Here is a 60,228-nt window from a genome sequence, read left to right as displayed (position 1 = left end):
ATAATAGTTTATGGCATATAATGTCATCCTTAGCCACATCCCCCATTAATAATATATAGTTCCTCTATGGCTGTCAGTGTCACTAAATGAAAATGGGCTTGGAAAGTGGTGTTTTAGAAGCAGAAGCTTAAGGCAGCGCAGTTTATACAGGAGGGCATTGCAGGGGCTGTCAGAGCTGTGATTTGAGTTTTCCAGCCTTGTCAGGTTAATTAATGGGATTTTACATTGTGAATTACAAGAAAAGCCCCATTGCAGGTGGCGGGTCAGGCCATGGGGGTGTGAGAAAGGGGGAGAGAAGGGGCTGCTGTGGGGTCACACACCAGCACTTGCACAAGGCCACAGGCAGTTTAAGCGAAGTAATGGAATGAAAACAGTGTCAGACTTGTGAGTTTTCACATTCGTGACAACACAGAAGCTCCGGCGTTGTGTGCAAAACTGGTTTCAGGTTAATTTGTGTCTTCTCTGTGCTGCTCTCGACACTGTGCAAGCCCCGTGGAACAATAACTGACACAGCCCTGCGTTATCTCTGTTCTGCTCACACACCCCTGGACCAGCCCCTGTGGGGAAATGTCCCTGTATCCCCGTCCAGCCCCGCACAGCGGGTGACCTGAGTGGGACAGTGACCTAGATGGGCAGGAATGGCCCTTTGTGACCCCGTGGTGCCTGTGCCGGCTCAGGGCAGTGCCCTGTGTGTTGCCAGCAAGATATTAGAACTTCCTAATAATAACCAAACAGCAATTATAACTTTCTCACAAAATTGTGTGTGTGAAGCACCAAGCTCCATATTTATGTGACACTGCAGCGTTTAAATGCATTTTAACTGAGATTTGGGGCATCCCCAGGGGGCCGCCAGCAATTCCCGACTCTGGCCACACGATGGCACCAGAGACAGTGGAGTAACACGGGGAACATTGTGTGTGTCTGTTTACATCTAGATATGTGATTTTTGGTTGTCTTTTTTTATATTCGCCCCCCAATTTCTGTTTTCAATCCCCACCGAAAGGTTTATGGCGTTTAATCTCGTCCTCAGCCGCATCGCCCATTCACAGTGTTCAGTTGCTGTAGGTGACATTCAATGGCACCAAGCACTCAGATTATATTACACCCCACCGTTTTAAATACATTTTAAGCGAGATTCGGGGCATCCCGAGGGGCCGCCTGCAATTCCGGACTCTGACACAGGAGAACAGGGTCCCAGGAATGGCACTCAGGCTTTATTCTATTATTATTATTATTTAATTTGCCCCCCCAGTTTTGCATTCAGTGCCCCTACTCGATTTGGCCACACGATGGCACCAGAGCCCGTGGAACGACATGGGGGAACTTTGCTTCTGGTTGCCCTCCCCGCTTTTGAATTAAATCCCCCCCAAATTGTTTATGGCGTTTAATTTCGCCCTTAGCCACATCTCCCATTAATAACGTGTCATTCCTTTATTGCCGTGGGTTGGTGGCACTAAATGAAAATGGCTTTTAATAAGTGGTATTTTGGATACAGCGGCTTCAGGCAGCGCAGTTTGTACAGGGGGGCGTTACTGGGGCTCTCAGAGCTGTGATTTGAAATCTCCAGTGTGTTCAGGCCCAGGACTGAGTTTTCACAATGTAAATTATGAACAAACACCAGTACAGACCAAGGGCCAAGCCATTGAGAGGGGGCTGCGGGGGTCACAGTCACACTGGTGCTCACACGAGGCCATAGGGAGTTTTAGTGAAGTAAATTAACAAAAACACCATCAAATTTGTGAGTTTTTCCATTTATGACACCAAAGAAGCCTCCAGAGCTGTGTGCAAGACAGGGAAACTGGCTTTAGGTGATTGTGTGGCTAATTCAATGATTCTTCAATTCAACATCTTTCCTTTTGTTTTATTGAAAAGCTTGCATTCATTTCATTTTTTACTTTGCTAAAAAGCTTTAATTCATTATTTTATTTCTCTGTTGCGAGTGGTTTTTGGGTCATCCCAAGTGGGTAAGTGCCTGGCCCCTGTGTGGCCGCCCCGCTGAGCCCGCGGCTAAGGACACACACCTGTGTCCCTCTCGGGTTCCTCAGGGTGTACCAGGACACACACCCGTGTCCCTCTCGGGTTCCTCAGGGTGTACCAGGACACACACCTGTGTCCCTCTCGGGTTCCTCAGGGTGTACCAGGACACACACCTGTGTCCCTCTCGGGTTCATCAGGGTGTACCAGGACACACACCCGTGTCCCTCTCGGGTTCCTCAGGGTGTACCAGGACACACACCTGTGTCCCTCTCGGGTTCATCAGGGTGTACCAGGACACACACCTGTGTCCCTCTCGGGTTCATCAGGGTGTACCAGGACACACACCCGTGTCCCTCTCAGGTTCCTCAGGGTGTACCAGGACACACACCTGTGTCTCTCGGGTTCATCAGGGTGTACCAGGACACACACCCGTGTCCCTCTCGGGTTCATCAGGGTGTACCAGGACACACACCCGTGTCCCTCTCGGGTTCCTCAGGGTGTACCAGGACACACACCCGTGTCCCTCTCGGGTTCATCAGGGTGTACCAGGACACACACCTGTGTCTCTCGGGTTCATCAGGGTGTACCAGGACACACATCCGTGTCACTCTCGGGTTCCTCAGGGTGTACCAGGACACACACCTGTGTCCCTCTCGGGTTCCTCAGGGTGTACCAGGACACACACCCGTGTCCCTCTCGGGTTCCTCAGGGTGTACCAGGACACACACCTGTGTCTCTCGGGTTCCTCAGGGTGTACCAGGACACACACCCGTGTCCCTCTCGGGTTCCTCAGGGTGTACCAGGACACACACCCGTGTCCCTCTCGGGTTCCTCAGGGTGTACCAGGACACACACCCGTGTCCCTCTCGGGTTCATCAGGGTGTACCAGGACACACACCCGTGTCCCTCTCGGGTTCATCAGGGTGTACCAGGACACACACCCGTGTCCCTCTCGGGTTCATCAGGGTGTACCAGGACACACACCCGTGTCACTCTCAGGTTCCTCAGGGTGTACCAGGACACACACCTGTGTCTCTCGGGTTCCTCAGGGTGTACCAGGACACACACCCGTGTCACTCTCAGGTTCCTCAGGGTGTACCGGGACACACACCCATGTCCCTCTCGGGTTCCTCAGGCTGTGCCAGGATGCTGCTCCTCGGTGTGAAGAACAGAGAAACAAACACAGGTAAAACCTATAACATTGTATTTTTGTGGGTTTTGGGGGTGTTGTTTCCTTCCCAAGTCTCAGGGTGTGCAGCAGCTCCCCATTCCCATGTCCAGCTTTCCAGGCCGCTGAGTTTTGCGACCAAGCAGCTATTGATCTTGGGTCACTCAGCTCTTTTTCCCTGCAATTCAACCATTTATCTTCTGTAAGATCTGGGCTATTTTTCTCAGGCTCTACAGACTATACGGGAGCTGCCCCGTGAACTTTGTTTGCTGCCTGAGGTTAACATTAATTCATAGTTTATTTAGGGGACCTCAGGAGTTACTGTGGTTTCATCTCCCTGCAAAGCTCCTCCGAAGCTTTTGTGAGGTTGCGTTAAGCTGGGAAAAGGAGCGTTGCAAAGGAAAGGCTGTTCTGGTGAGCATAGAACCTTTCCCAAGCCCTTCTGCTCGGTATTGGAACGCTGAGGGAATGTTTCTTTGGCGTGATTTCACACTGAAGTGCATTGGGGTCTGAAATGTTGATATCTGGGGCAACACTTTGTAGCTGCTCCCAAACGCTTTAGAGACTAAAGAATAGTCCAGGGAGTAAAGTCCAGCTACATGAAGATCTATCAGTGAGCGGTGCTGCCTGTCTTAGAGGAAAATATGAAAAATATCTTAGTGCATAGGCTTAAGGGAGGATTTTCACTCGATAGTTCACTACAAGAGGCTGAATTTGGCTCTGTGAGAGGAACCCTCAGTTCCTTTGCAGGTGACACAAAAGCCCGTTCACAAGGCAGGATTTGGCTTCAGGGTTTGTTTTACAAGCGCAGAGATCTGCTTGGACACTGCCGGCTGCTTTTGGGGGTCTACACCAAGGGGAATTATGTATTTGCTCCTTTTTGAAGTGTTTTGGGGTGTGTGCTCAGAGTGGTGTGGCTGTTTTGTGGAGCAGGCAAGGAATATGTTCCTGCCTTACCCCTGTAAGAGCTCCTGCTTTGGGGTATTAGCAGATCTATCTGTGTTTTCGTGAGAGACAGTGAGCAGAGGTGAGAAGAAAAGCTCTGGGTTCCTCGTACAGCTTTATTATCAAACATGAATTGCTTTGCTATGGAGGGAGGGAGACCCATGCGTGCTCTGGGGTCCGGCTGGCTCTATTCCCTACACATACCGCAAAATGCAAAGAAAGGGAGATTTGAAGGAGCTTGCACAGTTTATTAGAGAAGAAAGTGTTATTGAAAGACAGTTTATTAGGGTTAAACACTTGTGTTCTGCAAGTAAAGCCAGGTTTATCATTTGTAGTAGCCTTAAGGTTAATTAAACAAGCTGTGCTTGATTTGCCTACCTTGAAGAAGTGGGAACTCCCTGAGCTTAATTCCCTAACTGTGCTGTTAACTCTTCCAAATAATCCTTAGGAACCCACACACAAATAGGAAAGTGATCCATCCAGCTCAGGAGAAGCAGGAGCCGGGTGTCCAGGGGCGGGTGGCAAGAGGTGGTTGTAAGGAAAGGGCACGAATCCCAGCTGTGAATTGAAATTGCCATTAGAGAAGGGCTGGAAAGGCAAAAGGCAGCTAAACCAGGAGCTTTCTCGGCGCGGAGCCTCAGTACTTGTCCCCTCGCTCTGGTCAAGTGTGTGTTTTGTCATCACCCGATTGACTCGGCGGCTGTTTTGTTGAGGCTGAAAGGCGGGAGCGCTCCTGCAGCACGCAGTCAATGCGGAGGTGCTGGGGCCTGAAAAAGCCAGGATTAATAGCTTTGCTATTAAAAGCCAGGATTAATAGCTTTGCTATTAATCACGTGGGATTCTTTGCCATTTCAAAGCAGTAACGGAGCACCTAAGCCTGGTATTTGGGAGCAAGGCGCAATTGCCCGGTTTGTAATCTCTGCCCAGCCCTCCTTCTCCCCTCGTGCTTTTCTCCCACTATCCCGCATCATCATCCCTTTCCCGTCAATTTTCCGACGATGACTAATTCTATTATTCAGAATGATTTCCCACCGGGTGGTCATTTATTTCTGTCATCAAATCTCGCATGAAATCTTTAGGCATGAAATATTTAGCCCGATACCAACAAATCGCACATAGTGTTAACGTGTCACAAGCTGCCTGGAGACAGCATTAGGCTGTAATTTGAAAGTGAGAGAAGCGATAATGCCATGCGCAGTGCTTTTGTGAGCGTGCATTAATGCAGCTTGTGCCAGGGCTGCCCATTGACAGCAAATCGACTCCCACTAACAGTATGCGGGAGGGTGGCAAAATTGGGGGTGATGCAGCAAATAAAGCGTATTGACCAGCCAACCGCAGCGCCTCGGTAGCCTTTAATCTATGATTGCCCTCGATGGGGACGTTTTAATGCAACTTTACTGTCAGTCGCATTTATAGTCACACACTCCGCCTGCTGGGGAGCGCTGTGAAAATGGCAGAACTTGGATCATGCTGTTGCTTAGAGCTCATAGTTATTGATTGTGGCCGGGCTCGGGAGTCTGGGTTATAATTATTTCATTAAACCATTTAATGCTTATCAAATATGAACCCTTCTACCGTTCCATTTAGGAAATGCGGCGAGCTTTAAGTTTTATTGCTAATCCATGGTGATCTTGTTTTTCTTTAACTTTGCGGTGCTCCCGAGCGGTCGCGGTTCCCACTGGAGAGCTCTCTGCGGATCGATCCCTCTCACGTGGCCCAGGGAGATGGGATTATATGTGAACCTGCGCTAACAGACCATGGAAATAATAACTGGACACCCTGGTGCCCTCTCTAACCTGTTTTTGCCATGATGGAGTCACTCCTGGTTTGCTGATAGGCAAGTTAGAGAAGCCAGAAGATCTGCTTTATGCTGCCAGTCCTGTCTGGGGGCAAAACACTCGGTCTCTTCCCTTCTGGAAGATGTTTCTTGCCTCAGTTTCCAATTTGATTAGTGGATTTACTTGCTGCTTTTTCACTCATTTGGAGTTTAAGGATGAAAAGGGGGAATTATTACAACCCAAATCCTCTCCTTGTTCAGAGAGGCTCTTCACGCCAGTAGAGGAGGGAGGAAATTCCCCTTCCAACGTTTTCTTGGTATTTTTTGTTAATGGGAATGAAAACAGTTCTGTTGTTTTTCTCTTCCAGCCAGAGCGTGGCTGCATCTCCCCCTTGGGCCCAATGTCTGCGGCGGCACTGCAGGCACGGCAGGCAAAGCACAGTCTGTATCTCCGGCACCGAGCGCCTGTGTGTCACCATCAGCTCCAGGCGGCACCTTAGGGCATCTCGTACCGGTGTGACGGCACCGCACGGCACACGAGGTGATTTTGGGGAGCTGCTCTTGGTTCCTGGACGTCTAGAGGTGCAAGAGCTGTTCTTGGCGCGGTCTCACCGGGCTTTGGGCTTGTTTTTCTGTTGGAGTGGGCCAAGGCCAGGGCAACCAAGATGCTGCAGGGAGTGGAGCATCTCCCGTGTGAGGAAAGGCTGAGGGAGCTGGGGCTCTGGAGCTGGACAAGAGGACACTGAGGGGGGACTCATTGCTGGGGATCAAGATGGAAAGGGGCAGTGTCAGGAGGATGGAGCCAGGCTCTGCTGGTGACAACCAGGGACAGGACAAGGGGCAATGGGTGCAAACGGGAACACAGGAGGTTCCAGTGAAAGAGGAGAAGCAACTTGTTGGGGTGAGGGTGTCAGAGCCTGGCCCAGGCTGCCCAGGGGGTTGTGGAGTCTCCTTCTGTGCAGACATTCCAACCCGCCTGGACACCTTCCTGTGTAACCTCATCTGGGTGTTCCTGCTCCATGGGGGATTGCACTGGATGGGCTTTCCAGGGCCCTTCAACCCCTCACATTCTGGGATTCTGTGAAGTCCTCTGAACTTCATTTCACTTCTCCTACTTGTGAGTGGCAGATTAAGTCAGGGTTTGATTCCTGTAGCTGGAAAGCCCCGTAGGAACCAGCGGAGCTGTAGAGGTCCCAGGCACCCTCCTGCCCTCTCTGACACCCCAGTGCCTTTCAACAGTCACACAGACCGCACGATGAGAATGTGGAAAAACGGGGTAGGGGATAGGGAGGCTTTGAGGAAGTGTGTCGGTACGCATTTGTATTCCGGATCCATTGAAAGCCTGTATTTGTTGGCACCTTTTCATTAAAACCCCAGATGCTCTGGAAAAGCTATATCTTAATTTGAACAAACTGATTCCTGTTTTCTGCGGACAGGCAATGCAGTTTCTGCAGAGTCCTTTATCAGTATTCTGTGCTGCCTTCTGGCAGCTGCTCATTTTATGTTGCCTCAACCCATGCTGACCTCATTTTCTATCACAGAGCAGTGAAGGATTTGGTAAAAATTAGTTATATTAGTAGCTCCCGATACAGCCAGTTTATTTGTGATATGACAAATATTTCAGCCATTAGGATCTTTCCATCTCTTAGCAGCTTAAATGCACTCACTTATATTCCAAATCACTGCTTAATTTAAAAGCCTATTTGTCTAGATTGTTGCAGGCATGGAAAAAAATGCAGAACACTTACCCTTTCAAATAGGCCTGTAGCACAACCGGAGTTGTGCCTGTGATTGGATCTCCCGCTCCATAACTTTACACTCAGCGAAGGCACGGACTAATCACTTAGTGCACGGCAGAAGCACATCAATTCCACCGAGGAAGGGCGGGAGCGACGCCGAAGACGCGGAGGCTGGATCGCCGCCTTCTCCCTTCCCTGCGGTGACTCACCGGCCGTGCCTCAGTTTCCCCACCCGCCCCGCCGGCATTTGGCAGCTTTGTGGAGCCACTCAGCTCCCCACCACTGTGGGAACACTATGTGTGTTAGTGCAAGACAGTCACTGCAGGGTCAGGAAAGGGCAGGGGGGGTACAAAACCACCCCTGACAGTCGGCCAGGGTGTTCTAGCGCCTGATAAAGCTGTCTCTGAAGCCTGCCAGGGAAAGATGCTTCAGCCCCATGGGCCGAGCAAGCAGGAGATATGGACTGGTTTGATACTTTGCCGGGGGGCATTCATGTTTCCTATGATCTGAACACTTCTGTAAAGCAACTAAACTCGTGGCAATGCGTGATGTCTGCAGCCTGGCTGGCCTGTTCTCTCAGCCCTGCAGTTCGGGAAGGGAGGGGAGGGTACAACAACAAGATGCTGGGATGCTCGGTCCCAGAGTTGTCCCTCCTTGAACCCCTTCCTTGGCTGCCACAGGAGCCTTGAGCCTGTGTACCACTGAGCAGCCTCCAGCTCTGGCTCTGCTCTAATGGACGGTTTAAATTCACGGGCAGCGGCTGTTTAGAGCCAGGAAAAGGGAGCCGTCAAGGGCTTAGTTGTGTTTGCTGGAGGGATGAGCTTTCGTTGCGCTGGCTGTGAAAGATCCACAGGCAGGTTGTGCGACGCATTTGCAGCTTTTCCTGCCACCCCCATTTTCTCCTCCCCGCGGGTCTGCAAACCCCCGTTACCTGCATTCAGCCCCCCCTGTTGGGGTCAGATACCCTGGACATTGACTCTGAGGAGATGACACTCAAAGACTGAAGTTTGTTTGCGAGGAGTAAAGGACCCACAGTTTAACCCACTTAACATCTGTGCCCGCGGCTCCGTCGAGGGAACCAGTTCCATGTCTTTGCCTGGGGACCGTGTGTTATTCCTTCCCCTGGGTTTCCCTGCTGTCCCCCCCTGGGTTTGGTGAAGCACAGAGCAATGAATCCACCAGTTCTAAACAGGCGATTGCTGAAAGTGTCACTTGCTTTGGAGGGAAGGTGTTTGCTTGTGGTCTTAGTCCCATGGGTTCGCAGGCATTGTGTGCTGCTCATCATATAGCAGAGCATCCTTTATGGCTATGAAGAAGAAAAGGAATTTAAAAGCAAAATCCTGCTCACGTGCTCACTGCTTTTGATACTGTTATCTGCGAGGTTTAACATCTTCTTTAAAGGGAAATGATCTCTAGAAGTCTATGGTATTATAGAGTAGCTTATGGCAGAGGATTTTGACTAAAAAGAATTATCCTAAGGTAACTCAGTCTTGATCAATTCTCCTGTGCCTTTCACAATTAAGGAGTTATGATGGAGACCTATTTAATTGCTAGGAAAAGCCACATAAAGCCAGAGCAAACTGTAATTCTTGCTTAGTTTCACTATTCAACTTGCAAGACTCTAGGAGCTCAAATGCTGATGGAAGTGTATCGATTTTTCCCCTATATTGAATGCTGCCAAAAAAAATCTCAACAAAAAAACCCACCCCACCTCCCGTGATGCAAGTCCCCTGGTTCCAATTAAAATCACCTGTTAACTTCAAAAGGTCTCTTTTTAAAAAGGGTTTAAAAGATTTTCATTTAATTGATTCAATGTAAAATGCCCTTTACAATTACCACTATAAACTACTTGTTTCCCACTGAGTAAGACCCAATTTGAGATGTTTATCAAGACTTTGCACTCTTTCCACTCCTCATACTGAGTTCTTAAATTCCTTATTGACAGCTTGCATCTGTCAGCAATGGATATTTTTAGTTTGTTGCAAGAAAGCTTTTAAAAGATTGGAATGGCTTGATTTTGTCTCTGTGGTCTCAAGCGATAAATCAGCTCTGAATGGCCTCATAAGTGCTGGGCGCCCTTTATTTCAGAACAGTAAGATGACATGATTTAACAAATTTCTTCTCTCCTTCCTCCGAGTATTTCCATAAAGGCCGCGCTGTTTAGCGCAAAGATCACACCCCTCGTTTTGCTTCGCGTTTTGTGTCTTACAGTGAACTTCTCAACTAATAAACATCGTGGCATTGTTTCTGCCCAAGTCTTTGCGGCTTGGATCGCGGGGATACCTGGAACTGTGTCCTCCAAAGACTGACACCCCTCATCCAATTTAATGGAGATGAGTGCACTTCTATTAGAAGACAACAATTTGTTAGTTGAACACATTCGCTATCTCGCTGTGCACAGACCACCAGCACTTTATTGTCAGCTGGTGAGATGGGCAGAATAGCTTTGCAGTGCACAACATCCACACGTGTCCCCTCATTGCATTTTAGCTCCCAAAGTCTTATCAGGGGAAAGTTTATCCAACCAGAAAGACACAATATTTTTGTGCCTGTGAGCTGGCTGGTTTTACAGGCAACTCACCCCCACTGCCCCATGTTCTGGGCCTGTGGAATACTGATATTTTAGCCACAAACACCCCTGCTTTGCACCACGGGACCCTTTGAGCCCTTGGGTTTCTTGCAGAGCTGTGCTGTGCAGTTCCACTTACCTGCTGCCAACAGGGTTTTTCCCCAGAACAACCAGCAGCTCGTTCAGGTTTGCGAGTCCTTCAGCACCAGAGGGAAAGAGATTTTTCCCTCTTGCAGTCAGTGTAGTTCGAATTTAGGGAATACCAGTCCTGCCTCTGAGGGATGCTTTAAACTCCCCTGTTAAGCTGAGCCTACAAAGCTGCTGTTTCTCAAGCCCAGGGTGCCCAACCCGTACCCTGTGTCAAGGTGAGAACAAGGCGCAGCCAGGAGAAGAGACTTTTCCCCTCTGAATCCATTTGTGTGTCCATTAAAGGAGCTGCTCTCATTCCATTCGGCACCGTGAGCGTGTGCAGCTTGTGCATCTTCCACCTTCCCCACGTATAACAGCCCAGCAGCGAAAGTACAACCACATCTCTCGTCCCCAAAACATGGGTGAGTGGGGAAACTGAGGCACGAGTAGGTTTTGTTTCCTTTCCCCCCCGCCCAAATGATAGCGGTGACTTGCTAAGGCTGAGAGTGGCTCAGCCAAAAATGCAGGTATTAATCTGAGCTCAAACTCTGCCCCTCTCCCTTCTCCCTGTTTGAGCAGTAATACCACAATTCCCCTTCAATAAAACACACTTAAAGTCACCTAGTGCGCTCAGACCCAGCCCAGCTCTCCAACCTGGCTTTGCCTCTAACAAGGAAGCCTCGTGAATGACCCCATTTACAGTTTCACAAGCAGAATTGGTTTCCACGCTCTCAATCAAAACTCGGGCAGGACGAGGGGCAGACGATGTTACAGCCCCGACGCAGACACGCTAATTACAAACCACAACAGGTTAAAGTGTCCAGCACAAAGGTGATAAATATGGGTGTAATTATGGGTTATTGTAGGGGCTTAATTAGGATAGCTGTAATTAGCCTATTTTTGCTCATCTTCATTTAGCAGCTAACAAAATCAAATGGAAAATATTTTAATTTAAAAGGCCTTCTCAGCATAGGGTTACTAGAAGAGACTTAATTATTCCTTGATAACTAAGGTGGGGAAATGACTTCTTTTGTGCCAGTAGTAATAAAAAGCAAGGCTCTTTGCCAAAAAATAATACCCAGCAGGTTTAACCCCGGAATTTAGGTTTCAGTCCCCATAAAAACCGGGCAGTCCTCACCTTTGGGTTAGTGATGCTAAACTTGCAAACTGGCATCTAAACCTCCAGGGAAAGGTCTTGGTTCTCTTTTTGGGGCTGAGGGGAGGCCAAATACTGGCAAGGATGTCCAGGGGTCCTCCTTCTGTTCACATTTGCAATATTGGTGCTGTCAGAGCCTCCTTAGAGCTCTGGAAGAGCCTCGGTGCAAGCAGCGGGCTGGTGTGATGGAAGCGTGAAGGGTCTTCTGGCTGCCTTGTGTGGGATCTCCAACCTCTGGACAAGCAGAAACGGTCACTTTTCTCAGCATTAAATAAAGTAACCAGCTCCCCAATCACTGCTGGGAACAGGACACAACTCATATTCAACATATCAAGGGTTTGGGCGTTGATATTTTTTAAGAGACCCCTCGCGCTAACATCCCTGTGGATTAGGTTGCTCATTTACTGGGCTTGAAAACATTTTCCTGTTCACAAGCTAAACAGATGAGACTCCAGGATTCCTCTCTTTCTTGTTCATTTAGGGGTGAAAAATTGCCAGCAAGAATTCAATTAGCATCATATCTGCTTAGCCTGGACTGCGCTGAGGGTCTTCCTATACCCATACTTCCACTGCATTGTCTTCACAATAGCAGCATCTGCTTTATTATGAGTTGCCTAATTGATTCTGACATGCCCAGTTATTATATGTTAACAATGTCCTCCAGGGTGAATAGTTAGAGGGGAAGGGAGGGACGACCACAAAGATGTTTTTCTTCTGTTTCTTGGCCCTTCTTTCAGAATGAGAAGCCGTGGCTGACCTATGGCATTGCCTCATTCACTGCAAGGTCCCCAACTTCTGCACCTAACTTGCAAATGCTGGTGGCAAATTTGCCTCCTGAAGTTTGTTTTCGTCACCTCCCTCCCTCCCCACCCCTTAGAAAATGCATTTTCAACACTGTCAGGACGCCTTCTAAACCCTGTGGAACGGGCTGATGTGTTATATGAAAATGCAAGTCGCCTCTATAATGTTTCCTAGTGGTATGTGAGACAAGCGTGGCCAGGCTGGTAGTGAAAGGCAGAACCTTTCACTAGCTCAGCAGATGGAGTTAGAAGACCTGGGCACCCTTTGAAGCTCACAAGTGTTTTCCTCAAATAACTCTATAGGAAATATAAACTCATCGTTGCTTTGGGGCGAGTATGGGGTTGGCAGTAAGATATTGTAAGCACATCATAGCTTTTTCATCGAAGAAAATAGGAGGATGCTGCTGTGTGCTGAGGAATGAAACTTTGATTAGGTTGGCATTGCTGATGTAGAGCATCTAAAAATAATGACGATGATGGGAACAGGAATTGGAGAGAAACTGAGGCTGTCAGAGGCATGTTTGGGGTGGGGAGATGGACCAGATATGCTCTCGAGCTGGCTGCCCATCCTACTTAATACAAAGCTGCTTGCATGGTGGTTTTTGGGGCAGATTTATTGCCCTGATCTTTGCCAGTCTTATAATCTGTCTTGATTTAGACTCGCACTCTAATTTCTGTCTGTTTATAACCCCTGCAGAGCCACCCTTGCTCTTGGTGGTGTTTGTGGCTCTGCGAGCTCGTGTTGTACATCCGCATTGCCCATTGCCATTGCAGGCCACGTATATCTGCGCCGTGTGTTATTTCACATCAGTGAAAAGCTCACTCTAGAGGCAACACACATTGCCCTTCTTATTTGTGCTGCTGCAGAAGAGGAAGAAATCTTCCTGCACCTCCTGACCCCTCCTGGGAGCGACTTCTCCTGCATGATGCTGTAAAGGCCGCTACACTTTGTAAGCATCGCCCGGGAAAAATCAAAGTGTCAGATTAGGAGAGAACTCACAGCAATGCGATGGCAAAACGGTCCTTGCTGGGGAACATGATGTGTGTTTCTTATGGAAGCTGGGTGGTCATGGAAGTTCCTTATCGATTCACCTCTATATCTCCCGTCTCTCATAGTGGCAACATCCTCACTCCTCTCCATCCTTCGTGACCTCTCGCTCATGGACAATTAGGAAGGCAGATTAAAACAGCAGGGCCAATGTGGATCCAGCCGGGTTCCGTCTCCTCTGTTTGCTTCTTTGGTCCGGCAAAGGGGGGCACACAAAGTTTTATTCGAGCTTGTGTCATTTAAGTAAAGGATGTAATGGGGGCTCCAGGGTCTCTCTAAATTTGCTTAACCCTTATTATTTTATGTCAAATCTCCTGCAGTTAGTAGCTGTGAAAGTGTTGAGATAAATTGTGAGGCTGATGGTGTAAAGTACAGAGCATTCACGATATATATATATATATATATATATATATATATATACTTCATATATAAGGAACTAAAGCACAGAAACACCAAGGTAAGCAAATCTAAATCCTGTTGATTAGAGTTAGATCCCTCTGTCCTTCAGAGGACCCAGACCAAAGCAGCTTGTGCAGGTTGTCTTGATTCAAAGTCTAAGCCAGAAATGATAATGAATCCCAGGGTTCATCTAAGTCCCTTGTTTGGGCACCTCCACCCTCCCTGTCCCCTGGGGATGTGACAACTGGCCCCCCTTGTGGCCCAAGGCCACGAGGGACAAAGGCAGCAAGAAATCGCCTTCGAATCCACTGCTCGTTACAAGCAGCGTCGATTGACGCTGCGTATTGACCGCGCCATTCACCGGGCTGCGCCGGGAAGTGTCTTGAATTTTGTCAGAACAACTTATTAGGGAGCATTAATACAACTTGTTACCCTAATTGAAACAAATACTTAAATAAAAATCAAGGCTTCAGACATTAATGGAAGTGCGTGTGGGCGAGGGAACAGCACATGAGTAACTGGGCTTCCTGTCCTTTTAGGATTGGATAGCAATAACCTTACAACGATGACAGCTAAATTAGAGAAGATGGCTTTCCATAATTTCTCCAAACAATCACTTAATGGGAGCAGTATAATTCCACGAAATAGGTGAATGGAGTACTGATCCATTTTATGGAACCATCAATAAACTAAACCTTGCCTGCTTTTAAGATTAAACTGAAAAAAAAAGGCAAAAAAAAGCCTACAGCCAGGGAAGGGAGAAAGAAAGAGTATTTATCTTTACACATAAAATTTGTGTGCTAGTAAAGTGCAGGCAGTGACAGGAATTTCAATTATTTAATCAAAAAGAAAATGAAAGTGGCTTTAAGTGTTGTGATTTGAGCCAGTGAAATCTAATGTGGGCTCACATTGAATATGAGGAAAATGGGAAGAAAATTAAAGCTGCTCCTACTTAAATCATGTGGTTACAAATGGTAAATTAGTTTCTCGATGTTTTCATTTAAGTGTTTAAGTGGAAGGTTTTATTCTTAATGTAGTGTTGTGACACAGAATAAAAACCTTATCTGTCTCTATAGCTTTTCTCCTTCCCCCCTCCATGCTGCTGCCTTAAAAGGCAAAAGGGGAAAAAGCTGCAGCAATATTAGACTCCTTTTGTTAAAATTGGGAGGCAATATGCTTTCACCACAAGCTCATTAAGGTAATAGATGAATAATGTCTATTAAAAATGCACTAGGCTAAATGAATTTAATGTGTGTTGGGAGGGAAATTGCATTTGCCAGAGGATACAAACTGGGAAATTCTCCTTTTTGTACGTATTTTGAGACTCAAGTACTGATCTCGGTTGGACAGAAATGCGCAGGCACACGAGCGCGCACACGCGTCTCTTATTTGGGACCCTGTTAGAAAGTGCACGAGCTTATAATATTCTAAACCACCCCCTTAGCTTTGAGGACGTTTTGTGTGATATGTCGTTTCCCATCATTGTGCTGCTGTTTTCCTCCATTCAAGCTTATGGCTCTTGACCTGTTGGACGTCCAGGTTTAATCTTCCATGTACAACAAATGGCAAACGGATTGGCAAAGACGGCTGTTGAACGCCAAGTCTTGACCCCCCAAAGCCAAAATAAAACAAGAGCAGATTTTGGCAGAGAACAAATGCTTCCTTTGCATTGGTGAATCTGGGGGTTGCATTGCATTGATCATTTAGAACCGTGGCTTGGAAGAGGAGATAACATATTTATGAAATGGGAAACCCTATAACTCATAATTAAAAATACTAGCTAAATCAAGACCAAAACCAGTGCCAAACTCCGTTGGTAATGATTTTTCTTCAAGTCTTGAAAAACTTGTAACATATAAGTTGTTCTGTTATCCAGAATGGCTGCTCTGTTAAACCTTACCATGGTAAGGGAAAAGGGAAAGGGAAAGGGAAAGAGAAAGGGAAAGGAAAAGGGAAAGGGAAAGGGAAAGAGAAAGAGAAAGGGAAAGGGAAAGGAAAAAGGGAAAGAGAAAGGGAAAGGGAAAGGGAAAAGGGAAAGAGAAAGGGAAAGGAAAAAGGGAAAGAGAAAGGGAAAGGAAAAGAGAAAGGGAAAGGGAAAGGGAAAAGGAAAAGGAAAAGGAAAAGGAAAAGGAAAAGGAAAGAGAGGGATATACAAGCTTCATTTTTTTTAAACAGGAAATCATATTAAAATAAAATATCAGAGCGAGAACCAGCTGGACCAGATCAAATACTGCTGAACTAAATAAACCGAGCTTATTCTTTGAAGTGTGGAAAAATCATGGCAATATTATTTTACCAATTTATTATGAGGCATCTTCCTGCATCATTACTTGTTTCAGATCACCTAGAGCATTTTAATATTTCCATTGAAAAATAATACTGACCGATGTGAGAAAGTGTTTTTATGGTCAGGCAGTATTATATTACATCACGTCGCCATTTGAATACCTCATCCTTGGAAATGTACAAAATACCATTGAGAAATGTAATTTCCAGTTTTACGGCGTTGTTTGAAGGTGCATTTGTGAGATGCTGACTAGATTCTTTTTCCCCCAGACCTGTCATCCACTTCTGGAGTGCTTAAAATAAAGTGCAGGGATACAGAGTAAGCTGAAACAGTCAAGAAGCAATATAATACAGAAATGTTTTGAGTAAAGTGTGTTACTCAGATCTTTCTAAAGTACATTTCTCCCTTTATTCTAAAGGCCACAGCACAGCCAACTCTGCCTAATGCAAGTAATGGAACCAATCTCTCCCTTTGATCATCAAAAAGGTTATCTTCTTGGTAAACTAGGTCCAACTAGTTTTGCAATCTGTTTGGAGCAGACATGAAAGAAAAAGGTTTAATTATCTTTCAATAAAGAACGATTCCTTTTCTTTTAACAAAATGATCAGCGTCAGTTTGTGACCATCACTGTGCCTGCGACACGGTGTGAGATGCGTGAGAGATTTGGGGACATCTTCCACAATTTGATAGAACAGTTTGTGTATTAAAACTAGGAGGACAAACTAAACCAGTGTGTTGCATCTCGTCCTAAGTGATTTCTAAAGTCTGCTCTCTGGTAGAGATTGACCTTTTAACTGAAGGCTGAATTGTATTTACAAAAGCTGAGCGTAGAGTTTGTAAGTAATCACAGATTTTCAATGGAGATAGTCAAAATATAAATGCAGAAGAATGGGAAGGCTTGCTAGGGATCTAGACATAAAAGAAAGCTGCTCATTCATCTGCTTATAAACACATATTTCCTATGTATATGTTGTGATGGATCAAGTATAATCTAAAGAGTTAAAACCCTGCTGTTCTTACTCCACAGTCTAGCCAGATTGGGTGGGTTTTTATGAGTTTGATACAGGAGTTATGGGGTAAAACTCTGGCTTGTGTGATTCAGGAGGCCGGACGTGGTGCTCATAATAGCTTCCTCTGGCCTTGGAGTGCATCATTTGTGTGCTTTTTATTTTTAAGGCTTCAAAAGGAGACACTTTAAAGTTGAAAAGTAAAGAGGGGAATTGAAAAGAATCGAAGTATTTGCGTCATTTAGATTTATGTGCTCCATTGGTTCTTTATTTAAGTTACTCCCGGCTTATGCCAGCCTGAGATTTGGGGTTTATACATTCCAAGTATTCCTCTAAGTAGCAAAGGTACATGAGGTCTTCATGAGGAACCCGAAAGTATGACAGATGATCAGAGGAAAACCACAAAGAACAGTAGGAAAACAAGACAATGGGAGTAAAATAAAGGTTGAATGGATAAGAAAGGGAAAAGGAGGATTATCCTTCCCCAAAGGTTAAAAGCACAGACCTACAAGGTTCAAACGTCATGAAATTAGAGCAACAAGGGAGGTTCTGAGTCATCGGTGCAAAATAGCGAATCGAAACATGGAGTTGATGGTTACACAGCTGGAATGAAAGGAAGCGAATAGGCGTTAATGTGCTAAAGGCAAAGTAGTGACTATGGCAGCAAGAATGGATGTTTGAGAGCGAAGGATTAGCTGAGATCCCCCAGTACAGATGGCCTTGGGTGAAAGAATCGCTCTTGCCTCGCGGGAGTAAGCAATGGGCTGGTCACGCCACGAGGAGGAATTGATACGGAACCAAATGAAGGGTAATTGAAAGCAGGTCCCAGAGAAACTTCTAAGCCTCCCTCCCCATTTCTGACTCATTCAACAACAAACAAAAACAGCAAGAAAGAAAGAGGGAATAATCTTGCTGTGCTTTGGAACAGCACAGATAACCCTGCTGGAGCTGAATACAAATATTAGATAACTGAAAAGATCCCAGGTCTTAGTTAATAAGAGTTACTATTTTGAGGGAAGTGTTTAGACCAAACCTCCCAATGTTAATGGTTTTGATTCTTGTTATATAAGTATCCTGTCTTCAGAAAATGTTCAGGATCATCAGATAATCAGGCGAATTTTCAGTAGAGAGACAAAATTCCGGATTTAAGAATGAAACCTCCGAGACCATGGGACATGTGTAAGGAAACTACAGCCTAAGCTTTTGCTCTTTAAATTTTGGGCTGTTATTGATGCCATATCCCTTCTTCTCCCCCAAATTATTGCCATTATTGGTATTGATAAAAGCCTCAAAACTACCTTCCTGTCTCAATCACTTCCTAATGTGGTCGCCTCACATCAGCAACACTTCCATCCCCTCCTGTGCTTTGTACCTGGAACTGTAGCCCTGAAATTACCGTGAGGTTTGTGGGTAAATTCAGTGATTCTATTAGAATAATAGAGACCCAGCTTTTAGTCTGAGTGTTTGTTGTCTTGGAGTAAAATTAACAGGATGATTACTTCTTTATTTCACGTTCTGTCTTCCCTTCATCTCAGCTACAAATGAAGGAGAGTGCCATTCTGTGGGCTGCAGGACAACATATTTTCGAGGCTGCAAAAGCCAAGGGCTGGCGGAGTGATGAGCCTTTGAAGACCTGGTTGGATCTTCTACATTTGCTGCCTTTAACCTTAGTTAGGAAACCAGCTCTTCCCTGACAGGTTCTTTCCCCTCCCGCCCTCTCTCAGCCCTGTTTGCACCATCCACCATGAGACAACCTGCTGGACTCTTCTTTTAGGCAGCACTTGACCTCCAAGCCCATCCACCGAGCCCTCCTCGAACTTGACCTGGCGTCAAGGCTCACTAGAGTGTTACCAACACTGAAACACCATCTGTGGCAACACTGAAATGCCAGTAAAAGCATTTTGTGAAGACCTTAGTGCTAAAGGGCCTTCCCACCGCTGCCTTTATGTCCTGGCAGTGAAGCTGAATTGATGAAACCTCTTGCCACAAACACAGTGTCACTGTTTTCCATGGGCAGTTTGCAGGGTGGTGGGAGGCAGGGTTGGGTGGTGGGTGGCAGGGTTGGGTGGTGGGAGGCAGGGTTGGGTGGTGGGTGGCAGGGTTGGGTGGTGGGAGGCAGGGTTGGGTGGTGGGAGGCAGGGTTGGGTGCCAGAGGAGATGGGTCTTGGCCAGACGGTGCATGTGGGTGGGTGGGATGTAGACGGGTTAAGTGGCTGCAGTGAAGCACAAAGTGCTTTTCCCCCCTCGCCAGCAGTACCCGGTGCGCCCCGAGCAGAGACACCCCGCTCCTCCGCATGCGGAGAGGTTTTGCTTGAAGCATCATGCATGGAACATTCTCCATTAAGCCACGCTTTGTGTTCAAAAGACCTACTCTCTATGTTACGTGTGCGGCTACTCAAACCGAGCTCTTCAGACCTCTTTCCTGCAGCCAGGCTCCCATTTTGATCATATCAAGGCTGTCTGTTTTTAATTTAACCCTTCCTTTTTGAGTGGATTTGTCTTGAAAGGCATGAAAAGGCTGGGCTTCCAAGCTACCTTACCTCTTCAAGTGCCGCAGGAAGGTAAGTGCACGTATTTTTAAACTGCACCAAATTTATCCCTAATGCAGCACACTGAAATAAAGCTACTAACATCAATATAGCTGCACTGACCTTTTAAATGACCCTCTACGTTTTAACTCGAATAAATTCCTGTTTTCCTAGGCAAAAAATTTCCCCATAATACCTCTAAATGATCTTAAGTGTGCAAGTAATGACGCCCGGTGTTTATGTAAGCAAAGTGTATGTGTATTATGTTATTAAATCATAAAAGGAAGATGTGTGTGTATATGGGGGATACGTATGCATCGCTACCAGCAAAGTTTATAAAGCTCTTCAAGCCTGTAGAAATCATTTTATGTTATTGAAGAAACAATGAACAAACTCCATGGTGCTGTGGCTACCTGGGGTCACAGACGTGTGGCTCTGGAGAAGCTCCGAATCATTTTGGGTTGCAGGCTGAGATGTTACATGGGCCCACAAGGCATATGGGGAAGGATGCAAGAGCACAGCATCCAAACACAGCTCTGGTCCCCCTTCCATCTCATTTTCTCTCCCAGATGTATCCCTAAGCCCAACAAGACCTCAGCATTACCCCAGGTTTGGGGCAATTTCTGCCAAATCTGGGGAAAAGCTGTGGGACCACCTCAACAGGAGACCCTGCTCCATTGAGAGAGGGCCACAGAGTGTCTCTTTGGAGACTTGACTCAGCTGTGAATTTAATAGTAAATAGAATTGTGTGTATGCAAAAATACATAAGAATATCTGCTTGTGCACGTATGTCTGGCCAGACAGACCAAAAGGTTAATGTGTGATCTGGGGACTGGTCTTTGGGGAGAGTGAGGGTACAGCTGGGACTGGGAGTCTTTGTGGGTCCTGGTGTGAGATTCGTGCTGATAGGTCCCAAAACTGGAAAAATAGGTGAGAGGTTTGTAAGGAAAAGAGAGCACCCTGCCAACACTGCCTGCCACAGGTGGGAAGCACCTGGCACCCCTTCCTGTCACAAAAAGCCATTGAATGTTAAACTTTAATAACCCCTGGGTGTGAGGAGTGCGGTGCAGAGGTCCCCCTGGGCTCTACCTTCCTTTTAGGGGACCTCCCCAAATAGGGGGTTATCACTTCTGGCTGTTGTTGCCTTTGAATTAGCACCAGGGAGAGGCTGCTGTGCCTGAAGTGCCACCGCCTGGTTTGGGGCGAGTTTTGCTGCTGTTGCTGCCAGTTAATACCAAGACAGCAGCCCCATTCCCCCCCATACCCTAAATAAAGGGGATGTGAAAAAGCAGCTGCTCTCGATAGGGCTGTCAGGCTCTTGCCTGAGTCCTAAAGCTGTCGCTCAATCTGGCTGGAGTAACACGTCTTTAATCTTTCAGATCTGCTTTAAATACATATATCTACACACCCCACTGGTGAGTAAAGCCCCAGCCCTCCCTGAGAAGCAATCTCAGCTGATGAAATGGCCAGTCAAGCGGCTTACACGCCCCTGGCTGCGCTCCCTCCTGTAACAAGTTGGGAATTAGACCCGTTTCATCACTGTTAATTCATTTGCTTACTCATTTGCTCCTCAGAGAAAGTTATTAGCCTGTTGTATTTTTAAACCCCCCGGGCAAAATCCCGGGCTGATGCTGCAATGGGCGTTTCAGGAGGGGACGCTACAACAGATTTATTTTATTGTCTATTTTTTTCCTGGAGAAAAAGATGCTCCCGTGGGTTTTCCTGGTGAGACGGGGAGCTCGCTGGTCCCCCCCTGAGTTCTGGCCAAGTGGAACTGATGAAGGAGACACATATTTATTTTAAAAGCTATTTTAAAGGCATTATAACTAGTCGGGGGGGCTGCCCGTGCCCTCGCCCACGCATGATCGTGCCCGGTGACGAATAGACGGGACCGCTGGAAAACTCGTCCGCGCCGAGTTCCAGATTCATTAAAAGCGGACGATTGCCATTTCTATTCTTTCAGAGGCTTTTCCTCGTCTATTTACCATTTACCAGCTCATCCATATGGAAGACATGGCTTATACTTCCCTGAGAACTGTACTTTTAGGACTAATTGATTCTGGTAATTAATTTGTTCTACCTGCTGGATCAGATGGAAATGCTGTCCGTGTGCCCAAGGATTAGCACTTGCCTTTCTAACATCTTTCTTAATTATCTAATAGCATGGGTTGTGCGAATTCTGGCTCTATTAGAACACTTTTACTATTAACGGTAGTGATTGGAATTGTGATGACAACTCGATTTCAACAAATTAGAGCTTAAAATCAGGAGATGAAGAAGAAGTGCCTTCTTTTAATTTCCCTGAGTTTAACATCAATAATTAGAGCAATTTTCTGAGATGCGAACCGAAATTATCTCGGCTCTGATGTAGTATATCACCCTCATTTTAGCAAATTGACTCCGGGGAAATGAATGTTACAGATTAGGGGAAGAAAAAAAAGAAAGACAAACAGAGGAAAGACCAAATAAAAAAAGAGAGAGAGAAGCGTTAGCACAACACTGAGCGGGGAATGGATGGGAACAAAACCCCAACGGGGCGATAACCTGAGTGCAAAGACACAAGTTGGGAGCGGAGCGTGGGACAGGTCGGGAAAGCGCCACTAGTTGTTCTTCCTTTTTTAAGAAAATAAAGGGAAAAACCCTCATGTTTGGGAAAACGCCCCAACCCCAGCGTTGGGACCGGGGCTGAGGCGACCGCGCTGCCCGGGGCGGTGCGTCCGCGCTGCGCGTTGCGCGGGGGCGGCTGCGCGGCACTGGATCCCCCAGCGCCCCTCCGCAGCCTCTCCGCGCCCCCTCCGCACCGCGGCGGTGGTTTGGGGGGCCCGGCGGGCCCGTCCCCCCGCCCGCACGATCGCTATTGGCTCGCTGGAGAACCCCCTTCCCACCGCGCCTCAAAGGCGCGCATCTCCCCGCGCAGCTCAAGCCCACCCGCCTCGCATCCCCCTCGGCTCCTTCAGTTTATTTCTTGCCTGGGGGGAAATGTTTGTTTAATTATTGTTGTTATTTCTTTTTGCTCCGGAGTTTGTTTGTTTGGTTTGTTTTAATTGTTATATATTAATTTATTATCATCATTATTTTTATTTATTATCTTCGGCCCCGGGAGGTGCAGCCGGCCACCCTCTCTCCTCCATCAGCCAGCGCTCAGCCCGGCTCGCTGCTTTCCCCGCTGCCCGAGGTGGGGACAACCGAAATGAACCTCAACTTCACCTCGCCTGTGCACCCCGTCTCCGCACCCAGGCCCACCTCCTTCTTCATCGAGGATATTCTGCTGCACAAGCCCAAACCCTTGCGGGAGGTGCCCCCCGAGCACTTTCCGGGCTCCTTGGCCTCCCGCGTCCCCCTCTTGGACTATGGGTACCCCCTGATGCCAACCCCGACCCTTCTGGCGCCCCACCCGCACCCCGCGCTGCACAAGCCGGAGCATCACCACCATCCCTACTTCCTCACCACCTCGGGTAAGTGCAGCCCTTCGCAGGAGGAACCTGCGGACTTTGTGGCCAGGTGACACCGAGGTGGGGACTCGGGTGGGGACAAGAGTCCGCAGCCGCGGACGGGACAAGCAGAGGTGAAAGACAAGCCCTTTTGGGGCAGCGGGGCACCTTTCCACATCTTCCATCGAAATGGGGGCTGCATCCCTCGCCAGCCGCTCCCGGAGCTCCCTACACCGCGGGGCTTCGTTCTCGGGAACAGGAGCCCCCCGTGCTGCAGCTTGTCGTTCACTCGATTGCATTTCGAGGGTTTCCCTCTCTTTGCCTTTATTTTATTATTTTTATTATTATTGGCTTTGGACTGATAACATTCCTTGTCCCTTTGCATTGTCCTGTCTTTTTCCGCGTCCTTTTCGTTGTGGTTTAATTGTCAGGAGGGTGAAAGTTTTCCTGCCGGCCTCAGCGGCGGTGAAAAAACTGCGGGCACTGCCCGGGCTGCCTTTGCCTTGCTGGGGCGGGTTCAGCTTTGCAAACCCCTGTGTTTCTAGAACAGCAAAACACCACCACCACCCCCCCCCCCCCCGAAAACCCAAGTCAATTAGACTACCTCAAAAACGAAATAAACGAAAAAAATAATAATAAAAACAAAAGAGGCGGAGGGACAGCCCACCCGGGGGCTGCAGAGGGCAGGAGCCCACGGGCAGCCCGAGTCTCTGCCGTGTGTCCCTCCAGGAGTGCCGGTGCCAGCCCTGTTCCAGCACCACGCTCACGCCGAGCTGCCCGGGAAGCATTGTCGCCGCCGCAAAGCCCGCACCGTTTTCTCCGACTCGCAGCTCTCCGGCCTGGAGAAGAGGTTTGAGATCCAGCGCTACCTCTCCACGCCCGAACGGGTGGAGCTGGCCACGGCCCTCAGCCTCTCCGAGACACAGGTACCGGGACGCCGGGGACCGGGACCGGCCCGCCTGGAAGCGGGGCTGGCAGCCGTCCCCTCCCCTTGTCCCACGCAGCATCCCCACCTTCGCTTTTTATTATTATTATTATTATTATTATTATTATTATTATTATTATTATTATTATTATTATTTTCCTTCCCTGCTGTCCCCAGGTGAAAACCTGGTTCCAGAACCGGCGGATGAAGCACAAAAAGCAGCTGCGGAAAACCCAGGACGACCCCAAGCACCCGGGCGGCGAGGAGAGCCGGGAGCAGAGCTCCCCCGAGCCCGAACTGCCCGAGGCGGCCGGTACCGAGCCCCGCAAGGGCCCCCCCGGCCCCTTCCTGCTCCAGGAGCCCGAGGACGAGGTGGACATCCTGGAGGAGGGGGATCTCTGCCCCCACCGCCTCTAGAAGCACCGGGGCCCGGCCCCGGCTCGCCTGCCCCTCCGGGGCGGTTTTGCCCCGGCCCCGCAAGTCGCCCTTACACCCCAGCCTTGCGTAATGCCGGAGCCCAAAGGGAAGGGGGGCACGGTTTTGGAAGGAGGTGTTGATGTGGGGAGAGCCCCCTCCCCGGCGGCCGGGCCCAGGGCGAAGGAAGCGACAGTATTTCCCCCCCCGGCATCACCCCAAGCCTGAGCTTTGCTTGCAAATCTGATGGGGGAGAGCAAAACAAGGCGCGTTTCCTTTAAGTTTCCCCTTCCCTTCGAAATACCGGACTTTTCTCACTGCCCCGAACTTTCCTCGATTTTACAATAAACGTTTGCGGGTGCCAGCGTGTTGTGGTCACTGAGAGCGGCAGGCAGGGCACGTCGAGCCCGGTAAACTCGCTGTTAAACTCGCTGTTTCCCTCCGTAGTGCGGTAGGTCGGGTTTAATCCCGGGCTGAGCTTCCAGGACGCGCATAAACTAAAAGAAAAAATAAATCAATGTAGAAACGCCCTCCAAAGAAACAGATAAGAGCAAAAGTACCCTTTATTTAATTCCGTTATGGTGAAGGGAAGGGGGAGCAGCACGAACAATTCGATCCTGCTGGGAGCAAAGGCAACCCCAGCTAGCAAAGAGATTTTCTACAGCTTGGAGAAGCACCTGCGTGGGCAGCGTGATTCCTTCGCGGCTTCCAGGTGTGAATCACCTTCCGGATGCTTTTCTTTTCAAAGAACCCCAGAGCTGGCTCCGCGTTTGGTTCCCGTTCCCCTCCGCATCTGAGCTTCGTATCGCAGCCAGACGAGCCGTCACCGGCCGTGCTCGCTTTGCCTTTATCTTCCTGCCGGCGAAATGGTTTTAATTTCCAGGTAAATTGAGATTTTTTAAATGTATTTATGTTTTTGTGTTTGCAAACGCACTGGGAGCGCGGCAGAGGCTCCATGTGTCCAGGGGAGGGCTGAGCTTTCCTCGATACAAACCTGGAGGAGACTGTGCTTGTTCCCATGTTGTCTGTGCAGCCCCCGCTGCCCCAGCATCCCGCTGGCATGTCGGCGTTTCGTTAGGTTATTTACTTTATTTCCTCTTTAATTGTCTTTTTCAACAGAAAGTTAATTTGTTTATCCGGTGTCGTTAGCACTTTGAGTGCGGTTTGGATGATGGGACATGTGATTTTGCAAGGGAAAATGTGTCCCCTGGTTAATATGTAAAATACAGATGATTGAAATGTGTCTTCGCTTCCTTTTTGTGAATTTCTCTTGGTGCTTTTTACACGTGAAATAATAAAGATCGCATGTCGGAGAGGGGGAAAACACCCAACCATCTGTCCACAAAATGTCTTTTACGCTGTGTTTATAAATACTTCCAGGACAATAATTTTCATCAATAAATCGTGCTGCAATGCCCCTCGCCTCCCCAAAGATTGTAATCCAGGAGGTAAACCCAAGTGGTGGTCTCCTAAAGCCTCGCTGGTCATTTCTCGTTGCCATGTCACTGGCTGGAAATGCTTCTCCAGCCCTGTGACTCTTCCCTGCTCTCAACACCCACCCAGCTGCGGGCAGGAGCTGATGGAAACTGTCTTGGAAACCTTGCAGTTTGATGCTGAAACAGAAGAAAAATCCCTTTAGTTTAATAAGAGAGTATATTAATATCAACTATAAAGGTGTAATAATTTTTAAAAATTGCACCTGAATGAAAAGGGATATTAAAAATCTTGTTTCTTTACATTAATGAGTGATACATTTTACTTGTGCAAAGTGTTGTATGCTCTCTCTTATTACTGAAGACAAAGGTGTGTGAAAATACTTCAGGCTGGGAAGAACACAAAGAGGCAGGAGAAAGTAAAAGCAGAAGATTAAGATGTACAAGCGACAAAAGTTTTTGGGCACACACATGCAAAAGCAACTTTTTCCTCCTCTGTGCAAGAAAACGGTGGTGTCAGCCCTCCCAATACAGATGGAAGGGTGCAATGGGGTGCTGCGTGACCAAGTCACCACTGCACCGAACACCCCAAAAGTTGGTGCTTGTCTCTGTTGCAGTGGCAGGGCCTGGGGCATTCGCACACCCGTGGGCTGGGGTTATTGATGGTCTGATGGTGGTTCTGGAGGAGGGAAGGATCCTGGGGTGCAGGTGCAGGCTCTGCAGTGCAGCATCTTTGCTGCGCCACAACCCAGACAGCGCTGCAGATGATGGGAAGTGTGGTGGGGGCAGCTCAAACCCACAGGTATCCTCTCTCAGGACACGCCAGGTCCTTGAGGACGGGGCAGAATATGAACCAAATAACACTCGAGTCTCTGCTGCCCTTCCCCTGCCACTACAGGAACTGTATTCTTCATGAAGTATTTATGCCAATCAATAAAATAAACCCCACAAACACTCACCTATCTCCACCTCTCTGCTGTGCTAGGCACCTTGGCTAACATTTAAAATGGCAATCACGTTTAAAACCAAAGGCACTGCTCGTTAGCAGCCTCAGTACCAACACTGCAGGGCTGTGCACCCAGGCTTGGCTAACAGGAGGAGGCTTTGGGAACGGGCTGAATCCCCCAGAAAATTTGGGGCAAAACCGTCTGAGATTGAGACAGAGGAAGGAAATAGTCACTGCCTGAGACATCCCCTCCTTCACCAGCCAGCTCCTTCCCGGCTGGATGCTTCTTTAGCTTCTGCTCTATCCAGGTTTTAGGCTCGGTATCATCCCTGTTTGAAGCGGGCTGCTTTAACTCCCCCTTGCCAGCTGTCACCAGCGGAGATTCACCACCTTTACCTGTCACCTTTGTGCACCCAGAGCTCGCTCTCACTCCACGGAGGCGTCCAGCAGCGCTGGTCCTTTCTTCACGTGCCTCCTTATTCTGCAGAGAATTTACTGTAGGATGGTAATGACTGAATGCTCGGCTTGTCAGCTGTTTGTACACTGTAGTTTGTGACTGCAGGAGTCAGACATAATCTCGTCTGGTTTACAATCCTCATCTCCGACAGTTTGTCTTTAGAGATGTACTGATGGAACACAGCTTTTAAGCTTTGCCTTATTTCTTGTTTAGAAGGGATAAACCAGTGTGGTTTTGTCAGCCAGCAGTCCGTACCTTTTGCGAGACGGTGTGGAGCTGATTTCAGTTATCTTTGAGAGAAATGTGACCGGGATGTTATTGCAGCAACATCGCTCTTGAGTAGAACTGACCGCTGGTCTTTGACCACTGAAGGTGATCTTGGGTTCTACATCTCCCGAATCTAAAACATTAAGAACTGGTGGCACTAGGAGGGGCCTGTTGTGTAAATGTGGAGGAGTTCTGCTGGGCGGTGTGCGCATTTCTGTCCCCAAAGGCAGCCTGTGCTCTGGGATAGCCGTGCTGGAGCCCTGCGACTGCGGCAGGCGGGTCCTACTCCAGCTCCAGCTCCCCCTGAATACTTAATGCAAAATTCAAGGCTTCCTTATTTAAATTCCTTGCCTTCCTAATTTGAAATACATTAAGTTTTGGCCTTTGCTTTTAAGCAGATGGATGCTCATCATTTAGTTGTATGGTCCCTTTTTGTGCCACCATATCTGTTAGGTACAGGAAAAATTTGCATTAGTATTGAGGTAGATCAAAAGATTTTCTTTCCACATATGCTGCGAAAAATGTCTTTTTTTTTCTGTGAGAAACGGTCCATTCCAAATGGTTTGTGAGATGATCATGATCAGTGTTAAAAACAAATCCACCCCCCCTATCAGACGCAGCATCATGGCTTTTCATTTAGCATGGGTTCAGTATTTAAATGTTTCCTAAAAGTTCATTGTTTTATTAAGAAAAGCCCAAATGCAACACACCACCCACCCAAAAAGCTCACCTTAATTTATGGGAGCTCTAAAAGGCAGTAGGATGGCAGATAGGGAGGAAGGTGATCAATTAAGACATTAAGCATTTTGCACCACATGGACGCATCTGCATGTCAGCCAAATAATAAGGCCATCAGCTCATTTTCAGGGGGCTGCTGCCTACTTCAACTCAATCCTCAGATCAAAGAGAAAATGTCTGCTTGCATTTTCTAATCAGAAAAGGGATGCTAATTTAGGTTCCTTAATGTGTGGTGGTAAGAGACTTCTTCAATTAACTGAATTCTATAGCTCAAAATATAAAAAAAAAGAGGGATACAAAGGGAGTCAGACTGGAAAGGCAGAAGTTCTCATTAAATCAAAGGTCCAATATTCATTACCTCCAGCATCTGGGGCTAAACACTAAACATGGAGATCATCAAAGGGGGTTTAATGGGTTAAATTGAGAATATAATCTAATTAAAATATTAGATACGAGTAAATAGCTCTTTGATATTCATCTGAAGGTTTCATTAAAATAGGTACTTGAGGTTTGTATTAAGGGGGGATTATCACTTTTCAGCAGAAACAACAAGTTGAGGTTCCCTAATCAGAGATGCTTCAAAGTGTTACCATTCCGGTTAGAAATAAAAGTAGAAAAGCAGCGAGTGGCAGAGCATGGAAACATTTACCCAGCCAGCTGGATCATAGCGTGGGCATCAACGTCCTGCAGCGGGGCCAAGGGCAGCTCCCAAAGGTGAGGAGAAAAGAATGAGGCAGAGGACGGTCCCGTTCTAGAAGCTGCGGTGGACACTGATGCGCAAAACACTCCTGACCCACGTTCCCCATGCTGGAAGACACTTTTCTCACCAAGTTTCCCCCAAAGATTATGTTATGTTCGTCACAAACTCCCTCCTGGGATGTCCAATAGTCCAATTAATCCTTTCTCCATGAGGGAGGGATACAGTATGGCGGTCAGTTTTTCTTGTATGAGGTTTGGAGTCTGCAGGGTGTATTTCAGCAACTGACCTGTTTTCGGGACAATGAGGCATCCTGTGGGCTGTAGGATCTAGGACAAACTCGCCCAGGATTCTGTAAAATGAAAGGTATAGGACTTTTCCAGCAATATATGTCATACCTTCTATGACATATATTTTTGCCTTGAAGATATACCTAATAATTTCAAAATACTTATAAGATATGGAGGGTTCTGAAAGCAGCTACAACTTGCTTCTCCTGCTCGTGTCTATTATGCAAAGTTTCCAAGGATGCAATTTGAGGTAAACTGCGTCCATTTAAAGTCTGTGGCAGAACTCTTTCCTCTTTCACCTCTTCACCTGATTGTCTTGCCATGAAAGTCTTTGGTCTAGGAATCTTCTTGGCATATTCCAGTGCCTAAAAACATGAAAATTGGGGGAGCTGATTAAGAGAAAGCTGATTAAATTTCAAAGAAATGTAAGTGTTTCTATGTTGAGTCAAATTAATAGTTCTCCTAGGTCCTGATCTTGTTTCTGGCAGTGTTCAGTACTAGATGCTTCAATGGCGACTGTGAGAAACCTCCGCAGTGGGCTACATAACCCATCACAAGTTGATGTGCTTTCTGGCACTTACCACTGGAGGCCATGTTAGATAATGAAGCAGCGTTTTTTCTTTAAAAAAGAAAAGGTAACATCACAGAATGACAGAATCACAGAATGTCAGGGATTGGAAGGGACCTTGGAAGCTCATCCTGTCCAATCCCCCTGCCGGAGCAGGTGTGGTCTCCCCAGGGCAGAGCAGAGGGGCAGGAGAACCTCTCTGACCTACTGACCACCCCCTTCTAACCCACCCCAGGTCCCATTGGCTTCCTGGCCACAAGGGCCCAGTGCTGGCTCATGGTCACCCTGCCGTCCCCAGGACCCCCAGGTCCCTTTCCCCTACGCTGCTCTCTAATAGGTCATTCCCCAACTTACACTGAACCTGGGGTTGTTCCTGCCCAGATTCAAGACTCCACACTTGCCCTTGTTATATTGCATTAAATGTTTCCCTGCCCAACTCTCAGCCTGTCCAGGTCTCTGATGGCAGCACAGCTTCCAGTGTCACCACTCCTCTCAGCTCAGTGTCACCAGCAAACTTGCTGACAGTCACTCTGTTCCCTCGTCCAAATCACTGATGAATATATTGAATAACAGCGGCCGCAGCACTGCCCCTGAGGCACTGCACTGGATACAGGCCTCACCTGACTCTGCCCATTGACCACGACTCTCTGGCTTCTTCCCTTCAGCCAGTTCGCAGTCACCTCACTCCCCGCTCATCCAGCCGCACTCCCTCAGTTCAGCTGTGAGGATGCTGTGGGGACTGTGTCAATGCCTCACTCAAGTCAAGGGAGATCACGTCCATCTGCCCCTTAACTTTCACCCATAGACTCTCAACTCGCTCCTCATCCATGCCTGGACAATACTCAATACATTGTAGTTGTGCTCTCACATAAAGAGCAACTCCACCACCATGCCTATTGACCCCAACATGCGCCTATTAAGTTTATAAGCATTTTTTCCCCCCAGTCTCATTAAGCTCTTGTCCTCAGTCATAGCTTGTAGCAGGGAGTTTTGCAGGTTAATATTACAAGGATGTAAACTGCAGTCAATTATTAAAAGGAAGATCAAAATGGAAAAACTATTTTAACCTGCTGTGAGTTAAATTTACGCTTTTCCTTTTCTTTGTACAAGGTCCAGAATCTCTCTGTGCATGCATTGTAAAAGGACTCTGTTCTTACCTTCTGTCTTGACACTGAAGATATGACCTGGGGTTTTGTAGGTAAACTGTGAACTGAAGCAATGCTTTTCTTATTGTGTTCCTTAATTTGCTTTGCATATTCCTTTTGTTGCCTTAACTTCTCTTTCTGACAAGAGGAAAAGAGGGTATGGTTAAAGAGATGTCTCAGTGGATCCACCTGTTCTGCCTAAGTTCACTTTGCATAATTGACAAATAGATCAATAAAAGAGACGGCTTACTTTCTCTTTGATTGCTTCATAGTCAGGTCCAAGGCCTCCAAGCTTCACATTTAGATTTATGTAGGTTTTTGAGCTACGTGGCTGAAAAACAAACAGCAGTGATATATCTTCCTTTGTATGATTGCACAGAGAGCCTAACTAAAGCAAGTCTGGTAGCGGACAACCAAGATAAGAGCAGGATCCAACTTGCAGTCTCAGTCTTAGCTCCGGCACGTCTCATTTTGAGGATGGTGACCAAAAAAATTGAGTTAATTGCGCAAGTCAAATTGCACCGTATTTCCTTTGAATCTAAGCAGGTAATTGCCAATCATCCAAATCACAAAGCAATACTTTCTCAGTCAAAAACGATCTTTTGTGAGCTTTATTTTTAAACAGCTTAAAGTGACCTATTTGACTGTTATGACTCCAAAGAAACTGGTAAAGAGAAGCGGATAAAAGTACCTGATTTTAGTGGTAAAAACACAAGGCAATATTATTAGTAATAGTAACCTTTCTTTGTTCTCAAAATAGCAATGGAAAATTGTTCATAGCCACTTGAAGAATACATGCAGAGGCTTTGCAAGTGCATAGGGAAGACAGAAGATGAGAGATGGGTGATGCCATTTCAATACTTCATGACATTACTACAAAGACCCCAGTGCTTCCAGAATATTCTTCATCTCTTTCAAGAATATTAGATTAATTTTTACAAATGGCCTATTTTTTAAATACTTGTCAGTGGAAACTCGTTATGATCAGCTCTATATTACTTTCAATCACAGAGTAATGCAGAAACACCAAGACAGTTCTATATGCAAATAAAACCTACATTTCTGCAAAGGACGTATTCAAGTTGAACTGAACTGCAAAAAACCTAGTTTGATACACTGAATTTTCCATCTGATGTTTCTTTGTGTCAGTTATTCCTTTCTTTTGTGAAATATTTACACTTTTAATTTAAGGTACTCTGAAGAGTTAATAATTTAGCTGTCTACAACAGAATTAGTTGTATACTGCATTTGTTTATTAGGAAAAGCTGGGTTTTGCTGTGAGATATAAACAGTCTGATTCTCTGTGGCATTCCTCACGTGAAGTGTGAGAAAGCTACTGAAAATACAGCATAGAAACAGCAGTTTGAACTCGGGGGAACAGAAAGGGAAGGAAATCTGCCCTTCAGTTACTATCATAATCCAGCTAATTCTTCTTAGAGGCATTCAAGCAGCAACACACAAACTGCCTCCTAGATGAAACACATCAGTAATTATTCCAGCTTAGTTTGTCTGCCCTGAGACTCAGAGCTAACTTCTTAAACATTTAATTTGTCATGGACACACGGGGATATCTCTGTGCTGTTCCACCGCATCTGTGTTAACTGGTTACAATACGAAACTGCACACACAGAAAAGACAAAAAGAACCAAGTTTTAATTAGCACCAAAATGGGATCATCAGGAGACTTGTAATAATGTTTATGCCGTTAGCTTTACAAATCCTCTAAGTTTGTTGTTGTTCAGTTTGATTCCCTTGGAAACCAAGAGATTTGAGTTGGATAGCAAATGAGCATGACCAGGATAATGGTTTGCTCAGATCTGAGGCCTGGCTGCCTGCTGCTTTCTACAAATAGCTTTATTCTAAATCATTTTATCACTGGATAACTTAGAGGACAAACACTGCGCTGTGTGTTCTTAGAGCTAATCAAGACTGGAAGTGACACAGGTGGTGGTGAACCGCCTTGCTCTTTAGACTAAAATGATTTTAGTGTCCATTTCTACTTTTGTGCCTTGGTTTTCAATACCCTGGGCAAGTCGGTGTGTATCAGTGTGCTCTCTGGAACAATGAAATATTCCTCAGGCTGAGGGAGCTGGGGCTCTTTAGCTTGGAGAAGAGGAGACTGAGGGGGGATTCATTCCTGGGGATCAAGATGGAAAGGGGCAGTGTCAGGAGGATGGAGCCAGGCTCTGCTGGTGACAACCAGGGACAGGACAAGGGGCAATGGGTGCAAACGGGAACACAGGAGGTTCCAGTGAAAGAGGAGAAGCAACTTGTTGGGGTGAGGGTGGCAGAGCCTGGCCCAGGCTGCCCAGGGGGGTTGTGGAGCCTCCTTCTGTGCAGACATTCCAACCCGCCTGGACACCTTCCTGTGTAACCTCATCTGGGTGTTCCTGCTCCATGGGGGGACTGCACTGGATGAGCTTTCCAGGGCCCTTCCAATCCCTTACATTCTGGGATTGTGTGATTCTGGGGAAATAGAAGCATAAAAACATGCAATGCACATCTCTTTGCTTACCTTCTTGCTGACTTTAGGCTGGTTTTGCTTTTCCATTTGCATGATGTATCCTTCTGAGTTGCTTTGGCTTATTTCCACTTGATTTCCTCCACCGCTTTCTGGATCTACCTCTACACCACTTTCTACGTGTGGGATTACAGGTGGAAGCCGGCTGAACAAGTGTCTGGCAGCTAGATGAGTTTCTGTCCAACGAGTGATTTCGTGGTGATGTCGCTCCATCGGTTGTGTGAACGGGGAGGTTGCACCGGGGGCTGTTGGTGAACTGTGAACAGAAGATTGAGAAAGCCTCAAAAAAGAAAGAGGGGGTAAAAAATATCACATATGTACAGCAGATAGCTCAACAAGCAATTTGTATGTGGCATGGTCCCTGCTCACAGAATATACCGGGAACATGAAGATGGAAAGATGTGTGTGACTTTGCTTGCACCCAAGTGTGTGGAAACGGTTTAAATTAAATGGAAAAAGTTATATATGTGGAAACGTTTGGCCTGATTCAAAGCTAGCTTAAGATAACAAAAGCTGCCTGTAGATGGTTTTGGATCAGGCTTGCTGAGTCCTAGAAGAATTAATTGTCTATGTGAAATAAACCCCTTCATTTTTACTAAGGTGAGATCCTACATAACTAAGGATCTTCCTGCCTTTGCTCTGTGTAGCGAGCCAGGATTGGCACTGGAATGACTCTGGATGCTCACCCTGCAAAGCGGGTTTTGATAGAACTCTATGCAGCTCGCAGTATATTTAGTTTATGTACAGTGCTCTTTGCCATCTGTTATTTAAACTTCACCTTTTAGCTTTTTGGAAGAAAACCTCCAGTTGTGGAAAATTCTATGTGCAGGAGAGCCTGGAGTTCAGAACCGCCGGTCTCCAATACCATATTTAAAAATCAACGGTTCTGACGAATCTTAAGTTAGTAGTAATCTCTAGTGGCAGGTTGGTAGCAAAATATTTTTATACTTTGGACTTTAAAACATTTTCTTGTCTTTTTCTATTTTTTTCTGGGCATCATGGTGTTATGATAATACTGTTTCAACACTCCTATCCTTACCATAAACTACCGATAGCATCGTTTTGATGACTTTTATCCGCATAAACTTGTCTTTCATGGTCCTGAAGTGGTACTTGATTCTTCACCAATTCTTGAAAATAGCCATTAAAAGTAGATGAGATATTCCTCTGATTTCGATCTTCTTGACCATTGGTACTGTCCTCTCTCGCAAAAATGTGCATAGGGGAAGGGCTGTATACGTGTCGCTGGTCATGTGGAAGTCCATTTGGAGAATCATGCCGATATTTCTTGTTCTCCTTGCTGGTATATGCTGGATATATAACTTCTACTGGGTTAAATGTATGCAAAGTTGGATGAAAAGGATGGGTAGTTGTGGTGAAATCCTGATTAACAAGATGTCTTGAATTTGGGAAATGATTTAAGCGAGTATCTAAATGTGCTGCTGTATTAGTGTCAGGGCAAACAGAAGGACTCGTGCACAGGCATCTCCACCGGGCGCTGCTGTTGTCTTGCTCCTCTCCCTGCACGGGACCAGGCTGAAATCCTGAGGTTTGGTGGCGACTGTGGTGCCAAGGCTTTGGTTCTGCTGCTCTTGCTGGCGGTTTTTGGCTCTCGTTCCTTGGGAAAGCTCTCCCTGCCACACTCTGCTTGGATTTGAGTTTATTTCTCTGGGACGACTTCTTTTGCTGATCCTAAAACAAGTTATCAAAAGTGAGGTGAATTTCAGTAGTTGCTATTTTGTATGTGCATTAAGATCAACAATATATAGGCGTATGGGTAAGTTTGCCTGTCACAATGTTTTTCATGTAGCTATTTCTTAGAATTCTACAAATTAACTGATTAGCTGATGTTTTAACTAGATTAAGTTCTATGATTCTAATTCAGGACAACATTCTTATTTTAGACAGCCCTTAAATAGCTGTGCAGGTGACAATGAAGTCGACTTCTGAGCAGTGTTGAACCAGTGTTGATGTGGTGCCTTCAACAAGCCTGAACAGGTTGGAGTGCATAGTCATCTGTCTCTTTAAAAATCAGGGGTGTATGGAGCCAGCCACCCCTGTTTAATGTACACTCGCACCTAGAAAAGGTTTATAGCAATGAGTATTGTGATGGGAATTAGTTTTAAAAGTGAGCTTTTAGCAGAGAGCGAAGTATAAAAGGGAAAGCACCTGTGTCCTAAAGTCTAAGAAATGACCCCGTGGTAAACATGGAATGAGGTGCAAAAATATGTGCCCTTAAATACACAGGACTACTTGTTTCTAATCCTGCAGACAAGTGGTAGCTCACTGTCAACCATCTGGGGAAAATGTTTCAACAACCAAATAGGTTCTTGGTTTCTATCTTCTCATGGGAGTAAACTGTACTAAATTTCAGGAAAAGATGGCTGTGTACACTCAGATTGGTCCACAGCAGAAACAGTCTTATGTCAATGATTTAAATGATTTCATTTCTAAACCAAGCACTCCTCTCTGTCCTATGTCCTACAAAATATTATCCAAATCATAAGAAACAATTTGAGAATTTAAGCACACCAGGACTACTGTCTTGAGCTAAATGACCTACTCTAGAGCTGGAGTTTATCTAAGATTCATTACTTTCCAATTACAGCATCAGGTGCTGCCTGTTTTGAGGAAGGACATGGCTTTCCTTCTAGGGAATATACAAATCCATTCTCAGTCCATTTAATCTTTGTCAGCACTCAAATCCTCCATTTCATCCTCCTGTCTCTCTAGGGTTCTTTTGTTAGCAACACTTGCAATCACTACATAGCATATGCACTCAGAATAAATACTTAATGGTAGGTATTAAATCCACATATAGAGCAGAATGTTTTGGCGAAAGCTTTAGCATTGGGGAACCCTGACTCCTGGTGCCAAGATGATGATTTGTTAGCTCGACCTCTGCTGTAGCGATTAATGTTCTGGCACACGGTGCCACTGGTGGAAAGCACAAACTGCTGCCAAACTGGGCCCAGGCCAATGTTTTCCCATTTAAATGGAATGAGCAGCCCTGTAAAGTACCTCCTTCATTGTGAAATTCCGTATATAAAGCACGTCTCTCATAATGAACGGCAGCATAAAATCTTCTTTGTGCTTTACACAAGTGTAGCTTCTAGTCTTAAGTGAACAGCGGAGAATTTAAACAGTGTTCCTGAATTACTTCAAATACTTGTACTACAAAGGCAGTAACTAGGTTTGCCAACAATAAATCCAGCTGGCTTGAAGTTCTGGTTCCCAAGTTCTTGGGTTTGCACCAATGATGATAACCTGGTCTCTTTTATTGCTGCAAAGACTATCCCAGTTTTGTCAGGCAGCATTAAAGAGATCTATAGTTTTATGTATACATTTTATGTGTGACCTTTTCTACTTGTAACTTGTTCTAGTTTATGGTAACCCCTTGATGTTCATGGGGATTTTAGGGGACAAGTAATGCAGCAGTAGTTACATTCTAGCTCAGAATCCTCACGAACCATCAAACACGACCATGTACTAGTTTGTGCTTTTACATCAACCAACCCTCTTCCAAACAGATAAGATTCTTTGAGCTCAGACTTTCTTGAGGTTTGGGATCTATTTTGACTTAAAATCAGCATATGCATTAAATTTTGGAGATTATCTACTGATATATATCTAAGGATTTATTGTCAGTAATTGATACTTTAAAAGTAAGGAGATTACAGCTTCAAATATTCTAACTTCAGTGCTTTTACATATATTTCAATTATCATGTTATATTGAAAAAGAACCTCGAGCTGCTGTGATTTCAGGTACCATTTGTCTTCAGGCTCCATTTTCCTAGTCTGGAATGGCAGGACACACTGAACTGGTTCCTTATCAACAGTCTTAGGATCTGCAACCTAAAACCCAAGAATATTTACGGCCACAGCCCAAACGGATGAAAGGATTTAAAAGTCTTGCGGAAAGACTGAGAAATAATTTGCCTCCTATTAAAGCTAAAACACTAAAGTTAGGCATTGTATAATAGATAATAAGACAATGAATGGCTAAAAGAGAAAATGAAAAAGGAAGCAAAAATGCAGTTAAGAGTGGTATGGTAGTAGCGAGTATTCCTTCTACTTTTAAGAAGAAGAGAGGACAAGAAAATTGCAGGAAGTATGCAGCACAGAAATGTACTTGTAACTCTTCAATGTCTGGCTTTCTCCATTTATACGAGAGCCAGTGGATGCACCTAATGACAGAAAAGCAACTAGAGAATCATAATTGTCCAAGCAATCAGCCAGTGTACCATGATATTGATAGATGACATATACCATAGCAAGGTTTCGAACAACAGAGTCATATGGAAAAAGATGGCAAAACGCAGTAATGTTGGTAGAAAAGTACAAGGAGTAGTTGCAGAAATAAAACAGCTAATACACACAGCCTGGGAACAATATCGAACAGCTTGTGCAAAATAGCAAGCCTGCAAACAAGAGGAACGTCCTCCCATGGCCACAGTTATAGTAGCTTGATGGCTGGAAATCAAATTTGAGCAATTTTTTTGAGAGTGGCTGCTGGCACTACAGATTTCAAAGCCAAGACATACCCTTGTAAATATGGCAATAATGAAAATCTTCCTTGAAAGCGTATATTTCCTTCCCAAGCTATAAAACTTCACAAAAAACACACAGAATCCCAGAATGTGAGGGGTTGAAGGGCCCTGGAAAGCTCATCCAGTGCAATCCCCCATGGAGCAGGAACACCCAGATGAGGTTACACAGGAAGGTGTCCAGGCGGGTTGGAATGTCTGCACAGAAGGAGACTCCACAACCCCCTGGGCAGCCTGGGCCAGGCTCTGCCACCCTCACCCCAACAAGTTGCTTCTCCTCTTTCACTGGAACCTCCTGTGTTCCAGTTTGCACCCACTGCCCCTTGTCCTGTCCCTGGTTGTCACCAGCAGAGCCTGGCTCCATCCTCCTGACACTGCCCCTTTCCATCTTGATCTCCAGGAATGAGTCCCCCCTCAGTGTCCTCTTGTCCAGCTCCAGAGCCCCAGCTCCCTCAGCCTTTCCTCACACGGGAGATGCTCCACTCCCTGCAGCATCTTGGTGGCTGCGCTGGACTCTCTCCAGCAGTTCCCTGTTTGGAAAAAGCTCTTCCTGTTGTCCTTGACCCCTCTCACCAGGTTTCATTCTAAGGAGGCCTTAGCTTTCCTAGTTGCCTCCCTACACCCTCTGACAACAGCCTGATATTCTCCCAGAGTGGTCAGCTCCTCCTGCCATGATCTATAAACTCTCCTCTTCCACTTGACCATACCCAGCAGCTCCCTATTTAACCACGTAGATCTCCTGGCTCCTTCCTTGACTCCCTATGTGTCGGGATGCTCTGATCTTGTGCCCGGTAGAAACAGTCCCTGAACACCAACCAACTCTCTTAGGCCCCTTTACCTTCAAGCCGCCTTGAACAATGCTGCTTTATTCATAGTAGTGTTGTCCCAAATTATCCTGCTAAGTACGATAGCAAGTGTGAAACTGGCTAACACAGGAGAACTTGCTCTGAGAAGATATTTGTGACCAAGAATATTATTAACTGAAAACAGTGAAATCAGCATGAAGGAAGCGTTAAATCATCTTTGGGGGTGAGAGATTAGGATGACTAGGGAAAGGTAGGCTTTCTGGTGATCTCATTGCTCCAAATGGCCATGCAGATGCTACTAGTTGTGAGTAGAAGTGTTCCCAAATGAAAAGTTAGCACACAGGTTTCCTGAACTGTGAATCGATACAGCTTTGCAGTCAGTAAGACGTTTTTGGTGGAACCAACTGACTCACTGTATTGATAGTTTACTGGGCAGGTAAAGCATACTTCTACATTATCTCTTTGAAAGAGGAACAGGACACAACCTCTGCCAGCATTTTTTGTGAACTCTTCTATTAATACCAATCAAATTGAGAAAATGATCAAATGAAATTGCATTTTGAGAATCATAAGCTGTGTAATGCCTATTCTGTTAAATTGAGGCCCATAATTGCTTCTCTACTGAAAAGATACAACAAAGACAGCAATCATGGCATGTCATTATCCCAGACTAGAAAACCGGCCTTTGCAGTGAGGACTTCAAAGGCTTGTGGTTCTCGAATTGCATTTGGCTGCTATTGTTGAAGCGCAGGCAATCTTGATTAGGTGTTTACACTGAGGTAAGGCGCAGTGCACAGAGAGTCTGAGTGCCTTGGTCTAGAGCCATTAAAAAATTGTACATTATGTTCCTTGCTTTGAAGTAAGGGGCTTGTAGGTAGGAAAGCAACTCATATTGAGTACAGCTGAGCTAGATTGGGCCACTACTCCTCTCTCTTCCTCTCTGTCTGTCTCTCTCTCTCTCAAAGAAACTCATCATCAGGTTCTTAAAGAATCAGGCAACACTGCAAAGAACTTGATGCTTTATGAAATGCTATATAAATTAGTAAATGCACAGATCAACACGTATTTGTGGTATGTTGTGGTACATACAGTGCAGCTGTAAATCTTGCAAGAATGCGGCTACAAATATTCTACCTAATGTTATGTCAGTTGAAAACAAGCTGTACGCAAAGTGCTTCAATGTAAACACTAGTTCATTACCACAGTACCTGTCAGCCAACAGCGAGCACACTAATAAAACCAACTTCAACACCCTGCAAAGCTCAAAATAATCGAGTTTAGGAAGAACCAGTGTTCGGAACGTGTTTGAGCACTCCAGTAGAAGACATGTGGCTTGTTGCTTCCTCTCATACTTGGTGTTTTTGCACTTTTGATACAGTTTTCCAGGTGAGGTGACAGGCTCTGACCATCAAGACGTTTCCATCGGGTCATCTTTCACCCCCGTCCAATGAGATGGAGCAATGGATGTCTCAGTTAAGAATAAGAGAGGTAAGTACTTCTTCCTACGCTTATTTGCAGAAAATACAAAGGTAGCTGACAGTGATGCTGCTATAGGTGAATCAACTTGTTGAGGAAAGAAACACACCTTTCTACATGCATGCTGCCTGGCTCCTGCTATCCCACAGCCCTGCTCTCCCCATGGCAATGTAATCTTAGTCCTGATTTTAACATCTTTTGTTTATTATATATCTTTGAAAAGTGTCTACACAATGAAGTCCTGATCCCTGGCTCCAATACTTATGTATGACACATTTTCAGAATTCCCCAAATAGTAAACATAATCATATCAACACAGCTTTCATTAGCAGCAATCTACACTCATTATTTTTACCATCAACCGAATTATAACTGAAAAAAAATAAGTGCTCTTAATAGCTCTGCTAGAAAAAAGCTTGTCCACCGCCACACTCATTGTAATGTAGTCAGCAGATGCCCTCTAGTGTTGTGTCAACTGTTCATTAGCCTTGGAAAATGTGTCACTTGACGCAGAAAGTCTCTGTAGTTTTGCAAGTTAAGAATTTTCTATGCTACAACTCATGGAATGATTCAATGACTCCCACCTTCCCATTATGCATAATAAGTAGCAAGTAAAAGCAACAAACTCATGTATAATCGTTCATTAGGAACTGTAATTACATTTCCACTTAATCCTTAATACAAGTTGGCTGACATTTTGCAGTCAATCACAAGAAAGCTGGGCCCTTCAAATCCAAGTACTCCCCATGACTTCTACCTGCTGAATGATTTCAAACAAATGTTGGGGCTGGCTGTGAAAGCAAGAAGGGGAAAGGCTGTCTGACCACCCAAATAACACATATTTCTTGGATACGCCTACATGTGTGGCCCTAAATGATAGTGATAAGAAAGAGTGTGCATGGCCCTTGCAAGCAGTGTGACCACAATGTGTTTTCTGGTTCTTAATCAAACCTACACGCACTTTTTTGTTATGACCAATGCGGGTGGAAAAACACGAATACAGCTTTTAAGGCCAAACGGTGGCATCAAGGTTTCCTACTACAGTTAAAAAACTGTGAGTGTTCTGCTATTAGAAGCAATTTGCATTTGCTGCATTGAACAAAACTTGGGATATGGTATTAGCAGAGATAATCATTACCGAATTAATGTTGGCCATCACCGGGGTTGTGAGTAACTGAGGACTTGTCAGTTATTCCATAAAGTGTGAACAAGATTCTCTGGAAATCATAAGTTACCAGTTGTGTGATAGATTGTGAATCTACTCACCTCCTCTGCAAACATGACCACGCAGCTATTCAATTTTAACACTAGACAGTACTCAGTTTATACCAATTAGGAAACACATAAAAATTACCTACCTGCTCTTGAAGAGCTACTTCTTGCTTTTTAGCGTGTAATTGAAGATAGGAATTTGTCTTCCCTGAACGTAATCCTAAAGTCTGTTTATTTCTTTCCACAAAGTCTTTTTTTTGTCTTCGAGGTGGATCTTCTCGAATCTGAAGAGAAAACGCACTGCTGTATGTAATGGGACTATGTTTGAAATGACGGTCGGCTGCAGATTCCTTCCCTTTGGTACATAGCCTAAGAGGTTCACTGCTGATCACAGCATCTGGTTCATGAAGGCTTCGTAATTCTGTACCTGTACCAAAATCGGAGCAGGAACCTTGTGACGTTGCCTCCTGTTGATACATTTCTGCTGGGGAGCTATTGGAATGGAGGTAAAATGAATCCTGTGAGAGGTCCACACTGCTTCCTCCAGCAACTTGATGGGATTTTTCTGCCTCTGAAAATTCCGCTGCCTCTTTTGTGTTCTTCCAGTTAGGATTGTAGCTCAGGCTGAGATATTTGTCCACAGACTGTTGTTTCCTATTTAAGAAACACAAAACTATTTATGTAAAAAATCTGTGTGCAATTTGAGCCAACAAAAGTCCTGCAAATATGGTTAGCTGAATTATTTCAGTGCATAAACTGTGGCAATTTATGGGACTGGGATCAGGACAGTTTTATCAAATGTTTTTTAGCAGAAAATTTAGGCAGGACCTCCTCCTCATTTTTAAATTTCATTACCTCCAACAGGAGGAAAACCAACTGCAGGAAGGGGCCAAATACATACAAATTGGCTTCCAGGAGATGTGTGGGTAGTTGAAGGAGTAAGAACAGCAGGAGGAAAAGCTTTTGACACTGTTTTTTCTGCACTGGACTTGCAGTATGGTTCTGGTTTCTTGGGCACCGACAAATGGTCAAGCCTTTCTATATCTACATCTATAGGCACTGAAAGCTGGTTGACTCTTCAGCCCCTATTAGAAACGTACTGATCTGCTGGATTCTCCAAACTGTGGCATAGTTCATTGTGTTAACATTTCCATAAATCATGTACTCTTCCTTTCTAAATTAGTTAGGTGCCTATGCCTATATTTTAAGTGGCTCCTAATAAGAAAATAATGTGTTTCTCTGGCAATGCTTTTCATTTCAGGTAAGCATTGGTGCCAGGGTATTCTGTATACTAGAGATCAGATGATTTACACTGGTGAAAACATAATTATTCCTAGTTGCCATACACCACAGGTAAACAGAAATAGGTGACCATATTTTGAAGTGAGTACAGAAATATGTGATATAATTGCAATGATTGAAACGACGGAGTATAATGCTAAAGAGTTCTATTGTGCGGAAATGTGTGCACAGCAGCCCCATTGTATTATGCAGGCCAGGTCACCGCACAGGAACAAAATGAGTGTGAAGAGCCCCTTCACCTCTAATCATCTGCAGATAAAAAGTGCACCTTTTATTCCTCCCCCCGACTTGATATAAAGGTTAGATGGACTCTGTACTCATCAACAAAAGTGTTGCACGCAGACAACAGATGCAGCGTTTCCTCTTCAAATTCCGAGGTTAGTAATGGATGTAGAGAGGGGGTTTCATATGTATATGCTGTGATATTTGCTCTCGTTAATGGACTGTGTTTGAGTACTTACTAGGCTAAGTTCAAACAAAATAAAATCAAATTTCCATTTAATGAAGAGCCTCACATTCAGCACAGTATTCAGTCAAAAAAATTACTAAAAATTAGAGCATGTTTCTAGTACAATTAACATCATTTGCACTCACAATAAAATATTCAATAACTGGCCATTTTGCCTGTTGAGGAGGTGAATAAAAGCATGCTATTAATCATTTAGCCTTCATTTGTTTGCCATTTTATTTTAAGTAGACAATTAAATTGAAACTGCACATTATTATTACTTCAGGTTTAATTTAATCCCTTTAAACTTGAGAATTATTCCCAATTTATACAGTGTTAAACCTTTTACGCATATGACAGCAAATTAGATTTTGTTTTAGGTACCGAGTTAACACTTTCTAAAGAATGTTTAAAGGTGACAGTAACCCTGGAAATTTTAATTTTAGTTTTATACAGCTATAAGGGCAAAACTGCATTTATTCCACCCACCAATTTTTGCCTCTAAAGAAGTGGCCTTGTTTGTTCAGCACAGGGCTTTCTGTTAGGAACGAAAAGAGGATGTGTTGGCACTGGTTCTGCTTTTCTTTCTGGTCCTTTCTCACAGCCCAGCTCCAGAAACCCTCTGGTCCATGATCTCAGGGCTGCTGCACCACCCCAAGCTCTGACGGTTCCATCTCACCCTGCTACACTGGTGTTTCAGCCGAGAAAACAGTTGCGGCCGTGTTGGAGAAATGGGTGTAATGAGTGTGGCTAAGATGAAACAGCACATCTTTGTGTGTAACTAAGTCCGTAGGTGCTCTTAATAGCACTTTGGCAATACAAGCTGGTCTTGAATATGTCATATATATGCTGAGGAGCATAAAGTTTAGTGTCAGAACTATTCTACTCATCTACTAAAATCCTATGCCTTACCTTCCGCTGCCAGCATTCTTTTGTGATTCATTTGTATATTGACTTGCATCACACTCAGCTCCTTCTTGTTGTTTTGAACTCTCTTCCTCCAAGCTGTCTTCTTCTAAGCTGTCGTTCTCCAGCTCGTCAGAACACAGTCCTATCAGCTCTTTGTTTTCGCGAATGCGCCGCCGGAGTTGTATCTGATACTCTCTCTCCTGAACAAGGCTTTCGAAATCAGAGTCTTGGGAGTCCCGCAGGCTGGAGGCGAAGCTCCCTTCCCTTACAGACGACCTTTCCCAATTCGCAGGGTGAAAATCTGGTGGTGTGAATATGTGCTGGGGAAAACCTTTTTCACTTATGTTGCAAGTGTGTGGAGAAGAAACTGAAATATACTTTGTATCTGAAGAATTAACTCCGTGTTTTGCACCGATTATATTCACCAGCCCTGTATTTGGAAAACGTGAGAGTAAAAATAAAAAGGTTGTTCACTCTGTGATAATGATTATATTTGTTAAAAGCTGGAATAGTGGAGAGTATCATTGGCTTAGGCTTGGAATTTGATCTTTTCTATTAAAACTGTTATTTATTCTCATCAGTTATGATGATTTTCCTTTAAGTAGTTAATATCAAGGTCCCGATGCATCAAATACATGACTTATTACTATGAAGAGTATCTAGTACTAGTATCTAGTACTCTCTAACTAAAATTTGAGTGGTAACAAAGCTAATAATACATAAACAGCTTATGAAAAAGAAAATTAAGCTAAGACAAAGCAACAAAACTTTATCTGTTAACTTCTGAGGACTCAGAGAAATCTTATATGTTCTTTTCGTTCAACTTTATACTATCTTGACATTTAAGCTATCAGCAAGAAAGTGTGTGGCAGAAGACAGTGAAATGAACTGGAATGCTTAAATTAGAGAGTTTCTTTTCATTTGATTGCATTTAAATGTTCAAAAGTCATTTGCACCACCGGGTACTTCCAAGAGGAATTGTCTGGAAGGCCAGAGGCAGCAGAAATGCACATTACTCAGTTGCATCCCAACCCAGCCCTTTAAAGCTACTTGGTTTCTCTTCAGCACATGGGCAACTGTTGAGATACGGAAATGCAAAATATAACTTCTAATTTTTCAGGGTTGCCACTGCTTGTCACACGCGAGTTTACTCCCGGGGAGGCCTCTGTCACCTGGGCGGCTGCCGGTGTCCATCGCTCCGGTCACAGCACCGTGGTCCGTGGCCTGGGAGCCCCTCAACCCGCCTGAGAGAAGCCTTGATCCCAAATCCCCTCGCCCCTAAATCCCCTCGTCCTGTCCCCTCGTCCCCAAATCCCCTCGTCCTGTCCCCTCACTGATCCCAGTTCTGCCCCAAGGCCTCGTTCCCGGCCCCCGTTGCCATGGCTACAGCGGCGGACGCCGCGCCGCACCTACCAAGGGTGAGGGGGGCGGGGGGAGCGCGTTCCCCCCCGGCCCGCGGGGCGCATGGTAGCGCCCAGGCTGGGCGGAGCCACTTTCCACCTGGAAATGGAATTATTTACAGGAGGCGCTTCACGGGCGTTTGTTTAATTCGGTATTCAGAACCAGTTTTGAGCGTTTTTCTTATTTCTGGTGAGAAATAAAATAAATACAGCTTTCTATTGTATATTTCCTTTATTTTAGGAATTCTGTTTTATCTTCCTGCGGCAGCAAAGGTTCCTGGTGATAGCATCGTGGGGCTCTGCAGACGTAATGCCTTGGTGACCCTCCTAGCGAGCAGGTGACTCTGTCCCTGTATTTGGGGAGTCCCGTGGGTGACACGGCCCTTCCTCTTCATCCTTGCCAGCCCCTTGCCTCAGTGCCCCCCCTGGAAGCTCATGCGAGGTGGGAGACTGTGCAATTATAGCACCCAAATGTTTTGCTTTCAGAGCCCCTTGCACGCTGGTGCTGATGCAGACAGCGATATTATTGTGCGGGTGAGAAGCTCAGGCTGAAGCCCCGGCAACAGCGACAACCTTTGTTTTTAACACCTTGGACATCAAGGTGTTTTCCTGCTTTGTTAAATCTGCTCAGTGTGAGATAACACCAGCCCCAGCTGCTCTGCAGCCCCCAGGGCTTCCTGCTCAGTCCCACCCTGTATTACAGAGGAGGTGGCTGAAGCATCACACAAATATCTCCATGTCCTCCAGCTCTCGGGGCTAATTGCATCTTCCTCTGCTGGCAGGACCTGAGCCGGGATCGATGAGCTCTGTTTCTGGCAGCGGCTAATTAAATCCTCTGAGGATTACAGGTAAATCAGTCTGTTCATTGCTAAGAGGTTTGGAGGAGCACTGGTCCCACTGTTTGAGGAAAGCAGCCCAAGCTGTGCTTTGGATTGAGGGCAGCTGCTTGTACTTGTGCTCTTTGAAATCACGTTGATGTCTGAATGCTGTAATACAAATATCAGGAAACAGTGGTGTTTCTGCACATCTCGCCGTCACTATACATTCGTTTCCCTTCCACACCCGAACAGTTTCTCACTTATTGCAATGTTTGTGTCTCTTGGATTCTTCTGCATTGTTTCTGCATATCCATCTGTTATATATTGCACGTTGGACTTCTGATTGACAACTGAAAGATAAACACACATTTATTACTGGTTTTGTGAAGGGAGGGGTACCTGCATGGTTTAAATATTGTTGGTGGTGAAATGGGGCAAGAGCCATTCAGGACAGTTTAACAATAGTAGCGTTCCTGGTATATACCATGCATATTGTTTTAAATAATATTTCAGCAGATTACATTTAGAAACCTATTGTGATTATGCAGTCTAACCTATCAGATAAAAAGCAATGATTTTCATTTCTGCATCACTCTTGCTGCAGCTATAATATCTGTGGTGGACCTTTGGTTACGAATGGTTTGGGTTTAGAATATTCAGGTTTAAAATATGCAATTTGCAAATATCTCTGCAGGGTGAGATTGACTGCAATCCGCCCTGGCTGTGGTCAGCAGCAATGGCCTAACAGGAACCAGGGTCTAACAGGAACCAGTTTATGTTGGTTAAAGCTTCTTACCGTGTCCATTCTTCTCGTGGCCTGGACCGTCTTCATTAGATTTGGACTTATAACTCTCCACTGTCTGGTCTGAAACATCATTTTCTGCGCAGAAAACAAACGTAATTAAGATGATTGATTTTGCCATGACTCTTCCCCATAAAAATCCTGAGAGACTAGTCATAAAATGGGGGCTCAATCATCCTCATCATCCAAGAGAGATGCTTAAGATAATAACTTCTTTGGCTCTCGTGGCACCTCATGCCAGCTGAAGCACGACCCGAGGCTCAGTTATAGGGACTCTGCAAACAGTTGTTTGCAACAAGTCGCAGCTGCTGTCTATGGGAGAAGGACATTTAATTGGTGGCTGGAGGAGCTGTGTCTTGTCTCCGCTCAACAGGCTCCTCACTTCTCCAGCCCCTCCGAACAAAGCAGCACCAGCAGCTGCTGGACGCGGCCACCACTCACCTCTCTTCCACACTCCGTGAGCTTTCTTCAGCTTCCTCATAAAGAGCAGGACAATGATGAGCAGCACGAAAATCAGAGCAGCCACCAGGATGGGCAGCAGGAGATTCTTCTCCTTCGTTTCGATGCCTTCAGGCTGCACGTTTTGCTCTGTAAAAAAGGCAGGTGCATGGCTGTGTTGTTAAATAGCTTCCTGTGTGTCTCTGGTAGTTAGGACAAAATGATAGATCCTGGACCAGGCCAGATGAACATGGTGGGAGTGCAGAAGTCACCTTATTGGACTTAATTTTAGGCTGAGGTAAAATTTTTTCTACTTGTATCAGCAAGAAAAGCTGTTGGAAATTGGTAGACTTGTGCCCTAGCACAATGAACAGTAACATTTAGCATTTTTTCTAGATGCTAAAAATGGTAATTACCCATGTAATTACCATTATGAGGTCAGAGAGAACCAGCTTGCTGTAAGAAAGCTTGTTGCGTGTTTGGAAACTGTCACTGAACTCATGAGTTCGTACCGAAGGTGATGGTGGAAATCACAGTTACATTTTCAGTTGCTGGTGCGTCTGGCGTGGAAATCTTCTCTTCTGTGACGTTGCCATTGAATGATGTTTCAGCCCCTGGAGGATTGGAAATGAGAATGTAGCGCTTCTAAACAAATATAAACGAAGAGTTCCTGTATTTCTAAGCCAGCTGATTGATTCTTTTCCCCACAGGGCTTGTCGCACTAAGCAGGCACCTTTGCCCACCTGGGTGGGTTTTGGCCAACCCATTTGGGCAGCGGAGCTCTTCGTTCTTCTGCTGGCAACAGTTCCTCAGCTCGGAACCTGCAGCCTGCTCCGTGCACAGATAATTGTTGTTGAACAGTGCCATCTAGTGCAACCGTCCAGGGAAGCCCAGCCTGGCGCACACACCTGCTGCTGCTATGGCTGATGTTCTGCATCTAACAGGTTCTGTCTGCTTTCATGGTTGTAAAACTGAAGGCTCCCCGCACAAGAAAGAAGTGCTGGTTTTATGTTACATGTGGGTTAGTGATGCGGAATGTAATGCTGTTCTCAGTAGCATTTCTGTCCTGGTTTGGTAAATTCATGTAACTAAGACCGAACTTACAAGTAGATGTGACATCGGGCTGGAGGTTTTGCTGGGTTGGTGTTGATGCGGAGCTGCTAACTACTGGATCTTCTGGTACTGTAGAAGGGATGGTTAGTTGCTCAGATCCTAAAGGAAAACCCCCCAAACCCAAGGTAAATATCAGAAGAGACACTTTGCCATGGAACTGATCCATGAAAAATGAAAGCTGCTCTGGTATGCTCCATGCTCCGGGCTGTTTGGGTTGCTCTATCTGATCTGTGGTTAGAGTTACAGTCCCACCCTCCCACCTTCAGCTTTCCTGTCCTCTGAATGTATTTAATGCTATAAAAAGAGGAGAAAAATGAAAGTGAAACCCTTACCATTATGTTGTGGGTAGCCTGGAGCAGAGGCTGTGCTGCTGTTCAGATCCGACTCTGCTGCAGCCACTGGGGAAGAAAACCAAAGCGGTTGTGAAGCCTGAGCAAAATGTCCCTGGGTGCTGATGGCAACTGCTCTTTTGCAGCCCTAGTTCTACGTAAAGATGCTGCACGACATTTTCTGTGATAGATACTGTGTTTATCTGCCTTGCGCATTAATTAAGTAAAGGCCAAGCAGTTAATACGTACCTGGAGATGGCTCATTCTCAGTTGCATGTGTATTGACCTCTGGCGCAGCTGGTGCAGGATCTGTATTTGTCACTGAAAAAACCCAACAATGGTACAACTTTCAGAACACTTTATAAGCATTTGTTGAATCAAGCAATCTAAGGAAGAACTTTCCTGTCCTCTGAACGTATTTAATGCTATGAAAAGAGGAGACAAATGAAAGTGAAACCCTTACCATTATGTTGTGGGTAGCCTGGAGCAGAGGCTGTGCTGCTGTTCAGATCCGACTCTGCTGCAGCCACTGGGGAAGAAAACCAAAGCGGTTGTGAAGCCTGAGCAAAATGTCCCTGGGTGCTGATGGCAACTGCTCTTTTGCAGCCCTAGTTCTACGTAGAGATGCTGCACAATATTTTCTGTGATAGATACTGTGTTTATCTGCCTTGCACATTAATTAAGAAAAGGCCAAGCAGTTAATGCCTACCTGGAGATTGCTCATTCTCAGTTGCATGTGTATTGACCTCTAGCGCAGCTGGTGCAGGATATGTATTTTTCTCTGAAAAAAACCCAACAGTACAAATTTATAAGCATTATAATATACTTTATAAGCATTTGTTGAATCAAGCAATCTAAGGAAGAACAAGGTAAGAAGAATCAGAGTGATCCTAAAGATGAGTAAATGGGCAGAAGGCAAACTATAAGAATTATTAGAAAAGCAGCTTCAGTGTTAATTTCCATTTACACCCTGCTAGCTTCCCAGCTGGATGTGTCTAATACACAGAAGACGTGGAGAGCTCACTGCTTTTTAGGAACATGAACTTTGAATTATATTTAAAGCTTTAGGCCAAACATGCCTGAATTCTAGCAGCAGCACTGGGGAACTGACCAGTCTGGGCTGCTGTGACTTAACATTTAATGCATTTTAAGGTAGTTAAGAAGCATTAAAAAAGCCCCCAAATATTAGCTTGGAGTTCTTCTTGTGCCCCAGGTGGCCCTCATTTAAAAATAGATCCTACACACACAGCAGTAGCCTATGGGCTTCAGCTTTGCATCACTTCCCCCACTTCAGAGAGGTAAACCGGGATAGTCTCAGCTCAAGGAGCCTGCAGTACCCGTCCTAGGGATGTCCTCAAAGTGGAAAGATGCCATCAGCTTCTCTTTCAGTGCTTGGTGGCGAACGATGCAGCTGGCGGTTGACCCGGGCCCATAGGCGAGGACTGTCAGCCTGCTGGTTGTGGTCCATTTCTTCCCATCCGCTTCTAACTTGTGCTTAGTGTCACCTAGACACCCATTGCAAGAAAACATTTAAGTGCTTTCTAGTCAAGAGCAATTTAATGAAAAACCTTCCAGGCGCTATCTGCATTACTGGGCTCTGCTAAAGCAGCGCGTGATTACTGCGCACAAGTGGTTCATTGTGTAAATGGATTACACGGGCACCCGAAGGCAGCGAGGTCATGTTTTCTTCCTCGGCGGCTGTTTAAGTGCAGGTGTCGCTGCATCTCCTGCGCTCACCCCAAAGCCTCCGCTCTGTTTCACCACTCGTGTGGGGAAATTGCCCTGCAGGACTGTGGCGAAATGGCCACTTTTGGTCCTCACTGAACAGAATAAATTGCTTTTCTATGTGCCACAGCCATGCAAGGACCTGCTGTTTGCAGCATGACCGAGATCTAGAAAAGTTCTGGTTCTGCTATGTGGTAATCCAAGGGCATTGATTTTGTGTCTTAATAACTGTGGATTTGTTAGCCAGAATGTAAAAAGAAGTCATTAAATTTGTATTACTGTGCAGTATTTATGATTGTAATAAATAAGCATTGGTGCAACTCTGTTAAATTTTGTACAAGTCAGTGCAGGTTTGACTCTTCCCTTTTTGCAGTGGGCTAAAGTTAACCAAAGATTAATTGCCTTGCCATAATGAATTAGAGAGAGCCACGTAACTTGTCTGATGTAGTTCCTGGTCCTCTAGGTAATACTGACTTCTAATCATTTATACAAAATGGAAAAATAAAGGTGTATTTCATGTGGCAGAGACATCTTTGAATAGCGCTGGTGGAGAGGAAGGTTTTCTCAGATGTTTAACTTAAATGCCCAAGGTGGCACAATAATCTCTACTGTCTGTAATGCCACAGCTCTCTGGAAACAAACTGTATTCTCTTGATCTGTTACCCTTCGTAACACCTTTATTTCTTAAATGAAAGAAATTAGTTGTTTCCAAATTAGCCTTTACAGATAACTTGCCATATCATAGACACCACTCCGGGTATTTTTCTCAGACTTTGATACGGGTGTACATTTCCTGTGTAATGTGCTACAGTTACAGCTAATAAACTAGTTATTATTAGAACATGGTCTTCAAAGGAGCTGTTTATATAGTACACAAATAAAGCTGAGCTATGTGGTGGCTCCGAGCATGTTAACAAGAGGGAAAGGCTGGTGTGTGCCCGAGCTGCTCAGCAAAGCTGAGCAAAATCTACCGCTTACAACATGAAAATGGTTATAATGGATTTGTTAACTGGCTTTATATTTGGCCTTTGAAAATTGTGCCGCCGGTTTTGGTTTCATTTTATATCAGTGGAATTTTGCTCCAGACTCTCAAGAGATTCTGGTGCCAAGTGGTTGTTTTGTGCTGAACGTGAGCAAAGCAGATCAGCCTTTCTCTTGCATGAACACTGAATTCAACGCTGGCACCACGGGGGCTGAGCTGTACAGAATGAGCAGAGGATCAGTGTAGTCCCAGCAAATATGTTACAGAAGGTGTTTCACCCTCCAATATTTTTAAACATACCCAAGGCTGATAAGGAGAAATTGTTAGTAATCAGTCCATGATCCTTTCACACTTACCGGGGAGCTCTATGCCATTGTCCAACAGCCAGGTGACCTTGGGCTGTGGTTTACACCCATGGGTATAGCAAGACAGCGTAATGCTGCTTTCTGTGTCCCGGGATACTTCCAGTACTGGATTAGAAGGAGCAGCTGCAGCAAGAAGATTTAGAATCAGTCACAGTACATCTTTCCACTGATTTTTATGGATGGCTGCATACATAGCGTTGTTCTGGGGGACTGAGCTAAGACCGGGATGACGGTGTGTTAAGCACCATGCAGTTGTATGCAAAAATGCATCTCTGGAGTCGAGGGGCTGGCTTTGTTCTGCTCCTCTGGAGCAAAGCAGGTGAGGGAACTTACCTAATACCTCAACGGTCTTGTTCTTGCTTTTGAATGGGACGCCATAGTAGAAGCACTTATAGACACCTTCATCGTGCACGGTTACGTTAGACAGTTGGATGGCTAATTCCTCCTTTGAATAATGGATAAGTTTGTACCTCCGATCTCTTAAAGCTGTAAGGAAAATAAAACCCAGCATGCTATGTGTCTTGGTGCATAAAAGGAAGACAGATAATCAAAGCAGTAATGAACGAGGAGGTTTTCTTTATTGCATTTTTAAAATTCATCAACAGTTGATGTAAGGGAGCAGTTCTAGCACAGAGGTCGCAGTAAACTGAAGAAAAAGGGAAACATGCTGCCAGTGGGGAAAATTAGATGTTTTTTCTTGCTTTTATTATCAGGGGCTCTTATTCCTGTGTGAGGATTTGATATGTGGTCAGAACAGCAATATGACCTTTGAACACCAAGCATAGATGCATGAACTGAGGAGCTTTCCCTTCCCCATTCCCCAAGCCTTTACCTGGCCGCGAACAAACAACTTCCCCTCTTTGGCTGTATTTTGTGATATATAAATGAACGCTATGGTCAGCCCACACCTCTTTATTACCTGCTTATTAATTGGCTGTTTCGCTTCCCCTATCCTTGCCAAATCACCTTGGTTTTAATGAGCCCGCCTCCTAGACTATCTGTACTGTGTCCCCTTTCTCTCTCTATACTTTTAAATCTTCGCTTCATCCCTCTTGCTGGGTGACCCATCGGAGTCTTCGGGGTCAGGCCAGCAAGTCACAGGGACTTTTCCCACAATCGCAGCACAGAAAGTGCAACTTTTCTGCCCTTAAATTGAACTGAAACTGGGGACGTGTATCAGTCACGGGGGACAAAAAGACCTCCAAAACGGTTGTGTTTTTTTTCTTAGGTACCCAACATTATTGGGATAAATCCCAGTCAGTGTTATCATTAAAACCTGAAGCTTTAAGAAGAAGGGATGCTGACTAGGTGTTGTACAAATGGGGAGTCCTCAGCTTGCAGAGCTGTTGAATTCAGACCAAAAGGAGGGGAGATAAGGACAGATAGATGTGAGGTATAGGGAGTGGAAGGGAATATAATAAGCATAACTTTGGCTTTGTCAGCACATATTAGAAACCACTGCCTGTCAAATTCCCCAATGAGCAGAAGAGCACCCAGGGCTCTCAGGCATGTCCTCACCCATCTCTCTTGTAAGGCAGGAGTGGGGTTTTGTGCTTATCTCTTGGTGCTGGTGGTAACTATGGTTTATTGGTAAAAGCTCTAGTGCCAGACCACTCTTGTGGGGGGTTTCCATTTCATCAGCTTCCTGCAGAGAGGGGCTGAGTGTGAAACCACCTCGAGCGGTTGGGTAGCAGCTGAGTCAGCCTGGCCATGGAAAGCCCACCCCGGAGTGACCCTCCAGCCCCCCGTGGAAAGTGTTGCCTTCAATTTTCACACTTACCCCGCTGGGTGTTCAGGAAAATGCCAAAACCATGAGGGTTTAACCACTGCCGGGCAGAACTGCCGTCACCGCTGAGGCTGCAGCGCAGATTTAGGTCTTCACCTTCCTTCAGAGTTACGGTTTCACTGCCAGCTCCTGGAAAATCCCCTGCCAGAGGTGAGGGGGAAAAACCATGTATGAACATGTGACAAAAATGTTTCACGCAGAGTAATATGCCAGCTTTCCCTTTTTTTTTTCCATGGGTGTAAAGGTTTTCTTACATTGGGAAACTTGCCCATACAATTGTACTGATATCAATAAATCACAGTCATTAGATAGGTCACCACAGCTGCTGGGTAAGACTTGTACCAGAGGTCTGTGATCTTCATCTGCCAGCACAACCAGATTTAGTTATTGAATGTTATTCCACACAAGCCATTGAATAATTGATAGGAGACCCTTTTATCTATATCTATATCTATATCTATATCTATATCTATATCTATATCTATATCTATATCTATATCTATATCTATATCTATATCTATATCTATATCTATATCATCTATATCTATATCTATATCTATATCTATATCTATATCTATATCTATATCTATATCTATATCTATATCTATATCTATATCTATATCATCTATATCTATATCATCTATATCTATATCATCTATATCTATATCATCTATATCTATATCATCTATATATCTATATCTATGTCATCTATATCTATATCATCTATATATCTATATCTATGTCATCTATATCTATCATCTATATCTATAATCTATATCTATATCATCTATATATCTATATCTATATCATCTATATCTATATATCTATATCTATATATCTATATCTATATATCTATATCATCTATATCTATATCATCTATATCTATATCATCTATATCATCTATATATCTATATCTATATCATCTATATCTATATCATCTATATCTATATGTATATGTAACCCTGTATGTTAATACAAACAGGAATTTTCATTATTCCATGTTCCCTTCTGGAGCTGCTGGACGTGCTCGAGCAGTGAATGATTAGCCCCTTGCAAAATGAGGCTTTTTTACTCAAAAAGCGTAATGCTGCCACTGCTTTGAACTGGCTTTGAAACTTCTTTCGCAGGCAAGATCTGCAAACCCGGCCTGGCAGAGGTTCCTAAAATGAAATGTCATTCTGTGTCTTTCTATCTCATTTTACAGGCAGTAAAGTGTGTTTTGTTCTCTCCAGACATTCTAAGATACTTTGTGAAAATACGTGATGCCCTGGAATGAATTGTTTTCTCCAGAAAAAGCATGTACTGCAGAAATTACTAATAGCAGTGCCCAGCTCAGAGTTCAGTAAATAGGCAGTGAGAGGGGTTTATTTTCATCTCTGTGTTGTGTGGATTGATTTTATTTTCTAGGTAGCTGTGTGCTGCAGGTTCCTGCTACACACACGACCACTTCAGCTTGGGGAAATGAACCTGCCGGGCTTCAGGAATGCTTTTCATTTTCATCAGAGATATTTAAACATCTATCAGCAATGCAGCTCGGGTCGTTTGCCAAGGAGCGGTAGCAAAAGGAAAACCTTGCAGCGGTTCTGCTTGTGAAACCCTGTGTCGGGAGGGGGCAAGAGGGCCGTGCTGTGGTTTCCACAGGGCCCGTCTGCGTTGTGTTCAGTGATAGTTTCCTGTCGCCAACAGCTTTCAGGGGCTTTCAGCTCACTCCTTTTGAGGCGAGAGCAGCAAGACCGAACCAGAAAAGGGAGAGGTGTTGCTTGCTTCTCTAAACCAGCGAGCAGCAGCCCCCAGAGCAGAGCATAAACAGAATTTCCGTGAGCGACCGTGGCTGCGTTCAGACCATGACTCACAGGTCAAGTTTCCTTCCATGCACAGGGGGTGGTTTGATGGGTCTCCAAACCACTGTAGCCCACCATGGCACAGTTGTGGTGACACGGGACATGCGCCAGTCCCAGCTCTAGAGGACAGTGATTCTTGTACCCTGTGGATCCCAGGTGCCCTGGGTACCTGGAAAGATTAGTCCAGCATCAAGTACAGTGATATATCCACCTTCTTGGCAAGACAGAGCAGCAATTTCATGCTAGAAATTGCAGGATGCAACCGAGCAGAATGCCTCTGGTTGCTCTAATTTGAGCCTTTAGAAAGCACACAGAGCTTATTGCAGTGATACGCACTCAATGCATAACTTCAGAGTTATCTTTAAAACTGGAGCCTGTAGAGAAATCGTATTTAATGGGTTATTTTTGACCTGTGGCTGCTGAACCTGTGAGTGGGAGCCTGAATTAATTCTGGTGGCCAAGCGCAGGGAGCAGTTGTCAGCAGGCACGAATTCTTCATGCATTAGTCTGGCAATATTGGGGGAAGAGGGGTCGTGCACTGAAACAGAGCGGAAGCTGCTGATTTGGAGCACATCTGCTGTTCAGCTAGGATATAATTGGCAGCTTCTTCTGTTAAACACAAGCAATGGTAATAAAATATCCTAAGCAAGCAGTATTACAGAATGCTTGTTTAGATTGGATGGGTCCGATGTTAGCAATACCTTTATGTACAAGAGTATTACCAAAGCATCAGCAATAGCACTGCTGTGTTTTCTGCTCCAGCATTTAAGAAAGGAGAGGGACTGTTCTTCAATGAGATCTTTTGAGGTCCCTTCCAATCCCAAACATACTGTGATACTGTGAACCAGACTCGTGCCTGCGTTCCTCCCGCAAAGCTCAGCTTAAGTCTTTCCCTATTTGAAATAGTCAAACGTGAACCTCATACGCTCTCCTGTGTATGAAGGCGAGGGGATTAGCAAAGTCGGTATGAGCTGCATCCTCTAGTAGGAGTAAGGAGGTTGACCATTTAAAGTGCTTTTCAATTTCAAAGTCCTTTGCAAGAGGTTTCTAAATTACTCTGGCTTCTTATATTAGCATCTTTTTACACAATATGTGACCAGAGGCGTACAAAGACCTCCAAGCCATGACAGCAAGCAGCAATCTGCTGTCCAGATTTAAGGGAGAATCTTTCCATTTGCCAATGCTTTGCCATCTCAAGCATGCCAGGAGGTGAACTGATCTCCTGGAAACTGGGTTGAGCAGTCAGCTGCAATTCAGCACCAGCGCGCTTTGGAACTTTGGTGACAATACAGCATTGTCAACAAGAAAACAACAACAGCAAAGCCGCTTCGCATGTTGTGTGCCCCAAAGCTCTGGAAATCGCGTTCTCCAAGCTGACTGCTTGCAAAGGGGACGTGGTATAAAGCAACGCGTACTGCTTACCTTGCATCAGGAACAGAGCCACGACGTGCAGCACCCTGGTGAAAGTCATGGTGCGCTGCGGGCGAGACGCTCTGTGCTGGTTTCCTCTGTCTGCCGGGGCCACGGGGTCCCTTTTCAGCACCGGGGGAGCAGATTTACCGTGACTTCATCACTGCGGGTTCTCTGCCTCCTTTCCTCTCCCTCCATTCCACTCTCGCGTTTCCTAGGTGTTGGCGGCTGCTGAGAAATCTGTGACCTCACAGGTCCCTAAAATGAAACTGGTGGGTGACAGGAGCGGTGGCGCTTCACCTCGCACCCCCCCGGCTCTGTCTGCTCAGCATCTGTGTGGGGGTGATGTATAGAGAGGGGAAAGCACCTAAAGGTGCAGTGATCCTACAGGTGCACTGTGCACGGTTTAATTCCCCAAGATGGGGGGCGCCCTGGAAGGGAGAGATTATTAGGTGAGCAGTGCTGTTGTGCAGTAGTTGAAGGTTGCTTGAAAACCCAGCTGAATGGTTCAAATCCCTGGAAAAAATAGCCTTGCATCACTCTGCATCTTATACCTCTGTGTACAGGAGGTTTGCATTGCTCTGCTTGCAGGGATGCCAGCAAAACAAATAACCAGAGAAACAGAATTAGCTGCGTGTGGTTTGTGGCTCTCCGGGGAATTAAGAGCATTGGGGAGGTGGTTGTGAAAGGTTCGCTGAGCACCAAAGCATCGAGGAGGTCCCAGGGGACCGACCGGTGGCACAATCTGGGTTTCCCATGTCCTGATTATTTCAGGGCGCACTCAAGCTTTTCATGTCTCCTGGGTGCATGATGTCCAGCAACATTGCAAGGTTTGTCCAAACCTCTTTCCATGGCGTAACCATGAGTGCTGATTCCAAAAAGGCTTCGGCAAATCCTCTTCTGGCAGTTCCCTGCAACTGCCCGACATTCACTGCGAATGACTGATACGGTCAAAATGAGCTGATAAAATAAGAAGTGTGGTGTAAATCCCACGTGTGTTCACAGGGCACAAGTTTGAGTGAATGGGCCAAAATGGTTAGTTATAAATACATTACGCATTTCAGTTCCAATTCACTACAACCTGTTTCCATTAAACCTTCAGGTGCATGGAAGTGCATCACGCAGTGTATCTCTGACTCTAAAAAGCTCTGGCTTTTGTGTTAATCATAATAGGATGGGTTTTATTGGAAAACAGAGCTATAGGCCATGAAGTTTAGTGTCGTTAGTTGGTTCAAAAGGAGTCTTGCTGGCTGATTAAATTACTGCTGGATTAAAAGATCCAGATTATGAAAGATATGTGTTGAGAAGGTAAGAAGTGCTTTGGTGTAGTTGTGCTTCCAGTTCCACACATCTAAACTTGACAGTAAAATAATTCTGGGAGGGGAAAAGCCATCAAGCAATAGAGAGACTGGATGATCTTTTGAGGTCCCTTCCAACCCCTGACATCCTGTGATTCTGTGAAATCACCTGCGTCCAACCCAGAGGGAAAACTGTTCCTGTGCAGTAGATGGAAAACCAGACTTGAGATAGTTTTGTGCCATCTGCTGTCAAATAGATGAACTTCATCTTTTGGTGGAGGGAAGGAAAATGCAGCTCAAATTGCCCATTCTTCATGCTTCTGAGGCTGCCACCCCATCCAGGGCCATTGCAGGTCTGTGTCAGGACATTCTCTCCACCTAATCCGAGGTGCTTGAGAGGAGAATGTAAACGGGCACGGGAAGGTGTGGGTGCGCGGCAGCTTTATTAAATCACCTACGAGACATTTTTGTCCGACTTCCGAGAAATCCATTTAATGTAATAAGCAAATTAAAACGCGATGGTTGTTTTAACAGTTGTTAGCACTTGAAAACAAGATTAAAACCAACCAATAAATCCCCCCCAAATAAAAAAATACAGATGTCACAGGTAATTACAGCTATTTTTGGCAATACAATTATTGGGTTTTTTTTAAACAGCAAACGTTTTTCTCAAATAAATACAATCTGCTCACACTAAAAAACATAATAAACAGAACGATACATGTTTGAAATGAAAATAAAAAGTATCCACTGATAACATCAAGTTTTAAGAGACGTCCACAGAGAGGAACTTCAGAAAATACGTTTTAATGGGAAGTAATAGAAGGGAACTGGCTGTGTATTTTCTGTTCTGTATCACATATGGTGCATGAATAGTCCCCAGGGAACACGTATTTGAGGAAGTGGTGAGAAGTGAGAAGCGGTTCAGAGCGTACGCAGCCAATCAGTTTTGTTTCCATTCATTCCCTCATTCGCCATTTTAAGCACGTCTGCTCCCACCAGCGTTTCGCATGGATTTTAAAGTTCAAATGATGAAAAAAAATTCAAACCCCACAAACTATTAAGGCTTCCCCTCTAAACAATAGTTTGCATGTGGAATTTCAAGTTGTGCGGCGCCGCAGATTAATTTGGAGCTGTGGGTTTAAAGGAGGGTTGGTTGACTGCAGCCTAACTCGGCTATTTAGTGTCCTGCTTTTTGAAATGAATATCATCAGATACTAAATATCGTTCTGCTTCTGCGTGCGTTTCTCAAATCAGGGCTGGAAGGGCTCAACCCTGCACTGATGAGTCCTCCAAATTCCTCGTTAAAGCAGTGACGAGTGCGGCAGGACCAGGCTTTGTGCATCTTCATCCCCAGCCTGAGGAAACGATGAGAAATCTCCCTCTTTGTTCCCTTAGGCCCTGGCTCAGGATCCAGAGGGTGAAGCAGGAGCTGAGTTTGTCACAGTGCTGTAAAACCCCCTCCCCATCCTTTTCATCCACGCTCAGGGATGACAGAACCCACATCCCTGAGATATCCCTACCTCGGGGGGCAAAATAATACGCCGGGAAATAGCGCTTCAGCACCCTTTCCACCCTCTTTGTTTTGGAGATTTACCACGTGTGTTCACTAATGGTAATTCCTGCAGAGTTCTTGTGAACAACCACTGATTTGGCGATGTAAGTTATCACTTTCATAATAACGCAGACCCTAGAGGTGATCACCCGTTCTACCATCAGCTGACTTCTGCAACTCTTTGGACCGAGTGAAAAGGGAAATAAGTTATAGACTGGGTCCTTAGTTTGCATAAAGAAGCAAAGCTCTGTTGACTTGAGTTTTACACTCACAGAGAACCCGTCTGCTTGCTCAGAGGGTCCA

At 45.4% G+C, this 60,228-nt stretch overlaps 3 protein-coding genes across 3 annotated transcripts; 1 reads left to right on the top strand and 2 right to left on the bottom strand.

Moving 5' to 3' along the window:
* Positions 1-22,719: 22,719 nt before the first annotated feature.
* On the top strand, positions 22,720-24,302 carry BSX (brain specific homeobox; the record flags this gene model as incomplete). The annotated part of the gene is made up of 3 exons (XM_080358014.1): positions 22,720-22,984; positions 23,690-23,886; positions 24,063-24,302. The coding sequence occupies 3 exons, from the start codon at positions 22,720-22,722 to the stop codon at positions 24,300-24,302; spliced, it is 702 nt and encodes a 233-aa protein (XP_080214140.1).
* Positions 24,303-29,288: 4,986 nt separating this feature from the next.
* Positions 29,289-45,257, bottom strand: JHY (junctional cadherin complex regulator; the record flags this gene model as incomplete). Its single annotated transcript, XM_080357985.1, has 9 exons — positions 29,289-29,492; positions 30,853-30,978; positions 31,091-31,171; positions 33,356-33,617; positions 34,401-35,053; positions 37,108-37,218; positions 41,551-42,058; positions 44,067-44,364; positions 45,236-45,257. The coding sequence occupies 9 exons, from the start codon at positions 45,255-45,257 to the stop codon at positions 29,289-29,291; spliced, it is 2,265 nt and encodes a 754-aa protein (XP_080214111.1).
* Positions 45,258-46,500: 1,243 nt separating this feature from the next.
* On the bottom strand, positions 46,501-57,133 carry CRTAM (cytotoxic and regulatory T cell molecule; the record flags this gene model as incomplete). The annotated part of the gene is made up of 11 exons (XM_080357983.1): positions 46,501-46,631; positions 47,078-47,161; positions 47,525-47,671; positions 48,034-48,135; positions 48,967-49,032; positions 49,427-49,492; positions 50,301-50,468; positions 52,027-52,158; positions 52,369-52,521; positions 53,816-53,962; positions 57,085-57,133. The coding sequence occupies 11 exons, from the start codon at positions 57,131-57,133 to the stop codon at positions 46,501-46,503; spliced, it is 1,245 nt and encodes a 414-aa protein (XP_080214109.1).
* Between the last annotated feature and the right edge of the window lie 3,095 nt (positions 57,134-60,228).

The sequence above is a fragment of the Nesoenas mayeri genome, assembly GCF_963082525.1.
Source record: "Nesoenas mayeri genome assembly, chromosome: 22".
NCBI classification, from domain to species: Eukaryota; Metazoa; Chordata; class Aves; order Columbiformes; family Columbidae; genus Nesoenas; species Nesoenas mayeri.
The sequence above is the reverse complement of the archived record's forward strand: the minus strand, read 5'-3'. Positions and strand labels throughout refer to the sequence as shown.